The sequence below is a fragment of the Ursus americanus genome, chromosome 26, assembly GCF_024610735.1.
Source record: "Ursus americanus isolate L20-20 chromosome 26, mUrsAme1.1.p, whole genome shotgun sequence".
Taxonomy (NCBI): domain Eukaryota; kingdom Metazoa; phylum Chordata; class Mammalia; order Carnivora; family Ursidae; genus Ursus; species Ursus americanus.
Window position 1 is genome coordinate 20,302,100 of NC_142152.1, and position 70,712 is coordinate 20,372,811.

At 50.6% G+C, this 70,712-nt stretch overlaps 1 protein-coding gene across 2 annotated transcripts; it reads left to right on the top strand.

Annotated features, from left to right (window-relative positions):
• Nucleotides 1-10,338: 10,338 nt before the first annotated feature.
• On the top strand, nucleotides 10,339-48,476 carry JDP2 (Jun dimerization protein 2). 2 transcript variants are annotated; one of them, XM_045807787.2, is made up of 4 exons: nucleotides 10,339-10,549; nucleotides 19,925-20,148; nucleotides 40,201-40,305; nucleotides 47,311-48,476. In XM_045807787.2, exons 2-4 carry the CDS (start codon nucleotides 19,948-19,950, stop codon nucleotides 47,494-47,496), a joined length of 492 nt encoding a protein of 163 aa, XP_045663743.1. In that variant the 5' UTR covers nucleotides 10,339-10,549; nucleotides 19,925-19,947; the 3' UTR covers nucleotides 47,497-48,476. The 2 variants fall into 2 exon arrangements, with proteins under 2 accessions (XP_045663743.1, XP_045663742.1); XM_045807786.2 differs by lacking the exon at nucleotides 10,339-10,549 and adding an exon at nucleotides 11,174-12,214.
• The last annotated feature ends 22,236 nt before the right edge of the window (nucleotides 48,477-70,712 follow it).

The window sequence follows — 70,712 nt, forward strand, 5'->3', positions numbered from 1 at the left end:
AGTTTTTACACATGGACATCAATCCCTTTGTTCCTAGTACCCTGGCCAGCTTCCCAAATGGATTTAGTAATCTTAATTGGAGGGTAATGTTAACAGTGCAGAATGACTACATGGAATTTCTATTTCCAGAGTGAGTCTTTTATTGATTCACTTTATTTTTTTGTCAACCCAATAAAGAAGGTAAGGAAGGAATTACCAACAAGTCATGCGACGCTGGGAAATGCCCTTATGAGTACATGGCCAACCATCCGCAGACTGTGGGTCAGGCACAGCGTCTGTGGCCTCGTTAGTCCTCGTGGTGACACTACTTAGTAGGAATTCCTACCTTCACTGTACCTAAGAGTATATTGAACCTCAGAGAAGAGACTAAGTCTTGGGGCTGGGATTCGAATCTAGCCTATGCTGCCCATGTCCCATGACATTTCTGGGTCTCAATTTCCTTAGATGGAAAATAAGGGGTTTATAATACGGACTCTCTAAGGTCAACTGTACTTCAAACTCCAAGATTCTCTGGATAGTGTCCTCTGCCATAAAAAATGGAATGGAAGTAGAGAACTGATCTTTGCCTAGGGCCACGTAAGAAGCTAGAGGGGTAAGTGAGCCCTCTTCAAAACCAGATCTGTGGGCTCCCGTCTCCTTGCTTGAGCAATGAACAGTTGGAGTGGCTCCTGGCATTAGGGAATTGAGATCAACGTGTGGCACATTCCGTTGGCTTCAGTGTCCTTGTCTATTTAGCTTCTGGGCAGTCTTCATTGCTGCCAGTGCCTTGTCTCTTTGAAAAAGCTCCAGCCTCTCCTCCTAGGAAACAGCATCCTGAGACTCTGACCCAGGCTGGGTTCCAGGAGCCAAGACTGGCCACCTTGTCAGGGGAGATCCAAACTCTAGCATTCAAGAGCTCCCTTCCTGGGGCGCCTCAGTTGGTGAAGCATGAGACTCTTGATCTCGGGGCCGTGAGTTTGAGCCCCACGTTGGGTGGGGAGACTACTTAAAACAAAATAAGATATATTAAAAAAAAAAAAAAGAGCTCCTTTCCTGAGCCCTTACATGTTTGAAGCACTGTTCCAAGAGCATTCCAGGCAGTAACTCTTTGTATATTTGCATATTTAAATCTTTATAATACCTCTCTGAATTGGATATTATCACACTCACCCCATTTTAGTAATGATGACATTGAGCACAGGAGGTTAAGTAATTTGCGCAAGGCCACAGAGCCAGTGTGCATTGAAGACGGGATCCAAACGGGGACAGTCTGGTTCTGGAATTCACACTCTTTACCACTAGGCTTTATTGCCTCGCATGATGCATTAGCCTTGAAAGACCAGGAAACTAGCTGAAAACCACACCTATGGCCATGGGTGACAACCTGAGACACCAAGATAGTGAACAAGTCTGAGAGAGTTAGGGCTGGGCAGTGGAGTCCGAGGAGATCCCCTGGAGCACTGACTCTTTGACCTATGGGAAGAAGGAACGAGTCTCCAAAAAGGCTTTTTAAAAAAAATGTTTTAAGTAGGCTCCACATCCAATGCGGAGCCCAATGCAGGGCTTGAACTCACGACCCTGAGATCAGGACCTGAGCTGAAATCAAGAGTTGGACGCTTAAGCGACTGAGACATCCAGGCGCCCCTCCAGAAATGCTTTTTAAAGGACACTTGCCCCTGTGCCAGTGAGCGGGATAGACGTTGGGCACCGAGCTGATTTGGATAAGAGTTTCTGACAAGTTGAAGAAGGTTGATTCTGATGGTTTCTTTGTCTCATAACAGCCCTTAATTCTCCTTTGCACACTTCCAATCATTTAGCTAATTAGCTAATTATTCATTCCCCAAAGAACTGGGCCAATCTTGTTCATAACTGTATTGCTACAGCCCTGCACAAATAGATAATGCAGTATCTGTTGAATGAATGAATGAAGGAGTGAATGAATGAAGGAGTGAATGAATGAATGAATGAATGAGTGAAAGTCCAGCCCTGTGGTCTAAGGTGTGCTTTCAGCCAGAGCTCTCGGGGAAGGCTCTTGGAGGGGAGGGTGCAAAAACAACAAGCAGGCATTTGAGGAAGTATTTGAAAGGAAAGGCAGGCTTTAAAAAAGAGGAAGGAGAGGATTAAGGAGGTGTATTTAAGAGATAGAGAAACACTGGTGGAGGCGAGGGTAGGGAAACGCGGGCATAAAACCTGAAAGGAAGCCTGTGAGCCTGGCCAAGGCTACCAAGGAAGCCCTTGTCCAGAGGCCTCCCTCTGCAGGACGCGAGGCCTGCCCAGAGATTTCTCCTGGTACAGAAGGGAGTTCTGATTTTAACTGTCTTATCCTCAATTGCCCAAGGACAGCAGATTCCCCCTCAGTTCCTGGTATGGGAAACTTTTTTTGGCCCCTAGGTGAGTTTCCGTGAGTTTGCCCCGGGGACTCCCCCAGCCCAGGTACAGAGCTGGAAAGCACTTTTGGGCCAACTTAGCCCCCCCACCCTTAGAAAAGCAGGCGTCAAAACCTGGCTTGGAGTACCTGGAGCTGGAAGAGCTTTCCTAGAAGTGAAAATCCCATCCCTGCCCCACCCCCACCCCCACCCCCGCCCACACAACAGCCCAGTCATTGGGCCCCCTTGGCTCCTTCCCACACCTCTCTCTACCACACCACCAAATTGTTGAGTGTAAGAGGAAACGCCACCTCCCACAGAAAACCTAGGGGACTTTTTTTTTTCCTTGAATAAACATTTGCTGAAATAACTTTTTATTGGTGGTTGTTTTAAAACACACAGCATAAAAAGCATCCTGAGAATTATTCCCACCATAACTTTTGTTCGGCTTGATCTGTGCCATCAATGTGGGCCTCAATTTCCTCATCTATAAAACACGGTCCCTCTCTCACTTACTATCCTACCAGCGTGCCCTGCACCAGGAGTGACTGGTCATCACATTCTGCCCAGCACCTGCTCGGTGAATTTTGAAGCGCCAAGAGCCCAGACTGAATTTTCAAGCGCCAAGAGCCCAGACTGCTTTCGGCATTTTTGGAGATACAAAAGAAGTTATTTGTTATTTCCTAGTCCCCGCCCCTCATTCATCACAGTGCCAAGGGTAGGTCCTACCGATGTTTTAAAAATGTAAGGTGTTGTCACTACCTGTAAGGAAACTTCAAGCCCACTGGAATGATGACACATGTATGAAACAGGACAATTTAAAAGAGCATATGATTTTTTATTTTTTTTAAGGAGATAGAAGTTTATTGAATACACTGCAGGGAGTGGCAGGCAGGACAGCAAAGGAGAAGCTGTCTGCTAAAATAGCATATGGTTAATGATAGATGGGCAGGGAAGTGCTACTGAAGTTTAGAAGAGGGAGAGAGCACTGTGGGTTTGACAGATCTAAGAAGACTCCGTAGAAGTAGGGCTTGGGTTGGCTGAACTGTGGTGTTGATGGTGACGATGATGATAACGGTGATGATGAATACAGCCACACTTATTGAACTCTCAGCATGTGGCAGGTGTTGATACGGTGCTTTATAAGTGTCACGTTTAATCCTCACACCAACCCTCTAATGTAGGCGCCGTTATTAACCCCACTTAACAGATGACGGAACTGAGGTCCAAATATCGTATCGCGGAATCTGACCAATCCATAGGAACACCCTCTGGGAGCAAAGCAGGCACGATTGGGAAGGAAGGAAAGAATGAAGAAGGGTCTTCAGTTGCTCTAGAAGCAGTATTAATGCGGGTTTTAGGTGGAAACATCTTTGTAGCATAATGTCTACATGTTCAGACTAAACTCCCTCTTTTAAAAATGGCTCGAGGCTTCTTGAATCTACATCCCTAAGGTTATAATGTACCTTTCAGATCTGGACAAATGCAACCGATTCACCTCGAATCGGATTTCTCTGTTGTATTTGACCATACTGACAACCCATTTCAGCTTCCTTGGCAGTGGGAAGCCCACTCCTGTCGTTGAGGGAGAGACAGGATTTGAGGAACCTGGAGGTTTTGTGATCCCGGGTTTGTGCCTTCCTTTCTTCTCTCTTCTGCAGCGCCCTTTGTCTGCTAACTTCTTTGCTTCCTCTTATTTCTCCAGTTTGTACAGTATTAACATCTGCTAAGACTGAGTCATAGACCAGCTTCTGCTTATTCATTAACTCAAACTTTGTTAATCACCTATTATTTGAAATTTAATATTTCTAAAACTCATCTTTGATCGGAAGGAGTTTGGTGATTCTACCTAACAATCCTGGTGTTGATTTCAGGAGCACCTCTGTACGAAGGGCTTCCACAATGCCACCCCCAACATGCATCTTTCATCTTCTCCCCGCCTGTTTTCAGGACAATTTCGAAACACAATATTCTGGGTGCAGAATGTATCACATTCCTCTAGACCGCTAAGGTCCTCATTTCCCCCATTTTTATGAACATCATTCATCTTCCTGGGCCTCTAGTCTGTCATCCTTTCTAGGCGGGGACGATACCTTCTTTTTTGCTTTGCATCCTCAAACAGAATGGCAAATGGTGTGTGGCTCATGGCAAACATTCAAACAAGGTTGTCTGACTAAATTATTCAAATGACTAACTGAACCCTGAGCTGTAAGAAGGCAGCTCGTTGCAGTTCTGTATTTAGTCTCAGATGGTTGAGTGGCATTTGATGGATGAGGCAGGAATAGTAAGCAGATAAAATTCCCCAGTGTCAGGTCAGCTGTCCTTTATACGCTTGACTTTGGGCCATTTTATTCATGTATTCTTCAGCTTTTTTTTGGTGGCAAGTGTCAGAAAATCCAACTTAAACTATCTTAGCAAGCAAGAGAAAGGGGATGTGTTGACGCCATCACCATGAAGCCCAAAGACTAATTCAGCATATGTTCTCGTGGCATGTTAGGTTCAGGGACTCAAATGATGACCTCACAGCTGTTCCTCTCTTTGTATATGTCGGCTCTCTTTTCTTCTGTGCGTTGATTCTATTCTCAGTCAGGTTCTTGTCATATGACAGGAACAATGGCCACCGACAGCCACAAACTACATTCTCACACTGGTGTTTTACAGGAAGGGAGTGCCCCTCTTCCTTAACACTCACATATCAAATCTCAGGGAAAACTCTGATTGGCCCTGTTTGGATCATGTGCCCACCCCCTAAACCAATCACCACAGCTTTGAAAATAGACTACTCTCATTGGCCAACTCCATTCACATACCCACATTTGGTGGGGGGAGGAGACGGCACCAGGACTGAGACTCCTCCAGGGCCACAGAGAGAGGGAGAGTAGTGGTTCTCCAAAAAAAGGAATGCTGAAGAGAACAACATACACCCACTACACTCCTCTGCCTAATTCCACCTGGCCCAGAATTTTAACCAGAGAATTTACTGTCTCTTCACCCTCCAAAGACTTATTCTGTTAGATTAAAGAGAAACTGTTGGGCTTTCCCCAGAAATGGCTGCATTTCTGTGGGTGCCAATTTATTATTAAACCTTTAGATAGGGGTGCCTGTGTGGCTCAGTCGATAAGCGTCTGACTTCTGCTCAGGTCATGATCTTGGGGTCTTCGGATTGAGCCCTGTGTCGGGAGTCTGCTTGTCCCTCTGCCCCTTCCCCTGCTCATGCTTCCACACTCTCTCAAATAAAATCTTAAAAAAAAAAAACCTTTAGACATACATGTTGTTTTATAAAATTTTCTTTGGTGGTTATTGGAAGAAAAGCCTTCTCATTCTCAACTCACAAATTTTTTTCTCAAATACTTCAGCCTTGAAAAAAAAATCATGTATTTTAATATATATATTATCACATATGATAATATGTATTTTAATAATATATAATATACAAATATATTTTTATTATATTTTATCATATAGCATATATTTTTAAATATATCAGATATATATGTATCTTTTAAAACTTTAAGGCAAATCACTCCCCAGAATCACTACCATGTAATTTCTTCTCCCACCCGAAGAAAGAAAGTAGGAAGTTCATTTTTCCTGGTTTCTTCTGGTAGGTGTTTGCTTGAGCAAGGGAAGAGAGGAGGAAGAAACCATCATGAATAGGTCTCTGTAATTTGCAGAATATATAACAGCTAGTTTCGACTTCTTGTTTGATTTCATGATACCATCCTGCCCTTCACCAAAGAATTCTTTATGGCATTTTCTTTAAAAGTAGCAAATCTAAAAAAATACCTGTTTTTGAAAAATCTGTGATAATTCCGTGAATTACCAGGGACACAGGAAAATTAATATTGAAATTGGCTTTGTCTGTACCAGGAACTGCAAAGTCAAATGCCCCTGGGGGCCCAGCAGGTCTTGTAAATGACCGGGCAGGCTGGGTGGAGACTGTGTCAAACTGGGGTAAGTCCCATCTCAAGGGGGCAGCTTCTAGCGGGCTGGAACCCACTACTGCCATTCAGGAGTACATGCTATGGCAGATATTCATTAGTCACTGACACATGGTTCCCTTCTCCTCCATGGTACCTGGGATGACTGAGCTTCCTTATCTCTTTGAGATTTAAAGTGGTCATGTGACTTGCTTTGGCTAATGGGAGCTAGAGTGATATATTTCACTCCAGGAGGAAACCTTTAACTGCTGGTACCTGGCCCTCTCCAACCTCTCTCTCTCTCTTTCCCTGCCACTGTGGCCATGGAGATACTCGTTGACATGGTAGTGCAATACTGAGCCATCACCTGTGGGAGTTCTGCCCCGGACAATCACCTGGACGACAGTTGTCTCCAGGGGGTAAAAAAATAAGCCTTTCTTGCGTCGAGCTGCTGAGTTTTAGAGGGTGTTTGGTACTTTTGGCATAACCTATTTCATCCTGACTAGTAATAGTTGCCTGACTCATCTTTTTCAAGAGAAGTTAAAAATCTAGATTTTCGTGTGGCATCTTTGATATGTTAAAAAAAAAAAAAAGTAAGGTTGAGTCAGCAAAACCAAATTCAACCTGCCAGTTTGCAATTTTTGGCCTTCATGGTTTGAATGGAACAACTGATGAATGCCTTTTCTATGGTGCAGCAATCCCCTCGGAACTCCTACAGCACTTACCGTCTGTGTCACACACCGGCTCTCCGTTACCCCCGGTCTTGCGGTTCGTGAGTGTTTAAGACCTTGTTCCAAACTAGATAGGAGCTGGGGACAAATGAGGAATCATGTCTTAAACTTGTGTACCTTGCAGGCACACGATATAGGACCAACATATCCTAGTACAAAGACGAGTGGGTTGATGGATTACCCAGGACTATTACTTTCGCACTGGAAAAAAAGGTCTGGGGAATTACTTATTTCACCTCGCCATTTCACTTTTTTCTTGTCTGCAAAGAGCTTGGGAGTCGTGGATGTCCATTAAGCTTTCAAATGCAATCGTCTAAATAAGTCAGGGATGTAAAACTACGGTTAATCAGGACTTTTCTAGTTGCACTACAGATTTCCTTGGCTTTCAGTGGGGTTACATCCCAGTAAACCCATCATAAGCTGGCAATATCAGAAGCTGACAACGCATGTACTACAGCTAACCTACTGCACAGCCTGGCTTAGCCCCGCTTACCTTAAACGTGCTCAGACACGTACATTAGCCTACTGTTGGGTCAAGTTATCCAACACACAGCCCATTTCATACTAAAGTATTGGATAGCTCAGGTAGTTTGTTGAGCACTGCACTGAGAGTGAAAAACACAATGGTTGTATGGGTACAAATGGTTGTTTACCGTCGTGATCGCATGGGTGACCAGGAGCTGCTACTGGCTGTCACCACCCAGGATCGGGAGAGAGTATTGTGCGCATATCACCAGCCCTGGAAAAGATCAAAATTCAAACTATGGTTTCTAATGAATGCATATGGATTTTGCACCATGGCAACACTGAAAAATCGTTAAGTTGAACCAGCGTTAAGGACCGTCGTAATAGGAAATCTAAATTCAAACTGCCTTAGGTAGGATATAATTTACTAATTCCTACAGCTAAAAACTCCAGAGGGAGGGATGAGAGCAGGCATGGCTGGCTATGCCATCTGAGCTGGGTCTGCCTATCCCTCCCTTGCTGGGCTATACTCTACTCTTCTTTGCATCAGCTTCACTCTCAGTAGTCTCCCTCTGGCAGTTTCAGGTCAAGCTCTGGCAGCTTCTCTTCCTTCTCTTCTCTTCTTCAAGACTCCTAGCCTCATCCGACCCACTTAGGATATGTGACAATCTCTGGTCAGGCCACTGGCCAGGGCTGGGTGTATTAATCAGGGCTTTTTTAGTTGCAAGTGATAAGAAAGCTAAATTCAAACTGCCTTAGGCTGGGTCTCTTGTCTTCTTAGGCTGGGTCTCTTGTCCGTGCCTAAGAGCCAGGGGTGGGTCAGCTTCATCCAGCAGGGTAGGAAGAAGCAGACCAACATCTCCATAAATGAGCCAGCGTGTGGCCTCTCCCTCCAGCTTCTTCCAGAGGCAATGATTCTGTAGAGCTCTGGGAGGGGGCAGTGTGGCTGGAAGGGAGGGCTTGAAGCTGTGTTCACACAGCATTCCATATACAGCTGAAAAACATCCGTATCAAATAACGGAGAAGACCTAATGGATATTATAGGGAGGCAGAGGGGGCTAAAGACCCCCAAGTTACCCCTCGGTGCCACCCCTGTAGCATATTTAATTTGTGGGGGAAGCAAAGGTCCAGTAGGACTGCCAGTGGCCCAGCCGCGTCCAAAGCACGCCCGGGAGAGGACTCGCTCTAACCACACACACAAATTATTAGTCCCCACACATAGATCAGTTTAGTTTTCTCAAAGGCCCAGACGAAGACGCATAAAGTAACATTGCCCCTGTTCACTGTTTTCTTCCATATAAACGTCCAGAGCTCAGTCTCATGGGGGAAACATCATAAGGCAGTTTCATAGTACCCAGCTTTGATCTTTATGCTGTAGTAAAGGTGTAGTTGGCCTTTCTAGGGCTCCGAGTCATGCTCTTCCACAGGACTATCAGGTTACTACTCAGTTTCCATTGTATATTCTTTGAGGACCTTACTTTGTTTTTACTTGCTCACTTCAATGTTTTGAGGGAGAGAGCTGATGGTGAAGGTGAACCCGGTCAGTCAATGTCATGGCCGCTTGATGTGTGGTTCCCTGGTAAGACCAGGCCCCTCATCCAGAAAGACTCAACCGCACTGGGAAGTAAGGAGAATGAAACCCGACTGTCCTCAAACTGAAGAGACAGGCTCATTCGGTTTTGCTCATCTGCTCCCATCTGTCTCAAGTCTTGTTGTTTCTTTCACTCTGAGCATCTGCGCTCCAAGAAGGCATGAACTTTTTCTTTCACTTCCTTTCTTCTCTGGGTGATGACCTGACATCACTCTGGGAAGGAGGCTGAAGGTTACCGAATATCAACACTGTCACTCCTATCTGGCTTAGGCCGAAAGGTAGGCTGGGCACCCAGGGGGGTCTGGAGGTAGGAGATGCCAACCAGGGTGCCAAGGCCTGAGGAGCCACATGTGTGCAGGCGGGCTCTGGGTCTCTGTGCCTTTACATGCTGGAGGGCGCATTTCCTCTGGAGTCGCCATTAACCATCTACCACTCGAGGAGGATAAGTTGTCAGTGGAAGCCATTTGGGGTCGGCTCAGGGCTGGGTCTGCTCACGGGAGTGTCCCCGAGCCGCAAGAAGCCTGCTGGAGTGGCACAGAAAGCCCGGGGGTCAGCCTGGGGAGCCCCAGAGAAAGCGGTGGGCTCTGGCCGCAGCCCCAGAAGAGGGCAGCCCCCTGCAGCGAGCCACCCCGGGCTGGAGGGAGCCTGCGGGGGGCCAGGTGGGCTGGGGGGGGGGGTTAATCCTCCGCCCATCCTTCTCCACGGAAAAAATAAAAGCGGGTCTCGAGATCCTTCCCTCACTGCCTCAGGCATGCAGTGTCCAAGGATGAAAATGTGCCGAAATGCCCTCTCGGTCTGGGGAGAAGCGCTCAGGACTCAGGAGGATGGTTCAACGCAGGCTGCGGGTGCCTCCGGGAGCTCTGGGGCTTGTCCCGCCGCGCCTTCTCCCTTCCCTCTCCCGAGCGGCGGCTCGGGTCTCGGGGTGGAAGCGGCTGTGCAGCGGAGATGCTCTTACATAACCGCCCGCCGAGTCCTGCTTCCCCGCGGGGTGGGCGCCGGGGGACGCGCGGGAGCCGGGGCTGCCGCGGCCCCCGCGGGGAGAGGAGCGCGACGAGCGGCGGGAGGAGGGCGCCCGGGGCGGCGGGGGAGGTGAAGGTCAGTGGGTGTGAGGCGCCGGATCCACACCCCCTCCTCCCTGTCCCCTCCTTCCCTTCCTCTCCGTCCCCCTCTGACGTCTGGAGCTGGCAGCTCGGCGGGTTCCGCATTCCCGACCCCTCCCCGCCGCCCAGGGGCCGCTATATAGCCGGGGCTGATGCAACCCGTCCCGCCGCCCGCCACAGCCTGCGGGAGGGACGCTCGGCGGCCGCGACGGGGGGCGCTGGCGGCGGCGGACGCTGCAGCGGCGGCGGGGCTGGCGCCGCGGCGGCTCCCGGGCCGGGACGGGCCTGGGCACCGGGCGGAGCTCGGCGGCCGGGCGGCAGCGGCGCTGCGTGGGCACGGCGCCTGCAGCCGGGCCCCGGCCCCGGGGGCGCCGCCTCCGCCCGCGGCTTGTGCACGGTGGGTGCGAGGGCGCGCGCCGGGGGCGCCGGGCCGGGCGGGGCGGGAGGGGCGCGCCGGCCGCGGGCACCTGGGACGGCCGCCCCCGCGCGGGCCGAGGCGGGGAGGCTCCCGCAGCCCCGGGGCCCGCGAGCCTGTCCGGGCGGGGGGCGCTACAGCCCGGGGCCCCTCCGGTCCGGCGCCGGGGAGCCGGAGGCTGCCCTTTGGTCCCCGCCCTGGGACGGTAGGCTCTGTCCGCCTCCGGGGCAGCCAGGGCGCTGCTCCCTCCGCCTCCCTCCCACGGTCTCCTCCCCCGTCCCTTTGCAGGGAGGTGCTCCCCTCGGGCGGCGGGGAACGCGGGTGAGTGGGGAGAAAACTGCCCGGGGAGGGGGCGGGGGAGATGGGCGGTTGAGGTGGAGATGGAGGCCGAAAGGCCAGGGAGGTGCAGGGTGCTGGTGGTGGAGGGATGACAGGGACCTGCTGGCAAGTCGTGCCGGCCCCCACCCCCCTCGCTGGGAGGAAGCGCGGCTCTCAGAGGACCTGGAGAAGCGCTGGGGCTCTCGATCCAATGAAGAGGGCTTCTCTCAGGGCCATTGCTCCGAGGTTCTGGGCTGGGAACGGGCCGGGGGGCGGCCCGGACCCCCAGTGGGCTCCCCCTGGCTCCCAAACCAGGTTACATAAGGAGGCAAGCCTGCTCCTCTAGGTAACCTGCCCTTCCTCTCCTGCCCAGCCCAGTTTAGGAGACTCTCTTCTGCCCCGCCCCTCAAAGGAGGTTGAGGGATTGGGCCATAGGGCCTGGATCACCGGACCCTGGGGTGGCAGACCCAGGCTTTGCCTGGGTCAGTGGGAGGAGCTGGGAAGACGGGAGGCCTTGGCTCTTCTGCAGGGATGGATGGGCCATCCTTGCGGCCGGAGAGGCTGGAGAGGCTGGTGGAAGAGGAACTCAACTGACCCCTTGGGTCAGCTCCAGTTGCAACGTTGCCTGACCCTTGCTCAGTGTAAGGCTCTCCCTACAGTGTAAGTCCAGGTCATCCGGCTATGACCTGACCACATGTGCTCAGGGCAGATGTGCTCAGGTCTGCCTCTCAAGAAAGGGCTTGCGGACTGTGTGGGTGTGTGTATCCAGGTCTAAATCTTGGTGGACTTTCCTCAAAGTATGAGGAGCATCTGATCTGAAGCTTTGAACCACGATGGGGTGCCCGCTTGTCCTTTCAGCCCTTGCTAGAAACTGTGTTCCCAGATTATCTCCCTTCCCCTTCACCTCCCTCCCCTGAGGGTTTTTAAAAACACCTCCCATTGCTTTCATCTTTCCAGCAAATCTGGCTGCAGCTTGGATGGACGCCTTATCTTCCTTTGCAGGTTTCTAGGGGAGAGTTTAACCAGGTATCAGGTGTGAGCATGGCTCTGGTTTGATATAAACCTGAGGACTGGGGAAGAGAAGCAAGATCTATTCTCGTGCCTCTGGCTGGTGAAGGTTTTGCCTTGTTTAAAACAGGGAGGACAGATTTCTCAAAGACTCTTCTGTTCCTCTTCTTCTTTGGCTTCGGTTCAGAGCTGCCAGCAGCTCCAGAATCTTCCTGAAGAGCTGGGTGCTGTGAGATTTGAAGGGCTGTTGGAAGGCATGGGCGTTGAGGCCTCTGACTTTCCTCGTAGGCTGGTTGCAGCCACCTCCAAGGAGATGTGTTGGTAAGTGCTCAGTGTCCCCTAAGGAAGGATTTGGATGGGGATCTCTCTACTCAGTGCCTAGCTTTTGCGGCCGCCAGGGTCTGCTGTCTCCCCCACCTGTTTGCAGGACCTGTGGGCATCTTCTCCAACCTGCAGAATCCTTGGCAGGGGGGGAAGGGCTAGGCTCTCCAGGCGCTGTTTGTCATGGGGCTGCTGGTGTTGAAGCGGGCCGCCTCTCACGCCGGTGTCTCGGTTTCCAGCCCGGCTCTGGAAGAGAGGGCCCGTCCGATTCCAGGTTGGCCTGCTCCGCATTCATTCTGCCCCAGCTCAACGTCAGCAACCAGAGCCAGGGCTGAGGGCAAGCTACATTCTTTTCTGCTTTTCTGCTGCAGGATGCAGTTTGCTTTTTTTCCATGTGAATGAATTATGTTTGAAACCGAAATGGGAGGAAGAGAAAAATAGAGTGAGTGTGTATGGGTATGTGTGTGTGCATACCTATATAGGTGGGGGGGCGTAGCAGACACATTATTTTTCCATTTTCCTTTAATTAAGGCTCTGTGGAGGTGTGTTTGAAAACAGAGGGTCTCCTATGCCTTTGAGGAGGGTGAGAACACTGTTTTGGCTGCGTCCCGGGCCATATGCAGCGTATGGTGGCCAATGAAACTGGGCCTGGCTCGTTCTGTTGCTTGTCTTGGCAGTCGGTTCCGTGGCTTGTGTTACCAGCTCTGGAACTTACGGGCTGCCAAGCTCTGTGTGCCTGTGTGTGTGTGTGTGTGTGCGCGTGCGCGTGCACTCTGGTGCGTGTGTGTGGTTTGGCCTCTCGACGCTCAGCAGAGACAAATGCCTTAGCGACCCAAGGTTGGAATTTTCAGTCTGTGTTTCTTTACACTCATTGCTGGCTGTGGGAGGCCCGGCCAGAGCCCACCATTCTGGCTTTTTTTTGTATTATTATTATTTTTTAGTCTGTTTTCTTGCTGCAACCCATGGGATTCCATTTGTGGAGCTCAATTTCCAAAGCTTGAGCTGGCCAAGGGCATTTTTTTAAAAAGGGCCAAGAATTTGTCACACGGTATGTGTATGTCTGTGTTATGTACCATACTGTGAACTACCGACACCAATGAGGAGAGACGGGGGAGGCGGGAAGAGCAGAGGGAAGGTTCGTCCAATGGTAGTACCTTCCCAGCTCTTCGCCGTTCGGGATAAGGGTCTTGGCAGAAATGCCTTAGTATTTATTGAGCGCCTACGTTAGGCAGGGGAGAAAGCTGCGTTTATAGGTAGGGCCTTATCAAAAGCATTTCTCTGGTCTCCAGGGAAGAATCTTTCCTCCGGGGAGAGGTTCCAGTTTCTTCTATGCTGGGATGGCTCTGCAAGGATCATGCATGTCAGAGTGTCACGCGGGTGGCTTCTCCTGATCCTGCCACCCCTCATTCTCTTCTTGTGAGGATGTAAGGACTGACCCCCTCTAAGCAGTGCAGGGACACCGAAGGTGGTGGCCCGCTGCCTCTGGAGGCCAGGGTGGAAGACCCTGGTGGTGTCTTGTTGCCAGTGATCTCTGCAGTTGTGTTCTGGCAGCTGGAGGAAACCTTGGGAGAAACCAAGGCAAAGGACAGGTGCTGGGCCTCGTTTCTGCACCTTTGTACCCATCGCTGATCTGGTGTCCTTTGTTTCTCCTCTGCAGTAACAGCTCGGATGGAGGATGGGCTTGCCCCCGTGGGGTTTACAGCTGGAAAGTGGGACAGCAGAGAATCCTCTGGGGAAGAATCCTCTTCACAGTCATAGGAAAGGGAGATCAGTGCTAGGTGGGAACCATGCGGAAGGGATGTCGTGGGGTCATCCAGCACTAGTGTCCCTCCAGGAAGGAAGGCCTTCATGGCGACACTGACTTCACACTCACTAGGTGCAGGCGCTGTTCCAGGTACTTTCCAAGTATTCACTAATTTAATCCTCTTCTCAGCCGTACAGGGCACATAACATTATTTATTATTCCCACTTTACAGCTGAGGAAAGTGAGATGGGAGAGCTTAGGGAACTCACCCAGTGTCCCACAGCTAGTAAGGGGCAGAGGTTGGATTCACCTTCAGATGACGGGGCTCCAAAGTTCCTACTCTTTTTTTTTTTTTTTCCCTCCAAGATTTTATTTATTTGACAGAGAGAGACAGAGCGAGAGAGGGAACACAGGCAGGGGGAGTGGGAGAGGGAGAAGCAGGCTTCCCACTGAGCAGGGAGCCCGATGCGGGGCTCAATCCCAGGACCCTAGGATCATGACCTGAGCCGAAGGCAGATGCTTAACGACTGAGCCACCCAGGCGCCCCAAAGTTCCTACTCTTTACCTGCCTCCCTCTGCTGCCTGCGGAGCTGAGACCGCCATCGGAGACACTGGTGCCGCACCCCTGTTCTCAGTCTTAGAGGTTTCTCCGTTCTTTTTTGCTCCTCGCCTTCTGGATCGTCTTATTTTTTTAGAAGCTGATTTACCCACCTCATTTCAGATTCCAGAAGAGAGATCATTCCAGATGATTCTTTAGCTCCAAGAACAGGTTTGGTATTTAACTGTCTGAGACTCACGATAGTTAATACTATGTTTTGTGAGTGCTGGCCTGGCACCTTTCTGTCTGCCGCCCCTCACCCCTTCCTGCCCATGGACTTCTGTCCCCCCGTCCCCCTCCCATTTCCCGCCCTGGGAGTCTTCCCAGGCTCTGGCTCCCAAGACCTCCCACCCCCCCCGTGTTGATTCTCAGTTGATGGCTACCTGCTCTTGACTTCTAACCCCACTAGTGTTCCTGGGGCCTGACCTGTGAGCAGCCTTGCTCCTTGACCTGCCCCCACTCGCCTCCGCTTTCTCTTAATGCTGAGCCTTGTGGCCTAAGGCCTTTTGCACTCTACACACCCATTCCTGGCTCCCGATGCCAGCCCAGGCCAGCTGTTTGCCTGGCGGGGGGCTGGCCTTCTCAAAGAGGCCCAGCGCCTTTGGAGCCTCCCTTAAACTTTTATTTTTATGGACAGAGAGTTCATAATGTGGATCCTCACTTTCTCTTAACCTACCCCCCCTTTAATCTGTCTTTGCCATTCTAGATGAAGATGACAACTATTAGACACTAACAAGAAGAGCCCTATACATGCTTGACCGACCACAGCAAGACTGTTACTTATTTAAGATATTTCCATTCAAAAATTATATCTTACAGAATTACATACAGCAAACAAGAGAAGAAAATAAGAGGGGAAAACTACCTTTCCTTCTTTTGTCTGAAATGATTCTTCATCTTAGTATCTTCCAAGGGGACCCAGTATCTGGCTTTTCTTCTGCTTGTACAAGGCAGCGCCCCAAACTGTGTGCCTACGAGCCCCCGAGGAAGTCAGAACAGGGAGATACAGCTGACGGATCTTTGTTTTAGGTTCTTGCCTCTTGGACCCATCTGGTCCTTATCTTTTCCAAGCCCGCTTTTAGGGAGCTGCCTCAAACCTCCCAAAATCTTAGGCTCCGGAGCAGCTTAGGGTCCGCTATGACCTCCCAAATGCTTTCTGTCTTATTTGTGCCTTACTTGTCAGTCTCATCTCAGATCTGAGCATTACCCGGTTTTTCTTCATTGGCTAGTTTCCAAGTTGTTCCTGGTCAATATCCCAAATTGCCCACATCTTCTTGGATTCTGGGCCTGTCTCTGAGGTCAAGCCCCATTTGCCAGTTTTGGTCTTCTGCCAGCATATAGAGCTTGCTCTTTATTTATGCACCCCAGTTACTAATGGAGACATGGAGGGTGTTTATCTTCCTTTCCGACCTCCTGGGCCCTGAAGGGAAAAATCTGCGGGTTCTTCCCCTAAAGGTTTTAGCGTGTAGCTCTCCTTTTCCTCCCAAATTGTTTCCGTATGGAACAAGCAGTTGGGAGATGATTTCACCTCTTGTCATCTTTCCTATGTCTTCCTTGAAGTGGGTAAATTCCTCCTGGCTGTTATGGGTTCCCTGCCACTGTCCCCCTCCCCCATTTTTATAGATCCCTAAATCACATCAAATTGTTTTATTTTTCAAATCACCAAAGTTGCCTTTCAACCTTGGATCGTCAGCTGGCTCTTTCCAGTTAATGAGGACCTGGTTATGAAAGGCAGCCGCTCCAGCTCCTCCAGCTCCTGACCCCGCAACTTCCCCCAACTCCCGCCCCCCCAGCCCAGAGCCGTTTAGGAGGACTTCGCACTGGTGAATGTCAGCTGTTGGGATTGTCCCCTAGGAATGGCATGTGTTAAGGACTTCGTGGTTTGTATCTGAGCAGTTAGGGGCGCCCTTGCTGGGCAGTGGGGGGGGGGGGGAGGGGAGAATTTTTGCTTCTATAGAGGAAAGCCTGGTGTCTGATCCTCTGAGTGAGGCCTGCCATTGGGATGGGTTCGCAGGGGAGTAGGAATGGCAAGAATTTATGGGGCTGCTGCTCCCAGGGGGTGGTTACCCCTCTCAGGGGTTCCACAGTAGCAAAGAATCCATTATATTTTGGGATCATTTGTTAGTGTCTCATTTATACCATCTGTATGAAAATAAACAGAAGCTGCAAGCAGAGCCTATCATTCCCGGAATAGAGTGGGGTCTGGCTTCCATCTTTCTGAGATGGTTTAGGCAGAGAAACATACAGAAGCCTCTGGAGTATTTTTCTTGGGGTCTACTGTGGGAACAAATAATCTGGAGGTGGATAACGAGCATCTAAACTCCCAGAGACAGACCCTTACCCCACTCACTGAATTTTGCTCCGCCATGAATTTTTTTTATCATTTGTTCATTCATTCATTTTTATCTATTTATTAATTCAACAAGTATTTGTTGATTACCCTTTCTGTGCCAGAAATGATGCTAGGCACTGGGGTTCCATGGGGCAGCAACCAGCCATGACTACTGCTTCCCCCTTGAAATCACCCCTACTCTTGCTGAGTGGCCACACGGCACCTTTTGCCCCATAGGAATTGGGCCTTACAGTGCAGGAAGGTTCTGGGGCTTCTGGCCGAGGAGGAGGTTTTGCTCTGTGTTTTTGCTTGGCTGCAGAGTGGAGGTGTGGTGCCCCCGGGAGGGGTTTGTGCCCAGCTGGAGCACCAAGCACAGAGCATTTCCCCCGCCTCCCATTGCCCATCCAGTTTGACTAGCTCAAGCATCCTTTTGTGGCCGGGCGGGGGCGGGGGGGGGGGATATGTCACTGACTCCTTGTGGCAGGAGTTCAGGGCTGGCAGAGGGGATTTTGTAAGGTTTTCTCCTCTCCTGGCAAGGAGATGGGAATTTCCTTTGTCAGTTTGGCTCAGGTAGCCTGAAATCACTCCCCTCTGCCCGCCACGGGTCCACATGGCCCCTTTCTCATTCTCCCTGGAGGAGGCCCTGGGAAACATGCAGCTCATCCACTTGGTCCCAGAGCCACCTTCTGGTGTGGAAACCTGCAGCCCTGTCTGCATTGCAGGCCTGGCTCTGGAGGGTGGCAGGGTGCCTTCAGTGCCATTCAGGTTTAGGGAGGGTCACCTTGACCCACCACCTATGAGATGTGTCAGAGGCCACGTCCATGTCTACACTCCCACCCAGGCTACCATGGGGCTGTTCAGGGAACTTCCTAAACCTGGATGTGTGGAAGGCAGAGTGGAGGGTCCTCGGTGCAAGACCGTGACCCTCCGCCAGGGGCTAGTGTCTCAAAGTCCACCATGAAAACACCATTAATATCTGCATATGTATCTCTTGAACCCCAGGAGGGGAAACAAGGGCAGGGTGAGAAAGCTTTGGTTCTAAAAACCAGGGACCGGGAGTCCATCCCTGGCTTCTCCTCTGTGTGACCTTGGGCAAGTCATTTCACCCCTCTGAGCTTTAATTTCCTCATGTGCAAAATGAGGATGTGGTTTAGATAAGCACAGGGCCTCCTCCAGCTCTAAGACTATGACTTGATGTGAATGAGTCTCAGATCCCTTTCTGAGATGGCTCGGGGGACACTAGGTGCTAAGGAGGGGCGAGGGGCCGGGTGTGGGAGGCCGAGCAGGTGGGGCACAGACATAGGGCCTGGGCTACCAAATGTGAACTTGGGTGCACAGCAGGGAGCTCTGTGCAAATGGCTTCATAGGCAGGTGCTGAGGGCGAAATGGCAGGTCCGCTGTCTACTCACATGCACTTTTCTTTAAGGAAGGTGATGTCCAGCGGTAGTCTTTGTGGTTCAAGGGTGCAAACCCCTCACATGGTTTTCCCCTCGGAGTGCCGAACCTATTGAGAAAGGGACACAGGGTTGGATGGGGAAGCAAATTTCATCTTTAAAAGAGAACAGAGATGGGGAACATGGTGCGTGCTTGTGGCGGGCCCCTCTCCTGCAGTCTAGACCTGGCAGCCTGGATGGGGACAGAGAGCTGTGGGTTACCGCTCAGAGCCATGCTGACGAGACCCTGAGGCAGTGAGCCCAAGACAGCATGGCCATATGAGAACATGAATTCTGCCCAGCAGGGAAGTGGGGTCCAATGGATGTCACATCTCCCCTGTCTCACCAAATACAACCCTCTCCATGGGAAGAGACTGATGGCGATGGAAGGGTAGGACAGAGCTGCCCTAGAATTTCCCTAAATTCCCCTAGAATTCCCCTAAAACCTAGATAAAGGTTTTAATTTTATGGCCCTATGCAGAGAGGTGGGAAGGGAGAGAGACTGGATTCTAGGAGCAGCTTTGTACTAAAATGTGACTTTGCAAGGCTGTACACATCTGATCTCCGCACTCTCAGTGACTCCTGGCTCATAGGTGGTCAACAACTGGGTGGGTGGGTGGATGGATGGATTAGGATAGACACGAGCCCTCTAAGGTACCAGCTGAGTCTGGCTTTCTTGGCAGACATGGTTTCTTCACTGCCATCTGTGTCTTGAAATAACCATTTCTTATCCACAAGCTTCTTCCAGTAGAGAGAAGAAATAAGAATTCTCTGGTGTTGACCTAACTTCTGTCTTCTTTTATGCCTGAATCTGTCTTCCTTTGCACACCTTCTGGGTCTGGCAGAGCCAGAATATGTGTTTGCTTTGAGAATGAAGAGACCGGGAGGACTTTTCTGGTCCCCAGGCTCCGCTGGGAAAGCACATGCTAATGCATTTCATCTTTGCCTCCGCATCTTCCCCGTAGACGCCAGATGCGCGTGCGCGCACACACACACACACACACACACACACACACACACACACACACACTTACCTTGAACTTCGATTTGCTTCATTTCGTATTCAGGGTGTCTTAACAAGTATGCAGAACGGGATGTGTGATTTAAGGGGAGGCACCGCACCAGAGCAAAACCAGCTCCCTCTCAAACAGGTGCGAAGTTGCCTGAGATCCCACCGTTGTAACCTGTTTTCTTCGGAGGCAGCGGGTTGCAGTTTAAATCCTGGCTACTCCGGTTTTCACGGTGTACAATCTTGAGCAAGTTCTCTTTCTAAGCCTTGGCTTTTTCCTCTGTGTAATGGGTCTGACTCCGTCTTGTGGGGCTACTGGAAGGATTACTGCAGTGCCAAGCACATAGCAAATACCGAATGAGTGTGGCCTATGCTTGGGTTAAGCATTGCCTACAGGGCCAAGAATAACTTTGCTGGGAATTAATTGATCAGAGTTCTCCCCTATAACAGAATGGATGTAAGGGCAGGAAGAACAACTGGGCGGGGAAGGGGTTCAGGGGAACGTTAGTGAAAGAAAGGAAGAGCCCCTGGCAAGGCATGGAACCCCTTACGTGGCTGACGGCACGTGTCCTGATCTTCTCCCACCCACTCCAGGCTGGGCTGCCGCTACTCCTGCTATGATGCCTGGGCAGATTCCAGACCCTTCCGTGACTGCGGGCTCTCTGCCAGGGCTTGGCCCCCTGACCGGACTCCCCAGCTCGGCTCTGACTGCAGAGGAGCTGAAATACGCCGACATCCGCAACATTGGGGCCATGATCGCCCCCTTGCACTTCCTGGAGGTGAAACTGGGCAAGAGGCCCCAACCCGTGAAAAGTGAGGTGAGCAAGCCTTGTTCCTCTAGGTGGACTCCTAGGGTAGGACGCCTGCGTTACAGCCCCAGCTCTAGCCCCACATTCGCCGAGTGACCTAAGTGTTGCTGTTCTATGTGGGGTCTGAGGACCAGCAGAATCTATGTCCCCTTGCAGCATCTTGGGCCCCGCTCCAGAAACTTCTGCATCAGAATCTGCATTTTAACAGTCTCTCCCGTTAAAGTTTGAGAAGCTCTGGGCTAGGGCAGGATGCTGAACCTGTGGTTCTTCCAGGGGCAGAGGAAGAGTGATTAATAATAACAGTAATGAATAATAAAATATTGGCAGTCTCTGGGCTGTTGGGAGGCTCAGGGGAGACCGTGGACACATGCACATGCTTTGGAAATTATACAAGAGAGCGCCAATCGTGGATTATCTTTAAAACTTACTATTGTGAGGCACATCGTTGCCTCTACCCCTCTTGGCCCCAGGCCAGAGCTGAAGGTAGGCACTGGGAGAAGGGTGGTGTGGCATCCCTTCCCCAGCAGCTGCCAGAGATGGGCAGGGCGGTGGTCACTCGCACCGTTTGCTTCAGGTGATGTTTGTAGAGGACCCGCAGGTGAAGCACTCCCTCCTCGGGGCCCTTGAGGCTGCAGCTCCCATGAGCCTTCCTTGCAGAGAGCAGCGTTTCCCTGGGGACTGGTGAGAAGCAGAAGTCCTCAGCGTGGGTGAGCCTCAGTGCTGTGCACACCCCCAGCCACTTCCCCAGCGGGGGCCGTTTGTCCAAAGACCTGCCCCGGTGAGGTCCCCAACAGGGCCATTTCTTCAGAGGCCTGACAGGAGAGCTGCCGACCTGGAAGGGAGAAGGAGCCAGTGGTGGGAGGTGGAGAGGGGTGGGCGGGGAGGACGTGGGAAGCCGGTAAACATAGGTGCTTATTCGTAGGAAGAGGTGCCCCCCTCCCCCCCGATGTGGGTCCATCCTGCAGCGGGGAGCTCAGAGGGCTAGACATTCAGGAGAGAGGGACTCTTGAGTGGGGAAAGGTGTCTGGGTACTGCATTGGGTTATTACACAGCTACTGCTCTGCTCCCCCCACCCTCCGCCGCCCCAGTCCCCAGGAGTACCATCAAAATTGCAAAGAGGGGCTGCTGGGGGCTTGGTCAGGGGTGGCAAACTGGCCATTTGTGGGCTGGATCTGGCTCTCAGATGTGTTTTGTTTGGCCCGCACAGTGTTTTAAAAGAAACCTGAACCAACATGTCACCTGAAAATTTCAATCTTTGATTAAAAACTCAGGAGATCTGGTCACACTGTGCCCCGTTGTGGCCTGGCAACAGATATGTGGAATGGAGAGCTCCCACCTCACCTCTTCTCTCCCTCCAGTTTGCCACAGGCCCCCACACCTCCCTATTATCCTTGGTTTTGTTTACACTGTTGGTTTTGCTTTTGTTGCCATGAGCTGCCTTCATTGACCTTACCGGCTTGGCTCCCGCTGTAGACGTTTGCTCTGGAGACTCCTGGATGAGGAGCCTTGTAGGTGCCTATTAAAGACTGTTAAGTGTGAGATGAAAGTTGGCGGTAATTATATTCTTCTGAGTTGATTTGGTAAATCAGCTGTGCTGTTAATAGCACTTCCTGGCTTTTTTAGTGCTCTGTTTTCTTTATGGAGGGCCCTTGTCTTTGGTCTTTTGCTGTTCCCTTTCCCAGGCTTGTAACTTGAAAGCCTCCATTTCTGGGTCGTTCCACAGTATAATTGCCATTTAAAACCAGCCGCTGAGCAGTTTCACTGGGGCGCTGAGGCTGTGGGACCAACGAAGAGTCAGGTGCCTTGGTCAGGGGCTGGCCCAGTGGGGATTTGCCCCGGGGCTGAGTTACCACCTCTTCCCTTTCTGCAAAGGGCACAGGAGGAGCTTGCTTTTTCTTTGGAAAAGGGCTTTATTTGGGTTGGGTATTTTTACATTTCACAGCCTCCCCCAGATGGGTGGCATATGCCCTGTACCTGACAGTGACGTGCTGTCTTCACAGGCACCCACAAACGCGCACCATCCAGGCCGCGAAAATAACAAGCCTTTTTTAGGGTGTATTTGCATGTCCCCTCCCTCGCTGTCAGACTGCAGCGTCGTGGGGGCGAAGAGGCAGATGGAGCAGGGCAGACTGTGCTGGCGTGGAGTGAGGTCAGCCCTGCCCTGGGAACTGACCTCCAAATGCTTCCTAGGTCAGAGCTAAGATTGGAGGAGGGTCATTCTTAGAGCAACTGAAAACTAGAGGAGGTGGGGAGAGAAACTTGCAGCTGGAGAACCTTCTGTCCCGAAGATTTCTTTGCAGATGGCGAACTGCCTTTCCTGCCTTTGGAGGATTTCCACACTGGCATTTTAGGCTAAAGTTTCTTGAAGAAGAATAAGATACTAGCTCACGACTATTAAGTAGTTAAGATGCATCGGACCCTCTGCTAAGTGCCGAACGTATGATCTTGCCGAGTCCTCATTACCCGATCCTGGTGATTGGGTTCTCCCCGTTTTAAAGAAGAGGAATTTGAGGTCCAGGGAGGAAGAGATCGAGTCACTGAGGATCACACCGCTGGAGAGTGGCCAGGCTGGGGCTGTCTGGGGGCGCTGTGGCTGCTGCTGGGGTGGCGCCGTCTTGGTGGCACGGATACACGCAGCGGGCACAGGGCTCGGCACTCTTCGTGAAGTGTCTCATTGAACCCTTTGAAGTGATTGTTACCTTGGTGGGTTATGCCCACATGACGGGTGAACAAGACTTAGAGAGGTCCAGCCCAGCAGTCTGACTTCATAGAGCCAGAGCGTTAACCTTAGGCTGCGCTGCCCGCGCCCCCTGCCCACGGCTCTCTGCATCCTTACACACTTCTCATCAGCCCGCTGTCGGGCTGGGGAGGCCGGAGGAACCTGGTCCCAGAACACTTGATCATTTTGATGGCACGGCCCGGTTCGTGCTGAGCCCTGCACTTCTGCAGCCTCGCCGTCTCCCAGGCCCTGGAGAGAGAGAGCTGGCTGAGCTGCCCTATAGGCAGCTCTGTCCAAGCGGGTGGCAGGCGGTCCACCTTGCAGAGGCCAGCGGTCTCTTGGGCCGTGGCCAAACACACGAAGCAGTTTGGTAAAGGAAAGCTGGAGGAATTAAGTTCAACGACAGGTTTGAAAATGATAAAGTGCTTTGTGCTGCTGTTGTTATTATTATGTGGTTGACACTTCAACTGTTTTGGTGCCAAGAGCCTGGCTGCGGTCCATTGGTCCAGCAGATATTGCTAAGCAACTACTGTGTGCTCAGCCCTGTGCCAGGCACTGGGAACTGAACCATAAAGTAGACGAAGCCCCCTTCACTTGGAGCTGTGTGTCAGAGTTGGGGGCATCCAGAGATACAAATATGCAACGTGATATATGATGTAAAAGGTCAGGTAGTGGTCAGTATTGTGAAGACAAATTCAGCCGAGCAAGCAGATGGAGAGTGGCCAGAGGGCTCATCTGGATGGTTGGCTGGGGAATCTGGGGATGTCATATTTCTGGGGGATGGGATTTCTAGAGCCGATGCTTCCTCCTAGCCTCTTTGTTCTTCTTGCCTTTCCAATAGTCCTTTTCACGACAGTTGTGCTCTCTAGCTTTCTCCAGAGTTTTCCTTCCTTCACTTTTGTTTCTGTAGCCCCTTCCAGCCGGACTCTTCAACCAACCAGCCCCTATTGGCCTGAAGATCTTGGCCCTCCCCAGGGCATCTCCGAGTGGGCTGCTGTGGCCACACCCTGCCTCTGCTCCTGGAATGCATTTCCAGGACCGACAGCAGGGAGGCCAGAAGCCCCACCCTTGCACGGGTAGGGCACACACAGACAGACACAGACATACACCCTAGGCACTCACTTAACCTGCTAGATGGGACCCCTCACCCTCTGTGCCACTCTGCAGGGCTCTAGAGGACATTCAAGTTCAAGGGAGTTTGGACTGGGTGACCTTTTAGGAAAGAGACTGCAAACTGTCATTCCATGGGCAGGAGTCAGCCTATGGATGAATCTCATTTGGCCCGGACAGTGTGGTTTTCTTTCTTGCTTTCTTGCCTTTTTTTTTTTTTTAATTGAATGAGTTGTTATATTTAAAAGCTAGGAAATGTGGATTTTCTGTCTCCTTTAAAAAAAAAAAAAAAGAAACCCAGAATATCTGGCTAGTCTAGACCAACACCCTTATGAGCACGAAGAAGCTGGAGCTGAGTAGCAAATCTTCACTCTATTAGCATGTGGCCTTTAGTTTGCCACAGTCCCCACTACTCCCTGTTGCATTCCACACAGCCTGCTTTTGCGTGTGCGTCCTGTGTGTAGGCCCCAAAGACAGGGATGACATCTTACATTTCCTTTTATTTCCACCAGACTGTGTGCAGTAACTTGCATAGATTGTATGTTTGATATGTGCTTGTTGGTTTAAACGTTAATTAGCTATGTCATCTTAGCAAGTCACTTAAACTTTCTGTCCCTTGATTTCCATGTCTCTCAGTTCTTATCTCCAAGCATTGTCCATTTGTTTTTTTATTCCTGGACTTAAGTGACTTTAGGCAGGGGAAAAAAAAAAAAAAAAAAAAAGAACACCATGAGCATCAAACCAACTCTTTCTAAAACTTAGCTAATCATCAAAACTGCTTGGAAAACTTTATAAATACAGATTTCCAGACCTGACCCTAGGTCCACAGACTCGGAAACTGAGAGAGCAGAGTCCAGGGAATCTGTATATTCAGGAGGCTCAGAGGTTCCTCAGCTACCTTTGGGAAACTGACTTTCACTGGGCTCTTCTGATCCTTGTCAGGGAGCATTCCGAGGGCTTCACCTTGAGGAAACAGTGTGCGCATTCCATCATGGACTGCCTTTCCAGCACACATTCCACACGCTGACGGGGTCCGTGTGCTTGTCATCTTCAGCACCGAGAGACTTCGCCATTTGTGGATTTCACACTGGTCAGTTCCCCACTTCTGCTGGGGCCCCAAAGAACAGTTAGGGGGTTTCACCTTTGATGAAGTGGGAATTTGAGTCCGGGGACCGTAGGGTGGTCTTGGAAGGTGTGCTCGTCCTCAGCCACAGGTGGTCGTCCCAGAGTTTGTTCACCAGAATGTTCGCCCATGTTTAGCCTGAGCATACAGAGTTGCCCCAAATCATCTGATGCGCTGGGTAAATGTTGGCGTAAGCACGCTTGTGTTTTTAGTGATTTAAAACATAAAGGCAGCCCACTGACATTTTTTAGCAAGCTTTGCATAATTGGTTTTTAATTTGTGGCTCTTTGAAATAGCATTGGCCTTCTTCCCCCTGACTCAGACACTTTTTCTGTCTCATACTTGTTTGGCAGAGAGATCCAATCTGTCCCTTCTTGGAACAGGAATCTCCCAGCTCATCTTTAAAATCCTGACTTTCCACTTTAGTTCCATCACTTTGTTAGCACATTGTCAAAAGCCGTTAGCTTTTTTTATTATCCTTTAATAGTTTTCATTTGAGGGAGAACGAGTGATGGCTAAAGGCCGCTCTGGATGTATTTCATGTTGGTCCCTGTGTTACTGAGTCCTGTGTGATGCAGGACCCTGAGCCTTCACAAGTGTTCTGACACTCTTGGTTCGCCACATAGGTTGGTTCCACCCACTGTCGCTCGAGGTCGGGGTCCCTTGGAGAGTTCGTGGTAGGGACATGGCCGGATCTGTGTGTCCTTAGAAATCAGACACCTCTGCAAAGTTCAGGGAGTCCTGTGCTGCCTTCTTCGATTCTGTCTTTTAAGGTGGGGATAGTATTAGTACCCACCCCTTAGTGCTGCTCTGATGAGCAAATGCCGAATGCAAGTAAAAGGGCTCACGTAATGCCTGGCACTCAGTAAGATACACAACTAATCTGAGATAGGAATGTGCTTCACTTTTCCAATGTGTTAATTATGCCAGTTAGTTTTTACTATTGATTCAAACACTGTTCCTTGGGCTTTCATTTCCTTGAGGGTATTTTGCCCTTGGGCGTGGTGAGTGGCCTGAATGTGTGGAGGTCCCAGGTGTCATGGGAGCAGGGCACCATCCCGGCTTCCTAACCAGAGGGGCTGCTTTCGGGGCCTGGGAAGAGCTCCGGACTCCGGCTCAAGCTTCTGGGTTCAGAGGCTGTCTCCTTCACTCACTCCCTGTACGACCTTGGACAGGTCAGCTGTCTTGCTGACCACCCGTTTCTTCATCTATAAAACGAGGAAACTCACACTCACCGAGTTGCATCATGAAGATTAATTGAGGCACTGGGTAAGGAGATGACCTTGACTCCAGCACACTATGATTGTAAATTGCCTCTTCTAGGGGCTGTGGCCCATGTGCAGTGAATCACACCACACGTTCTGACAGCACTGGCCTTTCCAGTGTGTTGCATCTTTGACCTGGATTTCAGGGAAGCGAGCAGATCTTCCTGTTGCTGGTCGTTCGTGCAGGTTCAATGCAGCCAATTTTAGTTACCATCGCAAACTGTAAATGAGAAGGCCCTTCGACCCTCCGTTTTCCCCTCAGCTGCTTCGTGTGACCCCTTATCTTGTTTCCTGTGGTGTTAAGGTCATTGCTGGATTCCCGTGAACACCCATTAGTTTTTTAGCAGCCGTACAAAGTGGCCTCTTCTGTCAATGCTGGCCATCTTTCTTTGGTGTCCCCAGGTCCACTAGCAGCATGGACTCAGAGTTGGGAAACCGGGCCATCTCACTGGTGAGCTCTTCTGGCTGAACGAGTCTGGAGCCAGCCAAGCCGCTCTCCCTTCTACCGTGCCCCAAGGCACAAGACCACTGGGCCTGAGATTGGCGCTCTGAGACCTGGGACTTACAGGCAGATTTGGGCAGACTGCGGAGGTGCTGGGAGTCCGGTCACGGGCTTCCTCTGGGTTTAGCGTCCCCTTGAGGCTGTGCACTTCCTGCCCTATGCTGGGGCTCACTGTGCTCTGCTCTGTGGCTGGGGCTGCAGGCTTCCCCTTTACTAAGCACAGTGCCAGCTGAGTGTTCTGGATGGCAAACTCCCACACAGTTTGCCTCCATAGCCCTTCTTCCTGTCCCTCCCTCCAGCCACCACTAATAAAAAAAAACTTGGCTCTTTGGAAGCATTGTAGCAAAGCAGGACTGTTGCATTGGAGCAGTTTGGCTCTGGAGAGGTTACTAGGCATTTGAGCTTCAGTTTCTGCCTTGTAAAAATGGGGGAGACAGACCCTTATCTCACACCATATACAAAAATTAACTCAAAATGGATCCAAGACTTAATATGAGCTAAAACTATAAAACTCTTAGAAGGAAACAGCCATTAATCTTTGTGGGCTTGGCTTAGGAAATGATTTCTTAGATAGGACACCAAACCACAAGCAACAAAATAAAAAATAGATACATTTGACATCATCAAAATTAAAAACTTCTGTGCTTCAAGGGACACAAAGTAAAAAAGCCCACAGAATGAGAGCAAATTGTTGCACATTATAGATCTGATAAGGAGCTTGTACATAGAATATGTAAAGAGCTATTACAATTCAATAATAAAAATGGGGACTGCACATTTCTCCAGAGAAGATTTATGAATGGCTAATAAGCACATGGAAAGATGCTCGACACCATTAGCCATCAAAGAAATACAAATCAAAACCACTGAGATACCACTTCACATCCACTAGGATGACTGTAATAAAAAAGAAGAATTGTAACAAATGTTAGTGACGATGTGGAGAAGTCGTAATCCTCACACACTGCTGGTGGGAATGTGAAACGGTGCAACCACTTCAGAAAACAGTCTTCAAAAGACTAATTCCTCTCCTAGATCTATACCCAATAGAAGGAAGCAGATGTCCACACAAAAGCTTGTACATGAATGTTCATAGCAGAATTATTCATAATATCTCAAAAGTGGAAACAACTCAAATGTCCATAAATTGATGAATGGATACATAAAATATGATATAGCCATACCTTGGACTATTACTTGTTCATAAAAAGGAATAAAATACTGATACTTGCTACAACATGGATGAACCTTGAAAACAATTGTGTTTAGTGAAAGAAGCCAGTCACAAAGAACCACATGCTGCAGGATTTCAGTGACAGGAAATGTCCAGAATAGGAAATCCATAGAGACAGGAAGGAGAACCATCCCTCGTGCCTGGGGCTGGGGGAGATGGGAGAGGTGGGGGGGGTGCAGTAAGGGGCATGGGGTTTCTTTTGGAGTTAATGAAAATGCTCTAAGATTTATTGTGGTGATAGTCTCGCAGCTTCGTGAATAGACCAAAAGCCACTGAATTGTGTACTTTAAGAGGCAAATTGGTGAATTTTATCTCAATAAAGCTGTTTTTAAAATGAGGGAGAATAATATCTAGGTAACATAGGTGTAGGAGGATTCAAAGGCATAATCGTGTAAATCACGTGGCATGTATCAGTGCTGCAGAATTAGTAGCTGTAGTGATAAAACCCCTTCTTACGCTAACAACAGCAGTGAAAAAGCCAGGATCTGGTTAGGGGCATTTTCTTCTCTTTCCTATTTATTGCTAGAGGCCATCCAGAAGCAATGAGAGCAATCTGGCAGGATTTTGTATGGAACTTGGGAGGAAATATGGAGTAATCCTGGCTACTCATTAGAGTCCCCTGGAGAGTGTTTAAAAAAATATTGATGTGGAGCCCAGAGATTCTGATTCAATTGGTCTGGGTGGGGCCGGCAGGTGGTTCTAGCCTGTGGCCGTTGGATGAAACCTCTGGTACAATATAAACCGGCCCAGGTCTTTGAAGGAGTGAGGACATCTGGGTTCAGGATAGAAAGCTCATGTGAGCAGTGCACTTTATAGTTTGCAAACTGCTTTTGTAGACATTATCTCTTTTGATCTGTTTAACAGCCGTACAGCAGGTAGGTGTTACTAGAGCCATTCGTTGTGAGAGAACTGAGATTTTGAGAGGTTAAGTCATTTTTAAAGCATAATTTTATTCTGTGTGGTTTTTTAAATTTATTATTTATTTATTTATTCATTTATCTATTTATTTTAAAGATTTTATTTATTTATTTGACAGAGACAGCCAGCGAGAGAGGGAACACAAGCAGGGGGAGTGGGAGAGGAAGAAGCAGGCTCCTAGTGGAGAAGCCTGATGTGGGGCTCGATCCTAGAACGCTGGGATCACGTCCTGAGCCAAAGGCAGATGCTTAACGACTGCGCCACCCAGGCGCCCCTGTGTAGTTTTTTTTAAAGCAAGATCCCCGCTCATGCTCATACCTATTAGTTATCAAGCCTACCACGCTGGGGAGCACTGCCAGGGCGCTGCCTGGTGCCAGGTTAATCTATTTTGTGTAGACTTCAGAACAGCTTTCTCTGCTACTCCTTAACTAATGAGAGTGCAGGGCGAGCTGGTAAAATGTTATTTACCTATGTCCATATTCACACACATGCCACTTGTAGTTACTGATCTGTGTGTGCAAGGGAACATGAGATGGGAATAATTTGAATCCTGAGGCTGTCAGAAACCCGCAGCTGTTCCCCATAACCTCTGAGCAAAAGGCTTTACATCAGTCACAACACACCTTATTGTTCTCGTTGAATGACTGTAATAAGTGTATGATACAATGTAAGCCCCTTAATAAAATACCGCCTATATCTGTTTAGTATAGTGTGGTATCATTTGAGCAAGAGACTTGTGCTCCCGAAACCAATCTGAAATCCACTGGCTTACATTGGCGCTACTGAAAGTGAGGTGTGCCGTGACACCAGCATCTGGGAGCTCCTGTTCAAAGTTCTTGGGAATCTCACCCCGAGCTAGAGGGTGGAGTCCCGAAATCCGGGATGAAACAAGCCCTCCAGCGCATTCTGATGCTCTCTGCAGGTTTAGATGACCCTAATGTCCCTTCCAGCTCTGACTGGCAATGATTGTCTCTGAGAATGCCTACGAGGGTCTAAGACCGTGTTTTTCTCCAAAGCAGTCTCAAACTTCCTGGAGGGACCTGCACACCATCAGCTGTCCGTTAATGTGTGTAAGGCAAGGTTGCCATCTGAGCCAGCAAACATTTCCAAACCAGTTATTTCCAGGTATTGAGAACCTCCCTACTGCCAGCATCCACACCCTAAGGGACTTCCCAATTAATGAAGCAGCTGAGCTTGTCAATAGGTTGGCTCCTTTATAGTTTTAAATGGGAGGATCAGATAAGCTGTTGATCAGCTGTAGCTGGCTGGAGTTCTCAGCTGCTCTGGTCTGAGAACTTGGAGCTGGGGAGGGGGGGCTCTCCACCTCCACCCCCACCTCCCCTCCACCTGCCTGGGTACTGTGAAGCCCTTCTTCCTTCCCCATCTCTCAACTTCTATTGCATTCATTTCATTACATATATCAGTCATGATGAAACCCTTCCATCCTCCAGGCCAGGTACCCCTGCTTGTGAATTTATCTGGCCGCGTCACCTGGATGGGATTTTTATTAGCCAGAGTTCAGTACCCACAAAATAGAGGTCGCCTGTTCTGCTCAGTGATTTGTCTGTTATCTGTGCCTTATGCCTGAAAGAAATTGGCTGAAATCCGTGTTTTAGCTGCACACCCTGCATACAGATGAAACCGAACTGCATTGGTGGAGAATAATTAAGCCAAGGACCTTGTTTTTCACCTTCATGATGAAAGACAAATGACTTCCAAGGCTTTAATAGGATGATGGCACTTGAAATGTTCTTCTACTTTGGCCAACTCGGGACTTTCAGAACAGCCCTGTTCATGAATATTCTTTGCAACAACTGCATTTTCATTTAATTGTAGGTAGTCATTTCGCAGGAGCTCTTGTCTGTGTTTTTTTGGTTGTCTTTTTTTTTTTCTTTTTTTGCCCCAGTATAATCAAGGCATATTACACTGCTGTTGTTAAAGAATCGGTTTCAACTGTATTATTAACTCTTTTTGAGAAAATTGATTTTCCCTGCCAGATATATTCTGCTTCTTACCAGTCTTTTGGGGGTGGGGAGAGTCTTGCGGGGGCCACTATTTCTCTCCCTTTCTCGTCTTTTGAATCGAATGTCAATTGGGCAAGAAACTTGATTGCCTAGTGGGAAACCAAACCTCACCAAACCATAAATATGAAACAGGCCCGAAATAGATAGACATATTTCAACAAAAGCCATCATTCTTCAAATAGCTCTTCTCCAGCAAAAGGATTTATCGGCAATCATTAGCTCCTTTCTCTTCAATGCTAGGCTTTCTGTCCCGGCCAAGGTGATTTTTCCTGTGTCTCCTGGCCTCTAGCTCCCTTTTGCTGGAACAGCGTTTGCTCTTTCCTCCCCAGGACCATCCACAAATGGGTGTCACCCTGCCCAGCTGGCTTTTTCAGGCTTTGTTCCAAACACAATGCTGTCTTTTCTTAGCAGTGGAAACGGGCTGTTCTCCACCGTTTTCTGAGAGAATGGCCCTTCCCTATTCTGCTCATATAAACCAGCCCTCGGCAGCCTATTGTTTTATGGGTTCTCTTAACCCAGAAGAAGGTTCTTACTGAGGACAGGGGGCTGGGAGGGCCAAGGTCAGGGGGATGCTTTGTCTTGCTGAGATGGGAGGAGACAGAGAAGTCGTTCAGTTCGGGGAGATTCCCTGCTGTGGGCTCTGATGCCCAACAGTGGCAGCAGCGTCAGGCTTTCAGTACAGAAAGAAAGTGTTCCCTGTCTCTAGAAGGTGTTCCAGGAAGCGGTGCTGCTCGGGTTCTGTCACTGTCCGACAGGGGACGGAGGCAGACTTCCTCTCCTCCTTTGAACTTGAGCTTGCTGGCCTGTGGATGCCGCAGGGTGCTGGGATCTCTAGGTCTTCTCAGTTCTGGAACCTTAGGATGGGACTTAGTTTATAGCCCCAGCACTCCCCGCCATTTCCCACAGATGCCAAGTGCACTGGGCAATTGCCTTCCCACCTGCGCACCCAGCCAGCAGAGCGAAGTGAATCATCACGGCAGGTGGAGCCATTGCCTCGGGCAGCTCTTGCTCAGAGCCTTCACCTGGTGGCTGGCTGGTCTGGTCTGATGCTTTGAGTGAGCGCAGCATCCACCGTGTGGGTTTGTCACAGGGGAATGTGTTTGATTAGAGCCTGGCCTTGGGGGCATCCTCGGTGAAGTGGAAAGGGCACAGACTGGGAGTCAGGAGTCTCGCCCAGGCCACCAGCTCTGTGGATCAGGCCTCCTTCAGCAAACATTTATTGAGCACTCCAGGTGGCCACAAACCCAGCAAGGTGCAGAGCACACAGAACATCAATAAGATAGGTTCTGCTCTCACAGAACTCCCAGTTTTGTGGAGGGAGCAGAAACTAAGGTCAGAATACAGCATGGCGGGGGCCAGGATAAGCTCAGAGTTCTATGGGGACCCAGAGCAAAGGGAAACCTCCCCAGCCTGGAAGGGATGAGAACCAAGGAGGGCTTCCTGTAGGTGGTGGTGCTTGAGCTGAATGTACAGGGTGAGAGGAAGCCAAGGAGACAGCAGGGGCAAAGACATGTGGCCAGGAGAGTATGGGGTATAGAGAGGCTCAGGGTTGTAGCAACATGGGGGGTGGGGGGAGATGGGAGCTGAGACCAGAGGTCGTGAGGCCAAGTCACAGGCACCCTTACTTGACACATTAAGGAGCTTAAGCTCTATCCTGAGGGTAATGAGGACCAAAGACCAGTAACTGGATCAGATTTGCATTTTAGAAAGATCCCCTCCAGTGTCTGGGATGAAGACTGGTTGTGCAGAGTCAGGAGACCTCCTGGGAGGTGGTCCAGGAGAGAGAAAGAGAAGGAAGGCTTGGAAAGTGGCAATGGGGAAGAGGAGGATTCAGGATGTAGAATGGGATGGCATAGGTGGCCAAAACTGAACACAAAGAGAAGGACAGGTGAGCAAGCAGGGAGGGCTGAATGTCTAAGTCCAGTGAGCACGTCGGCAGGGGTGCCAGCCTGGGGTAGAGAGTAGACAGGAAGTAGCCAATCGAGGATAAAGACTTTGGGAGCTGAGGGACATCCAGATTGAACGACTAGATTGGCAGTTGGATGTTTTGGCCTGAGCATAAAGATCTGGTTGGCATTCATATAGCGATGGTGGTTGAAAGCAGACAAGGAGATGAAAGCGATGGTACTGGTAGTGCACGTGGAGTGAGAAAAGCCACAGGCCAGGGATAGGACCCTGGGAGACATCAGCCTGAAAGGGATGGGAAGAGGGTCCTGAGCAAGGGACAGAAAAAGGAGAGGCCAGAGAAGTAGGAGGGGGACAGACGAGGTCAGTGTCGTGCATCCAGAGCATAGAGAATTCTAGAAAGAGGGAGTCAGGTAGAGCCGGAAGGCCCCGGGGGGCTGACCAAGCAGCATCCTTTGGACTTGTCCATGAGGACCCAGGCCGTACCCTCAAGTGTGAGCCTTGGAGCACTCCACTTCCATTCCTGGGACTCAGTTTCCTCATCTATAAAATCCAGGGGTTGGCCTAGGGGCTTCCTCTTTCTGGCTCTGAGAGTCTGTGAAATGGCTATATCTGAAACTTCTTAAGAGGTAAAAGGTGTCCTTCCCACATCCCCTTCCCTCTCCCCTCAGTCAGGCCAACACTGCCCTTGAAGGTTGGGTGAGTAAAAACCCAGGGGCGTCAGAGTTAGCCAGGACTTGGGGGAGCTTTTAGTCCAGCCCACTGTCGGAAGGTGGCATGGTGTAATGGAGTCAAACCTCTGTCTGCTCCCAGCATGGCAACCTTGCGCAGACACTTCACCTTGTTTCCTCACCTGTGAGACGAGGCCCCCAAAACCCACCTTGCAAAGAAGGTGTTTGGAAGTTAGCGAGAAGTAGGAGCTATTGTGTTTATTAAAGACGGGCCACAGGACGGGAGAGATGAATTGATTGGCCCACGGTCACGGAGTAGGACTTCTCAGTGACTAGAACCAGATGTCTTATGGCCAGCCCCGCTGGGGTCTATCACCTGTTGGGGGTCCTAAATCAGCGGCCCATAGATGTTCATCCCACAAAGCGTCCTTTTCAAGATGGAATTTGTTGCCAACATTGGAAAGTGGAAGATTTTACTTAAAAACTCGTATTTTCAGCAAGTCTTGAAAACTTGGAAGATCTGTCAATGCCGAGCCCATGCCCCCTCAGTGGGGCCAGTTGGGGTGTCCTGTCTGCAGACCACAGCCCCATCCAGCCCTCCTCCCTCACTAATGGTTACTTGCTTGGCCCCTGGAGGTGGCTTGAGTTTGCAGCCCGAGCCTTAGACTGACCATTTGGGTTGAATTTTCTCTTACAGCCCTGCCCACTGTTCGCTGAAACTGCCCGGTATTTCACAGCTGACGTCCAGACCGTGGCTGTTGAGAGAGGGGGAGGCTTGCTGGAGAAGACAGGAGAGGAGGGCAGAAGGTTTCCAGCGGCTCGGCCCCCAGGGAGATGCTGACGGGGAGGGCCTGGCCCCTGCGGGGTCTGGGGTGGGGGGGTCACAGCCAGGGTGTTGGACGGAGGCCTCCCGGGCTTTCCTCATTCCTCCCCGCGGGGGGTTGTGGGCCTAGCCCTGCCGGCTTGCAGAGGTCTTGCCCCTGAACTGCCGTACTTTCTGTGTGGATGTGTGGCTGGACAGAGGAGTGGCGAGGAACCGCAGCCCCTGGCTCAGGGCAGCCGTGTTTATGTGGGGGAATGTCTGGTATGTTTGGTATTTGGGTGTTTACTTCCCAGGGTGCTCATGGGTCCCTGGTGTTGAAATGTGGCTCCTCCATGCCGTGTGGCTCCTGGGGGGGACCCCAGTGGGCCCAGCCAGGGCTAGATGTAGAGGCTGCAGGGCTGTTACTCCGGGGCTGCTTGTGGACAGCTTGTGTGCCTTGAAGCACACCCCCCACCCTGCCCCCACAGACTCCTGTGCGTGGGAGGTTGGGTGTGGCCCAGGCTGTACTAGCCGGGCCTTCCTACCTCACCTGGGGAGGCAGGCCCCACGCCTGGCACTTAGTGAACGCTTCCTGCGTCCCAGGCCCTGGATTGGAACTTAGGCCTTATTACAAGCTCGTGCAGCCGTGCTCAGTGCTTTCCTTGTACTGGTGAGATACAGAGGCTCAGAGAGGCCAAGTGACTTGCCCAGGAGCACACAGGCCTCGTAGACCCTAAAGCCCAGCTGACAGCCCTGATGCCATCTGCGTCCGCTAAGCTTGGTTCTCTCCACCACGCTCCAGTTCTTAGCGCACGATAAGGCCTTTCAGACCTTTGCCACTCTGGTCAGTGCTGGGGGCTTGTTCTGGGTGTTTCCCCGCTCTGTTCCTGCTTGTCGCCGGCTTGGCTGCTCTTGCCTTTGTTGCTTTGTCCGTGTGAGAGCGGCCACGTGTTCAGGGCCTCGGGTTACAAAGCGTCATCGCTCTTTCTCATCCTGTCTCTTTGTGGGCCCTGCCAGATATATTTTTGGAAATGCTTATGAAATATCAGAATTCAAAATCCAGTCTGGGCGAAGGTTGCCACCACGTGAAAGCCACATGGCCTGCAAGAGAGGAGTGGAGGGGGCCCCTCCTGAAAACCAGTCAGCTTGAACGTGACACATCCAGTGTCCCTTGTGCAATAAATTGTTTTTACTTTAAAAGACCCAAATAGGAGAAAGAACAACAGAGTCACTGCCCTTGGAGTCAGAAGCTTCTGCGGCTGCTTTGCCATCCCAGCAGGACGGAGCCGAAAGGACGGGGCCATGACATAGACCGCCAGCCCTTCAAGGAGCTGGAGGTGCTTGGGCCCTGGGGCCAAAAGGCCTGGATTTGAAGCTGTCCCTGAACCTCCAGGCAGCCTTGATAGCGTTCGTTTTCTGATCTGTAAAAGAGGCGAGGGTAATAGGTCTGTCCTAGATGGTTTACTGAGACGATTTAGCCTGCTGGGACTTCTAGACCCCAGGATTTGATGCCTGCTGAAGTGACCCACCTCTGTTTACTCAAACCCTTCTGCATCCAGGCTCTGCCATTTTCCCAGCTGTCCTAGAAGCATGGCTCCTGGGTAGCAGTGATTCTCTGCTCCCCCCTGCCCCAAATCCCTGGGGACCACCTTCTCCTCCTCCATTATCCCCTGGCATCATCTGACTTCACAAGGATGGGACCCTGGTATCCCAGAGGCAGAAACCTTCTCAAACTCCCTTGAGGCCAAAGGAGGACTTTTTCAGGATAGTTTCAGGTATGCATCGTGGACCCAAGGGGCAGGAAACACAGGCCCCTCCATGGGTGGAATCTGGAGGATTCTCCATGCGTGCTTTCTGTCTGTCCTCTTGACCTGTATGAGCCACTGACCTCTGTTCATTCCTCTGTGTTTCTCCTTCTAATGGCTCTGCCTCTCTGTCTCTCTGTGTCTCTCTTTCCTCTCCACCTCTGTCTTCACCTTCTCTGGAGCTCCAGAGTGAGGCAAACAGGATGCTCTGCCCTTGCATGAGCTCGAGACCGGGTGCCTCCTTCACCGTGGGGCCTGGGCACCTCGCTGGCCGCACCCTGGCGCAGGCCCTGCTCTCCTCTCTGTTACCCACTCCCTCTTGTTGTCTCCCCAATGCCGCTCTATGGCGGAGTGTTTGTTTCTCTCCCGACACATGGTGTTTGGTTTCTGCTTCTCTGGGCACAGGGCTGAAGCTGGCTGCCCCTTGGTCCAGCAGTCGGATTTCAGATTTCCAGGAGGTGAATACAGCCCAGCTTGGTCAGCCGTTCCCACCTCGTCCCGTCAGCTGTGATCAGGGGCTCAGGTCCCCCAGCCCACCAGCAGCCCAGCAGAGCCCTGAGAACAGGCTGTCCGAGGAGGGACTGCTCAACGTGAGGACGCACCCGAGCCGTGGGTCCCCTAGCCTGCCCCTCCAACACGAAGTGTGGCGCAGGGGTACCCCTTGCTTCTCACCCCAGAACACAGACAACTTTGCCCCGGGGCTTCCTGGGAATTTGGGAAAAACAGAGCCAGAGGTCAGTTTGAGAACAGGCCTCCATCTCGTGGGTCTTTAAATGTATTGAGTGTCAAACTGCCTCCCTCTTAAATATTCTCGTCCTTCCATCTGTAGCTGCAGAAAAAAATGGTCATGCCCCATTTTGGGGTTCCAGTTTTAGATGGCTGAACTGTGTGTGGCAAAAATGCTCTCTGCTGTCTCACCCCCTCTCTGGAACCCCAGGGAGCAGGGGCAGCAGCCTGGATGCATGGTGAGGGAAGGCCGGGAGGGGGCAGCGGTGATGGTGCGGGGCGGAGGTCTCCAGTCTGGCCCAGGCAGGGGACAGAGTGCCCATGGGGCCCATGAGCCACAGTCAGCCCGGGGGGATGAGAAGGCTGAGGGCACCGCCCAGCTCCCCTCTTATTTCTGGCAGGACTTCAGCTGCTGTTTTCCAAATTTCCTCAGTGGCTCTTACAGCAGCAGGAGGATTTGGGGAAGATGCGGCGTAGTGTCGATGGGGAAGGTGTGGTAATGGGGCTTTGGGGCCATTTCTTGCCTTATTGGGTGGTGTCAGCCGAGGTGCAGCATGGGTGCAGGAGAGGCCGGGGGGTGGGCGTGGAGGCTACCGGGGGGCCGTGGGACTTTAGCAGGGGTTAGGCTTCAGTGCCCAGCCCAGATTGTGTCCGGGCCTACTCAGGATTTGTGCAGACCTGCCGTAGCCGTCAGGGCCCCCCCCCGGATCAAGGCTCCGTCTTTGCTCAGTGTGCTTCTGGGGAAGACAGGACCGAACCCCCAGGCTTTGCTGGCCTCCTGCGGACAGACAGAAGAGGCCAACCATGGTGGAAACGGCTCCTTACTAGTGCCGGGGAAAAGCTTATGCAGAGGCAAACATAGGCAATAAATTGCTTTTATAATTATAGAATCCAAGCCTGTGCCATCTTTCGCTGGAATCTTTTCATTCATTCGACTAACATTTGCTGAGTCCGTATGAAGTGCCATGTTCTAGCCAGGCGGTGGGGATGGTCAGGTCCCCCATCCTTCAGCCTAGCAGGGAAGACAGATACCTACATAAACAGAGAACTGTGGTAGGATGTGAGAGAGACTCTTACAGTGGGGTACTCGGTGCTGTGGCAGCAAAAGCAGTTAATTCTATCTGGGGAGTTAAAAGAGCCTTCCTGGAAGAGGTGGCATTTGCTCTTGAAGGTTGAGTAAGAGTTTACCAAGGGGGAAAGGAAGGTCTTCTCAGGAGGGCCCCCCTGGCTTGGAGAAGGGGAAGACATTTAGAGAGAGGGTGGTGGCTTGAGGGGGTGGGTGAGGCTGGACAGGGCGGCTGGAGCAGCCCCCGATGTGGGCATCAGCCTGGCCCAGGTGAGCCCTTAAACGCCCAGCACTGAGCCTCTTCGAATCTGTGGCTGGAGCAGCTTCTGTTTGCCCCTGGCTTTGTGCAGGGCTGGGGTGGGGAGCGGGGTCTTGGAGGATAGAAGTTGTGTCCCCCAGGAAGCAGCTGCTGTGCCAGAAGCCGGGCTCGCTCCGTCCCCGTGAGCCCCGCACTGCCCGGGTTGCACACATCACCTCGGCAGTTTGTGGGCAAACCCTCTTGGCTGAGGGGAGATTGCACTGCCAGCCACTTCCTCCAGTTCCTTCCCTCTGCCTGTCGTCACGGTTACCTCGTCGTGTTGGGGGTGAGGTTGAGGTTGGGTGGCATCAGTTTTGTCCAGGTTTCTATTTTCCCAGATGCAGGTCAGCCAGAGGAGCTGCCACTTCTGGTTCTGTTTCAAGGGAGGCCAAGGGGCTGGGAGGTGCTTGGGTGTGGCGGTGTTGACAAGGTGCCTCTCCAGCCAGCCTCCCAGGAGGGGTGGGAGTGGGTCAGGGAGAAGCTCAGAGGTGGCGGAGGAGGAGAAAGGGCTGCCTCACCAGGGCCTGTGCCGATGGCCGTGGGTGCTGGTCTCCGGCCAGGCTCTCGGTCCTAAGCTCCTAGAGCATGCCGGGAGTGCACGGAGAGAGGCTGTTTATTTTCCTGGCCTGGAGCCCTTTCGGCTGAGACCTTGTTCCAGGCCTCAGGCTGCCAGATTCACCCCCACTGGCTCAAGAAGTGAGAGAGTTGGCAAGCCCAGAGCAATCCAACGACTTCTCTAGTGGCCTCTGACTCAAGGCTGTCCCCAGCGCAGCTGGTCCTGCGTGTCTTCCAGATCCTTCTGGTGGCTAACAGACAGCGAGAGGCCCCGCATCAATGTGATCCTGATGGGTTGGGGCTGTGTGGGCCCGTGGTCAGTCAAGAGCAGGAAGGTTGAAGTCAGAGAAATTCGAGTTGGAATCCTGACTTCGCCATTTCTTGGCCGGATGACCTTGGGCAAATGGAACCCTGTAGCTTCAGTCCCACCAACTGTAAAATGGGACAGTAACAGGGCCTTCCTCAATGATTATGGGATAACATGACCTGTGCGGAGAGCATTTAGCAAATAGGCATCGAAGAGCAGCTCTTGTTGTTATTAAGGAAACAATAGAACCTGGAGCCTTCCCTGAAAATCAGGGCTGGTGGGCAGTTTCTTCCTTCTCATTAATGGGCCCTGTCTTATGCATGGTGAATTTTCTAATGTGTCCTGGGAGAGAAGCAAGCGAAGCTGGAGACTCAGGAAGCCCCTCTGCTTGTGTCCCGGGCAGGCACTCTGGGGAGCCCTGGGATCCTGGGATACAGGTGGGTGTCCTGGGGGAAGAGCGTGCAGAAGCAGGAAAAAGGATCAGAGCCGGATAAGGAGACTGGGAAGACTGTCCAGGAGCACCAGGAGGTGGATCGGAGCCTCTGGAAGGACCAAGAGGGAGGGTACCCCGGGGAGGTGGAAGTACGTGGGGGCAGAATGTGACATCTGTGTTCATGCCCAAGGCATTTTTAAAGGAAGTGCCTGGGAACCACTGGCCTGGAAAATAGTGCCCAGAAGGCTTGGGCTGGGCAAGAGAACAGACCGTCCCCGCCCGCTGGGTGTCACCTCTGTGTGAGTAGACTCGCCAGGCTCGGAGCCTGCTGAACTCTGGCCGAACCCAGGCAGCCCTGCCCTCCCGGGCCACTGGCTCCTCCCAGGTTTGCCCACCTGCTCCAGGAGGATCCGTGGGCCTGCTTGGAGACGTTTCCATCCCACCAGCCGGGAAGCCCGTGGGCTGGCAGGCAGGGCCGGCTCGCTCACTGCCGAGATGTGGGTTAGGAGGGGGATTGTCCATCTGTCTGTCTGTGTCAGGAGGGAAGCTGTCCTCCAGGCAGCCCCCATGTCTGATCGGCAGCTCTGTGCCCTCACAGCTAGATGAAGAAGAGGAGCGAAGGAAAAGGCGCCGGGAGAAGAACAAAGTCGCAGCGGCCCGTTGCCGGAACAAGAAGAAGGAACGGACGGAGTTTCTGCAGCGGGTGAGCAGGGCAGGGGCCGGGGCGGGGCGCCCGGTTCGCTCTTCAGAGCGGGCTCATGCACTTGTGGGCCAGGAGACGTCACCAAAGCCTGCGGAATCGATGTGGACCTGCTGGCGTCTGTCCACGTGGCCGCCACCCCTCTCTTCTTCCCTGCCTCCCATCCAGTGCCCTTTCCCTGACCCGAGACAACCCAGGGCAGCTGGCCTCAGGTCCCGCCCACCCAGATCCCCAGAAAGCCAGAGAAGGTGGGAGCAGCCAAGTCCCCTCTACGAGGTCAGACCCTGGTGCTGATTGATCCACATGGCCTGGGACTGCTACTACTCATTTTGAAGCCCTGGCAGCTGCCGAAGTTGTGTAGGGTGGATGCTAATGGCGTAGGTGGTAACCGCTAAGCTTGTGAGCGGAGGACGCAGCCCCTGGAGAGAGAGCATCTCCTCCCTTAGCCTCAAGGGGCTCTTCCAGGCCTGCATCCCATCTGGTTGGCCTCAGCCCCCCTGACGGTGACCCCCAAGCCCCTGCCCCCAGGGACCAGAGGTCAGCTCTGCACGCAAAGGCCAGCGGGGGGTGGGGAGGGTCACCTTCCAGTCCCCCCGCCTCCGCCCCGGAGTCCCATTTCTTAGGCTTTCACTGCGTCTCAGAAGTGATAGATGGCAGTGAAAGCACATGACCAGGAAAGCAAATCAGTCCGGGCTGGTAGTCTCCAGGGTCTCCACTCTGGGTCACTCGTTCATTACGAAGTCATGATAGTAACAGTAATAATCCATGGGTCCGGCTGTGTTCCATAGCGTGCAACAAGTAACAGGGGTTGCTAACGTTGGTACAGTTGGGCAGTGTGCCAAGTACTGTACGTATATTATCTCTCTGTTGGCATAATAACTCCACGGGGTCGGCGCCTTCATTACGGTCTTTCTGCAGACGGGGCAACAGAGGCACGGCGAGGTGAAGTACTGCCCAGGTCCCTCAGCGGCTGGGTGGTAGGACTGAGATTCAGGCCTGAGGCTACTTCAAGGCGTCTGTTCTCGACACTCTGCTATGCTCGCTCTAAGTCATTCGTTCCTTCGTCCAGGTGTTTGTTCATTCTTTCACTCAGTCGTTGATTCGTTGGCTAGTGTTTTTATACACGTGGAAGTGTGGCAGGTGCGCTGGGGGACACACAGGAGGAAGCAGACGTAGTCTCTCCCGTGGGAGCTGGAGACACAAGGCTCGGTTTGATTCTGGGGAATATATGGGTCTCTTCTCATGCTCACAACAAGCAGAGAGAAAATCCGAGATCCCAGGTGTAGACAGCACGGGGCCATGTGAACACCAGTAGGCTCTGAGTACCCGGGGTAGGTGAATGGCCATTACAGGTGGGAGTTAGACTCTGAGAACTGGGAGCCTCTTGAGAAGAGAGGGGGACCAACTCTGGGCTGGAAGTTTTCAAGAAGTTCTTAAGACACAGGTGGCACACGGGCCTTGATGGATGGATGGAGGGTCCCACACCTCGCTTCCAGCACTGAGCGCCTGCACAGCTGGTGGCACGGCGGGGAGCAGAGATGTCTCACACCAGATCCCTGCCTTCCAGGGCTCGTCAGCCAGTTAGCGGGCGACATAGGCCAAGCGAACACACACAGGAGCAGTGAGTGGTGCCACACGAATGGTGCTAGCTGCTCTTCACACTCCAGGAACGCTCGCTGAGCACCTACTCTATGCAGACATTTCACGTGCTCATTTAATCTTATAATATGCCAATGAGATAAACATTGCTTATCCCCATTGTAGAGATTGACCTGTAGCTCAGTAGAGGTCAGATCATTTGCTGAAAGTCACACTGCTAGCAAGTGTTAGAGCTGGGGTTCATTTACCGCTTGCTTAACCATCCATCCATCCATCAGTCCGTGTGCAGTGAGTACCGCTACAGCGCAGACAGCACCTCGGACGGCAGGTGGAAGTGGGGAATGGTACTGTGTGCTGTGCCTTGTGTTGGGCAAGCCCGCGGGCTGTGAGAACACACCGTGAGGCCCCCTCCTAGCCTAGGCTGAGGAAAGACTGCTTATTGAGGCATAGAAGAGGCGTGGGAGCTAACAAGAGCTAGCGAGGTGAAGGACAGGGAGGGAGGGGCTTAGCAGGGACAGTGCAAGCAAAGGCCAGAGGCAAGAGGTGTTTAAAGATGTGATTAAGGAATTGAAAAGAATGTCAGTGTGGTTGGAATTTAGACTACAAGGGGGAGAATGGAGGGGCAGGCAGCCCCCTGTCCTTGCTATATAGGGCGATCCTCTGTGCTGCGCTGTCTGGGGCAATCCCCCTTTATGCCTCTGGTCCTAGCCTATTTATTAATAGCACCTGCTTTTACTCTCCCAAGTGTCCCCATTATGATGATGGATTATGCAGTCATGGAGAGCGATGGAAGGTTTCAGTTGGGAGAGACACACCTTGGAAAGATCCCTCTGGCTGCAGTGTGGGGCAAGAATTAGGGCAGTGGGAAGACCAGTTATGTAGCTGTTGTGGTGACCCTGGTGGCCTCGGGGTCTAGGAGGGAGGTTTGGGCAGGCCTGTCTGGGCCCATCCCGGTCCCCCTCTCCTCCCATGCTCCTCTCTTCCCCTCTGGCCTTAGAAACAGAGTTGGGTGTGAGGTTTAGGACATGGATGCAGATGGCTGTGCTGATAGCCTGAGGAATTCTCTTGTAATTTATTTATTTATTTTTTAAAGATTTATTTGTTATTGGAGTGCCTGGGTGGCTCACTCGGTTAAGCGTTTGCCTTTGGCTCAGGTCATGATCTCAGGGTCCTAAGATCAAGCCCCACATCGGGTTCCCTGTTCCATGGGGAGTCTGCTTCTCCCTTTCCCTCTGCCTGCCGCTCCCCTTGCTCGTGCGTCCTCTCTCTCTGTCAAATAAATAAATCTTTAAAAATCTTTTAAAAAAGATTTATTTATTATTTGAGAGAGAGAGAGGGAGCAAAGGGAGAGAATCCCGGGCAGACTCCCCACTGAGTGCGGAGCCCGATGTGGGGCTCGATCTCACAACCCTGAGATGATAACCTGCACCAAAATCAAGAGTCGGATGCTTAACTGACTGAGCCACCCAGGTACCCCTTGTAATCTATTTTTTAACAGGTAAAATATTTATAAGGCTCAGAGGTACAAATGGAGATGTGTGTGTGTGTAACATACACACACATACACACACACATGTATGTATAATGTAAAAAGCCGCCCTCCCATCCTTGACCCCTAGACACCTAGATCTACCCTGGGAGATTCTTAGAGCCTCTCAGAGTTCATCTGCCTGGAGCAGCCGAGTTCCTGAGGCAGCCAGGGGACCGAGTTCCTCCTCCGTCTGCAGTCACGAGCAGCAGCCTGCGTAACGCTGGCCTGACGCAGGTCCCTTCCCTGGGCTCTGGTAACAGTAACCCCCTCACGCTCCCGTGGCGCTCTGCGCCCTTCATGGCCATTCTCTCCTTGATGGTCACAAGAAGACGGTGAGTCTGGGAGGAGGCAAGGCAGCCCCCACTGCCCTGATGAGGTTTCTGAGACTCAGAGGGATGGAAGTTTGCTCAAGGCCCCACAGCACCGGAGGCGGGACTAGAACCCAGGGCTTCCTCTACTGCCCGGCAGGCTGTTCGGGTTGCCCGGGCTCAGGGAAATTGCGATCTGGTTCACAGTGACATAGCTGAAGTGACAAAGTCGGGATTTGAATTCGGACAGGCCTTTGGTCTCAGAAGGGGCCACACCAGCCTTTTTCCCAATACTTACCGAAAAAAGCTGGGAAGTAGAACTCTATTTTAAGTGCATTAGAGTAACTTTTTTTTAAAAAGATATAATCAGAGAATCTTAATGCTTAAAGTCCCCTTGGCCAATCATTATATTTTCTGGGAGGAGACGGATGCCGCAAGAAGAACTTGACTTGGCCAAGTTCCCACAGCCAGGATGAAAAGCCAGAACACCCAGCCCCTTACCTGTATTTTTTCTCCTATCTTTGCTGAGCACAGTGAAAGAGACGGAGTGTTCATTCACTTGCGCTAATCCTATTCTAAACAAATGGTTTCATTTTCTCGAGGGCAATAAATATCTACCAGAAGGCAAAACAATAAACAAAAATGCAAGCAGAGTTATTGGCTTTGTAATTCACATGTGAAGATCCTAGCCCATATTTCTTAGGGAAACAGATCAAGTAATTGCTGTTATAAAACCACAGACAACTTCTACAATCATGGTTAAAAAAAAGATTCTTCTGACCTCAACTTCTACTTGTACAAAAAGAAAGATGGAGCACCACCCAATAAAACAGAAGGCAATAATGCTACAAAGCAGTTGCATTCTGACAGCCGGCCGGCCAGGGTTTAGGATGTGCCCCGATATACGCTAACATTTTAAAACCAACAGAACGCGGGGCCATTCCAATGATGAATGTATGTGTGAAGGCACATGCCTGCTTGGGTTTTTGTGTGACACAGATGTTCGCCCGTGAAGTGGGTTCGACATGCAGTCATTTCAGGGAGGCAGGTCGGCGTGGTACTGAATGCCACCTGTCTGACGCTGGCCCTGGCACGTCCGCTTTCAACGTCCACTCGCGTGCAACCCAGCTGCTTCCTGGCCACCCCCAAACAGCAGCCCCCTCCCCCACCGCAGTCCTTGGACCCCTCCCCCAGGCCCACAGGCGGCCTCTGTCATTCTCCAGATCCAGCCAGTCACCAGCACCTGCCGGGCTTCTTTGAACACTCCTCATCTGCTTCTTCTCTTTCTCTTTCTTCATAGGCCCTTGCTCAATGCTCAAAGTAAAAATTCCTTAAGCCTCCCTAACCTTTCAGTTGACAAGATGCTTTTCCTGTGTGGGTTCATTTAATCCCCACGAGCACCATCTTTTTATATTTAAGATAAATGAGATTCAGGGTAGTTAGGAAACTTGCTCTAGACTCTGATTCCAAACCCTTAAGCTTTGCCTGATGTGACTCTAGATCCACCTTCTAGAAGGCTCTCTACCCTTCTGTCCTAAAGTGACCTATGGTCACAATGGAGGATTTTGTCTCCCAAACACATCTTAAGCTTATTTCCTGTGTCTCTGTCCGTGTTCGCTCAGGGCTCCCTGATGTCCCACCTCCTCCGCCACCAATGGACCTTCTAAGCCCAGCCATTTTTGAAACCCGAGGCCAGACCGAGCCATTTAGCGCTGTTAGAAGGTCTTCTAACCCCTGCACTGCTGATGGGCACATAGTAAGCTCTTCCCCGCTGTATGGATCCTGGTTCCCCCAGACATTCATTGTACCTGCAAGTCCTCAGACAATGTGGGTGGGTGGATTGAACAGAGGCTCCTAGAGACAGAGGCTCAGAGGATTCGAACTTGGAGCTAAAACCTTGGCTCAGGGGAACCAGATGGTCAGAGGGTTTGTAAGAAGTCCCAAGGTCACGAGCTCATCAGACCCAGGGAGCAGACAGCTAAGATTAGCACCTAACTGCCCCCAGCTGATGGGTCATGGACTCATGGTTTCACGTGGGGTCTCTCTCCTGGCTCCCGGAGATGACTTCTCTTGGAATTCTGAGAACAGGGGACAAGGCCAGCCTCCCCGTCGTGCTTCATGCTGTTGAACCAAAAACCGCCATAGCTGATTTTTAATATTTTCCCCCTGAGCCTTTTTTACCTTTTTTGAGGATGTTCTCCCTCAGTGTCTGGTCACGAGGCCCACACGTCTCAGCAGTCTGAGCTGCCCGGGCTCTCATGCTGTGACCTTAGAGACCAGCACAAGGACAGTTCAGGCAGGCCAGTGGGTGGGAGACGGACAGCAGCCCTGGGATATGGGTGGGGCCCACCGAGGGCCCCGAAGACCGCCGAAGGGGGCTGCTCAGCCTGACCGTGCCGGGTGGAGGGACCGGCCCCTAGACCTCAGCTGGCGTCACCCAGCTCTGTTGTCGCACGCGCGATCGCAACCACATCTTGTTCTTTGCCTGATACGGTTGCTCAACCTTAGCTGTTGACATTTTGTCTAGATAGTTCTTACGGGGCCTTCCTGTGTAGGATGGTTTAGGGGCATCCCCAGCCTCTACCCACTCAACGCCAGCAGCAGCCCCCTCCCAAGCTATGACAACCCAGAACGTCTCCGGGCATCGTCAGATGTCTCCCGCTAGGCAGAAATCTCCTAGTTGAGAACCACTGGGCTGAAACTTTGCTGGCCCTTGAGTAAATTCCAGCGGTCAAACTGGTTGCCCATTTTCAGACACAGTCCAGTACACATCATTCAGGAGTTTTGCTGTCTTAACTGTTTTGACGCCCAAGCCTTGAACTGGTATGCTTATCACCTATCCACACTCTGAACATGTGAAGTCTCCCCAAAATCCAATGGCCAGCGTTGCTTCTTTTCCTTGGAGTCTCTCCAGCTGAGCTGGAGGTTCACTGGGAATCTCACTGGAGATGGGAAACTTTATTTTAGATCCAGAAGGATGACAGTTGATTGCCTCCTAATGGGCAAAGTTTCTAGAGAACAGGGAATAAAGAAGAGGCTGTTTAAATAATTTGGGGCTAATAACCAGGAAGCGCATGTTTTAGGAAGAATGACATGACCACACTGGGCGCGGGGATCCCACAGGCCAAAATATCCCCAACGTGCATTTACACATCACACATCTGGCCCCCTCTGGACCCTTCATGCACCTGCTTTAGTGCCCCCAGGCGGCTGTTCCTCTCCCACCCTTTGTTTCTGGGGCAAGGGCCAGGAGGCAGGAGAGTGTTGGCATATTTGAGCGATTACAAGTAAGTCACTGTGGCTGGAGTGGATTCAGTGAGGGGAGGGAGGGGGGACCTCAGAATACAGCCTGGGCTCATCCCACTTTGACACCGGCCAGTGTCCCTGGTGTGACAGGCACTGCTGCAGGAAGTCACTTACCCCAGGAGCTTAATAGCAGGTGCTTCCTCCAGTGGGAACCTGGCAGGCAGAGAACAGGCAAAGGCCACCTGGGGATGCCTTGTGCCTCCCCAGAGGCAGAGCTGGTCCCCAGCGAAAGCTTACAGCCCCGTCTCTGTTTCTGTGCTCCAGGAATCTGAGCGGCTAGAACTCATGAACGCGGAGCTGAAAACCCAGATCGAGGAGCTGAAGCAGGAGCGCCAGCAGCTCATTCTGATGCTGAACCGGCATCGCCCCACGTGCATTGTCCGGACAGACAGTGTCAAGACCCCCGAGTCAGAAGGCAACCCGCTGTTGGAGCAGCTAGAGAAGAAGTGACCATGGGCTGGGAGAAGGAGGAGGAGGAAGAGGAGGACGAGGAGGAGGATTTGGGAATAGGGGAGAGAACGAGGGCTCCCAGAGGGCCCTTCCTTGCTGCATGACAAACTTTCCAACGAGGCTCAGCCCAGCCAGCGCTGGCCGGGCTGTTCTGTGAAACTCCGATCAGCCACACAAAGGGAAGAACAGGCTGACGAAACCACAAGGACCAAGCGCTGAGACCAAAGTAGACCCTCGGGTGGGGCTGCCCTGCCTGGGGCCAAGCTGGAAGGAGGCAGGACAGAGACCCCTGGCCAGAGAGACACCCCACCGAACGGCCTCGGGCACCGCTCCGGCCTCTCCACCAGGGCACCCGCGGAGGGACCTCGGAGCAGCCAGGAAAAGCCATGAGTTGCAAACGAAATGCGCTGGGGATGGAACTCAGAGTCAAACTGCAACCTGCCGGCCCCCAGCCCTGCCTCCTGACCCCAATGCCAGGCTGGAGGGGGCGCCATGCGGGGCCCTGCCGTCCCCGCCCCACCTGGGTCCAGCGCGAGCCCTGCCGGGAGCGGCCGCCGGGGTGCACCCTCGCCGGCCCTGCTGGAGTTTGCTGCGGGCACGAGGCGCGGGCGCCCTTCCAAAGCACATACTCACCGAATGTTTACAGACTGGCTGTCCTGGCAGGGCTTTCAACTGCACATGTTTTTTATACTTTCTTTTTTTTTTTTTAATATTTTTTACAAAAAAAACAAAAAGATTTTATACAAGCAATATATATATGGATTTCTATAATCACTCGATGTGATATAGTATAAATATGCTATAGTTTGTTTGTTACGAACAGCTATCCAGCAGTTATGGCCATTGTGTGTAACTCCTAAGTACTGTAGTAGTCTCTGGGTGTTGGGGGTGGCCGGGGCGGGCATGGGGTGCATTTCCATCCTGGTAAACCCTTCATAGTATTCAGTCCTGTATCGCTCAGTAAACGTTACTCTTACTTACTCGGCTGCCTCTTGTGGTGTCTGCCTAGGGAATGGGGTGCAAGGCACGCGCGGGGGGCCTCCCGGTGTGCGGTGTCAAAGGATGTTTGGAGTGTCTGCTGTAGGCCCTTGGTTTTCACAACAGCCCTCCCAGGTAAGTGTTTATGTGCCCGTTTTACAGATGAGGAAGTCAAGGCTCGGAGAAGTTCAAGAAATCTGCAGTACTTCTTTTGTCTCTTTCCCCCACGCGCGTACCGAGTGCCCGCCCTGTGTGTGCCAGGCAATCTACAAGGGGCCGAGTAGTCACCATAAAATGATAATTATCTTGTTCTCTGACAGTGTGGATAGTTGTTGCTATTTACCACATAGCGCAAACGATTTAATATCTTCTGTTCTCTAAAGGTGGCTGCAGAGTTTGTGTTCTGGCCATGTCTCCAGTTCCTCTAATGACAAGTGCTGGGCTCCAAGATTCCTAGGTTCATGTGCTCCTGCAGGGCCATAGTCATCTGCGTGGGGCTCATCATCCCCTCCCTGGGCGTCCCTATGCCTTCCTGCCAGGTGGTCATAAATAAGGCCTGTGCCTAGAGTTGCGATGAGAACCGTGCCACCTATAAGAAGAACAAGACCCATGAGCGATCAGATGGGCAGAAACCAGTATGTGTTGGTCAGGATATGCATGAAAGGGAACTTACATAGGCCACTAGTGGGAAATCGGTGTGACTCCTGTGTAAAGCAGTTTGGCAATAACCGGTGATGCTAAAGCTAAATGCGTCCTCTGACCCAGCAGTTGCCCTCCTAAGTATATACCCTGGAGGGACTCTAGCACAGGCAATAAGGAGAAACTGGAAACAACCTAAATACCTATGAATGAAAGAACAGATAAACACATTGTATTTTTATAAAATTAAGTATTATTCAGCAGTTAAAAAGACTGCAGCAGAGCTACAGATGCTGGTGTGGTGAACTCTCAGGAGCACAGATGGAGCTGGAGGAGAGGACGGCAAGTCGCAGGATATATGCAGTGTCCCATGTCTGTAGTCTTTCTGAACATATAAACGGATGCTTTACTGTTCACGGGTACACACTGGACTGGGTGGTAGAGGTGTAAAAGCATGCACAGGACTGCGATCAAAATCAAATATCAGGGCCGCCTGGCTGGCTCAGTCGTTAAGCGTCTGCCTTCGGCTCAGGTCATGATCCCAGGGTCCTGGGATCAAGCCCCGCATCGGGCTCCCTGCTCTGCGGGAAGCCTGCTTCTCCCTCTCCCACTCCCCCTGCTTGTGTTCCCTCTCTCACCAGCTGTCTCTCTCTCCATCAAATAAATAAATAATCTTTTAAAAAAATCAAATATCAAAATCAGTAATGGGGACTGCTCCTGAGAGAGGGGAGAGACGGGGTCAAGGGCAGCATCTGCAAGGCTAAGAAGGACTCTGGGTTTCAACTGTACATGTGATATTTCATTTATTTTAAAAAAATCTGAATCAAATGTAGAATAATGTTAGAATTTGTCAGAGGTGAGTGATACTCTTACAGTCTTCTGTATGCTTGGTGTATTTCCCAATAAAAGAGAACAAGCCACAGCACCAATAGGTTTTGTGTTTCCATTCTTTCCTTAGCAATCTTAGGAAATAAAAACAAAATCTGAAATTACAATGGAGTTCCAGCAGATTCTCTTCGAATTGATGCAAATTTAATTAAATGCCTAGAGGGAGAGAGAGACCATTCAAAGTGTGTGATTTGTTTAGCTGGTGCTTATAGTCAGTAAGCCCAAGCCCAGGGGTGAGGGTGCCCAGGGGTGAGGCCACCTTGGGGAGTGATGACCTGCTGCTTTCAGTGGGTCCTGGTCCCTGCTCTCCGCAAAATGAGCAATGAAAGGCATACATTTTTCTCCTTAAATGCTGACTTTTCATCCCAACCCTTATGTAAAAGGCAGTCCACTGCACCTTTAAGTTAAGGCTCAAAGCAAAGCAAAGGGGAGGCATTTTAAAGATGTGAATGCAGTTTTCACAGGCATATTCATTTCTTGTTGTTGCCCTAATGAATTACCACAGATTTAATGGCTTAAAGGAACACAGATTTTAATATCTTAACATTCTGGAGATCAGAAGTCCAAAATGGGTCTCACTGGGTTAAAATCGAGGTGTCAGCTGGCCTGCGTTCCATTTGCAGGCTCTGGTGGGGGAAAATCTGTTTTCTTGCCCTTTCCAGTTTATGGAGGCTGCCCACATTCCTTGGCCCGTGGCCCCTTCCATCTTTAACGCCAGCAACAGCCGGTTGAGTCTTTCTCGCACCACATCACTCTGAAGCTGACTCTTCTGCCTGCCCTCTTCCGTCTTTTAAGGACCCTTGTGGTTATATTGGGCCCACCTGGATAATAAGGATAATCTTATTTTAAGGTCAACTGATTAGCAACTTTAGTTCTATATGCAACCTTCACCGCCCCCCTTGCCACGTAACGTAACATATTCACAGGTTCCATCCTTGGGGGGCCATTACTTTGCCTCCTGCCATAAGCATTGAAGAGTTCTCTGCACTCCGCACTCCCTGGCAGGTTAGGCTGTTTTCCATGTAAGCGCTGTGAGAATAGAGTCTCTACATGGGGTGTCCCTAGTGCCTGGCACTGTGCTTGGCACAGAGCTGATGGTCAACACACAGAGTCACAGATATACTCACAGATGTGTGTGTGATACAGTATAGACAGACAAATACAGCTATATGCGACACACAGACACACACACTTATTCACATCAGGTGTGACTGAGCATAAAGTAATGAGATTGATGCCAGTCTCACTCCTTTATATTACATTTCTGTAATTTTGGAATGAACTTCTTCTCCATAATGGCAAATCATCTTTCTTTAGGAAGAGCTAAATTATGGTTAATGGCAATGTTAATTAAGCTGGGCATACTGTTTTGGCTTAAAAACGTAAATATATCAGAAAGCTCTGACTCCGTTGTTTCTGGTTTGGTTTCTATGCTGCTCTGTGGCAATTCCTGAAGAAACAAGTCGAGTCCTAATGCTTCGGACCACCTGCAGTGAAATTAACATTGAAGCACCAGCCTCCACTGCTCTGCGGGACAGTCCTCACCCGGGTGGGTGGTACTGGGCACCTGTTGTGCCCCATTTAAAACCCTCAAACTCCAGTTCTAGCGCATGACCAGGTCTGAGCAAGTGTGGACCTCACACGGGTGCAAGCTGATGGTGCCCTGCCACGCCCCCCCCCCAAGCATGCCCTGTACCTCCCACTTCCTGTCCTGAGAGACATCCATGGAGATCCCCTTAGCATTTACACACATGCAACTTGGAAATTTGGGGAAGTTGATGCCTGTAGGGTCTCCATTGGCTAGCTATCCACTGGGAGAGGGAACAATGGATAAATGCTTTTCCCTTTCATCCTCCAGGTGGAGAGTGTCCAGGTGGAGAGTTCTGGGATGTGTTTCCTAAGCTTCCTCAAAAGGTCTTGCAGGATTAAGCAAGACCCGTAGAAGTGACCTGCAGAGTTGGCCCAACTCAATCGTGTGTCTGCTATTGCTTTTCTCTCCTGTCCTGTTTCACTCCTCTGCTCCCTGGGATCACTTCCCAAATAAAGCACCTGAGCACAAGCATGGGTCTCAGGCTCTGCTTTTGGGGGAAGCCAAGTGAAAAGAGTTGGTGTCAGAAGTAGCCCTAGAAATCAGACCCTCAGGATGGGATATGTGGAGGGATTGTCTTGCCAACCAGATGTCAGCAATAGTAAGTGGGATGGAGAGAGTCCCTGACCTACCGAAGTATCCCAGGCACTCGTTTGTGTCCCGTGTGGATTGCGATGTGACACAGGTGGGAAGGAAGTGGTTATCTGTCGCGCCTGTATAGTATGAGGCTAAGGGATAAAGTTGGAGTGGGTTGCCGTTTGTTAATTGTGTTGGAAGTCTTAGGGGAAAAAAATGCAAAACTTAGTTTGGCCAACCATAAACTCAAGACATGCACAAAACCAGAAGACATCTCCGGCAGTACTTAAGGAGATGCTTGGTTCTTCCAGTCCCAGAACACTGTGCTGAGAATCAGGCCCCGAATCTAATTGCAAAGGTGGCAGACTCATTAAAGAGAATGAATGTCTACCCTTAAACATATTTCCATATCGAAAGTCAGTGTGCTAAAGGGAAAAAGGTAGGAACTTGAGACCTGAAATGGGGCCATTTGGGTAAACATGACTCTTGAAACCCTAGAATCCCTTGAACCTTCTGGACTGGCAGACGCAGCCTCCTGGCCCCTACTAGAGGGAAGCAGCTTCCCTGTGGTCGGAGACCCTACAAAGGTTGTACTCGAAGCAGGTGCCCTGCAGCACGATGTTCATCCTCAAGCTTCACCTCTGCCCCATTCAGGACCTCCAGGCGGACGGACAGGATCACGTGTCAGGACAGTCTGAGCAGGAGAAATACCGTCGCTGCTCCATAAGGAAATCACTAATTTGTCGAAGGATCTGCAGGCCTGGCTGATACGGATTCACAGGCACCAGGGGAGGCATATGGCAATGATTGTGCCTCGAGGGTGTTGGACCAACAGGGTCTGGATATCCGTCTGGGAAGGGGAGCGCTGTGCATGGGAGCACTCAGCTGTGACTCCGGGCTCAAAGCCATGGCGGTGACACCAGGCACGCACCTTACTACATTGCCAGTACTGCTCCTCGAAGCTTACTCATGGCCTGAACCCACAGTATGTGAAGTGGACATACTGAAATGGCCTTGGCAGAGAGTCAAGGGAGGGGTCGGAAGGTCCAAGGAGGAGCCATGTTCACATGGGTTTGTTCTGTGAGACTGGAGGCCCCACCACCTGACTGTGCTCTTCAGGAGGGCCAGGGGAGTGTTCACCAGGGCGGTGATGAGCTACAGGAGAGGGACCGCTAGCACCCTAGAGAAGCTCTGAAAGGGTCGGGGTGGACGGGAGGAGATGGGGCTGGTATCAGTGGGGACTACGGAATTCCAGAATGGTAGAAGCCAGGAGAAGGCAATTTATGACCACTGTGGACAGCAAGGCCCTCATCCACTTTCTAAATCGAAGAGCCAGAACCCACTGACTGCATGGTAGGCTGGGTGCCCTTGAGGAAGACCCTGCATGACCATTACACATACTCAATAGAACATTCAGGAACCTTCCTAAAGGGTAACCAGACAGTGAGGAAAGTGGAATTCTCACATCTTCTGAGCACCATTGCATCCAACATCCCCATGAAAACTCCGGGTACGAGATGACAGTGATGGCAGCGTATCAAATACAAGATGCTCCTCTGGCTACGGATGGGTTCGGTCAAGCCAGGAGGTCGAGGGTGTTCCGGCCAGTCTGCCTGCCAGTGGGTTCAGGGGGCCCACAGACCCTCCCTGTAGCTCTTTACCCAGCGCCTGACCAAGAAGAGGCTTTTGACAGGAGAACCTGAGCCAAAGTGCTTGAAACTGCCCCCCCCATCCACGTGCGTGAATCCAAAGTGGTGGTTCGTGCTAAAAGCAGCTGCAGAGAACAGTGCCACCATCGAACACCCCGGGATGAAAGGAGATGGGGGCGGGCCCTATCCTACCTGCGGGACTCTCTCATTGGGGGGGTCCCTGTGAAGTCCCGGGGGACTGTGTCAGGCAGTGGTGGGCCACGGCTGCTCCGTGTCACTGCGGCCGTGTGTGATGCTGTGATGCGTTAGCATTGTTACAGCAGGTGGTCCCGCCCCTGGCGTTTGGTAAGCAGCTGGTAATTGGTAGATGCCTTCTTCTTAATTGCCATCACTAAGGAGAATCAAAAACAGCTCACTTTTGCTACTAGGAAGGCAGAAATAGCATTCACTGCCTGGCCGGGGGTCACTATTAACTCTCCAGCGCCCCATCAGAACATGATCTTCCAGAGTTTTGATCTTTCTGGCACTCCGCAGAATCCAGCTGTACGCATTGTACTGCTGGCGTGAGGCTAATAGGACCTGCAGAGCAGGAAGTGGCCGGCGCTCTGAATGCCCTGGTGGGGCGCGTGAGCACCAGCGCGTGGGAAAGGAACCCCACGAGGATTCAGGCATCTGCCACGTGGGTGGAGTTTTTAGTGGTCCTGTGCTCTGGCATTTCAAAGCATCCCCTTCAAGATAAAGGACAGGTAATCGCACCTTGCACTCCACCACTGAGAAAGAGGCTCAGGGCCTAGGGAACCTCTTTGGATTTTGGAGGCAATATATATAGATATACCTCTCTTAGGAATACTGCTCCTGGGACGCCTGGGTGGCTCAGTCGGTTAAGCATCTGCCTTTGGCTCAGGTCATGATCCCAGGGTCCTGGCTCTCTGCTCAGTGGGGAGCCTGCCTTTCCCTCTGCCTGCTGCTCGCCCTGCTTGTGCTCTCTCTCTGACATATAAATAAATAAAATCTTAAAAAAAACACACACACAAAAAGGAATACTGCTCCAACCCCTTTCGCAGTGACTTGGAAAGCTGCCAGATTTGAGTGGGGCTCTGTAGCAGCTCCAGGCTGCCGTGCAAAGGCCCCTGCCACCACGGGACATGTTCCCACAGGCTCTGCCACTATCACCGGGCACACCCAGGAGGGCTGGAGGTTTCCATGGTGCATAAGATGCTGGCTGTTTTGAATGCACAACCCATGATAAATTAAACTATGACTTCATGTGTTATCCGCCACGGTCCCTGTGAAACGTATCCAGTGAGGACCACCTTTCCTTGTCTTTCTGAAGGCCTGGAACTTTCGTGCTCCCTGTCGGGTAAGAAATGGCCCGGTGTCCTTCTAAGTCTCCATCTGTTTATCAGAAGGTCCAGTCTAAGAGAAAGCTAAATCCTCAAAGTTTTTCTGTTCAAATCTTCTCCCCTTGCCAGTGCAGGCCGGCTTCAGTCTAGGGAGAACTGGGTGTGTCTTCTCCCTTCCTCCATCCTGAGCTGATGGCCCCCCTTTGGCCCCTCCTAAGGATGGAGCAGGAGGTGGGAGCAGCGGTGAAGGGGTAGGAACAGCCTAAGGACCTTGAACTGTTAGAGCTCTAAGCTGGCTTTGGGCGTGCTAGTCTCAGCAAATGTTTAAAGCTGATTCTTTCCTGAGGTCTTTTCTGGGTCCTTCTGAGGTTACCTCTCCTGCAGGACCGTCCACCTGGGCAGATGTATCTGTAGGAAGTGCTCTCCTCAGGCCCAGGAGACTGTCTCACCTCCAGCTTCTTTCTGGTACATCCCAGCATGTTCTCGATGGCCTTATTGGACAGACCCAGGCCAGCTACACCAGCCCACACTGGCCTCAGGAAGCTCTAGGTCATGCCCTGCCCAGAGACACTCAGGGCATATAGACCTGGCCCAGCACAACTGCTTCTTTAAGGGGTCCCAGGGCAGCTCCCCCTCACTTGGCTCTAGGGAAAGTGGGCACCAGCCCCTTCCTTCCGCCTGGCAGGGAGCAAGGACTCCGCACCACCACACTTCTCTCCAAAGGAATGGTTCTACAAATGTTTCTCATCTCTCTACATCTGGAGCCCCCTTTTTCTTTTTTTAAACATCTTTATTTACTTATTTGAGAGAGAGAGAGCACAAGTGGGGGTGGGGGGGGCAGAGAGAGAGAGAGAGAGAGGAGAAGCAGACTCCCTGCTGAGCCAGACCTGCGGCTCCATCCCTGACTGGTGATGAGGAAGCAGGAGGCAAGCTGAGGACAGAGCACAAGCTGACACCCTGCAAACTTCCCCGCCATCCTCCCACCCCCCACCCCCCCCACCTCAGCCCCTGGGGATATGTGTGACATTCCTCCTGGAAGCTGCCAACTATCTTCATGTTAATGCCTTGCTAGGGGGAAAAACAACATTAACTTGACAATGGCAAGACCTACAATATCCTGTGAGTCCTCTTTAACATACGAAAATCCTTTGAAACCTCCCTTTTCCTTACCTCCCCCAACTCCCAAGTATATAGTCTGTCACCCCTCACAACCCATGGCAGCAGCTCTTTCTGCCCATGGGTCCTTTCCCTGTGCTCTAATAAAACCACCTTTGTGCACCAAAGACGTCTCAAGAATTCTTTCTTGGCGTCCGCTCTGGACCCCACCCCACCCCACCGAACCTCACCTTTATTCCAAAACCACATCACTGGGATCCTGACCGGAGCTGAAGACAGACACTTAACTGACTGAGCCCCCAGGCACCCCTGGAGCCCCTTCCATGCTCTCAAACTGGAGAAGGGTCCAATCATCCTGGAACCCGTGCCTTAACATTTACAAAGCCTGCCATTGCTAATGGGGTTTCACATCTACTGCGCTTTGGTGTGTCAGTCAAAACTTTAATTTTAATATCCTGGGCACATTGTTTCCTGAGTTAAAGGGCAAGTAAGGATTATAAAGTCTCACAGACTCGCGTCAGCTGTAAGAAAGATGGGCCCCCTTGCAGCAGACGCTATGTTTCACCAACGAACTAGAGGACAGATCCGAATTTGTATTGAGTATCTGTCCTGCGCTCTTGTGAGGTGGGTGTTACAGCTTTAAGTCCCATGTTATTGATGAGGAAACTGAGGCAGCACCCCTGGATTCGATCCTGGGTCAGGCTGGAAGACAAATACGGACCTGATACAAAATCCCTGCCTTGAGGAGAGCAGTCCCTTGGGGAGACAGAGCAGCAGGGAGGGAGAATCTACCTCAGGTCAGGCGGCCCTCGAGCTGTGCCCCTTCCTCCTGAGGGGAAAAGAAAACCCCGTTTTGGCTGGGCATACACCACGGTTTGGTGACCATCCTATCATTTTACTCCCCTAGAGTAGCTGTCCTGTCAGTGTTTTCATCTTTGACAGTGGCCGGCCCCTCTTAGGTGGCAAGGGGCTGCCCTGCGGTGGTGGCCTCAGAGAGGCTTCTCTAATTGGTGCCGGTTAGTCACACATCAGCTTCTACTGTCCTCCTGTGAGAAGAAACCGTGACAAACCAGCAGGCCTCACAGCCCATTCGAGCTCCCGGAAGGCCCCAAATCCTTCCCTCCCAGCCCTGTTACTGTGGTATTTATAGCCCAAATGTGAAGGGTATTATTATTCTCCTTCGTCTGCCTTTCTTTGCTTGAAATAAAGACTCGGTCCACTCTTCTATTAAGCCAGATTTGCATAACACCGCCTGGGAAGAAATCTCCTCGGGGCCCAGGGACCAGAGCCTCTGAACTCTGTCTTTATATACAGAGTTTCTGGAAAAGCTCTGTTCCTCTTTGAAGGTACTGGGGAAACCAGGAGAGACTTCCCTCAAATGCATTCCCTTCAAGTAGCTGAACCTTTGCATTTCTAAAGCAGCTTGCAGCCCAGGCTCTAGAGACTTCCCTTCCCTCATTAGGAAAGGGAGGGGGCGTGAGTCCAAGGTCACCTCTTGTGGGTCTCCTGAAATAAGCTCCAGGAAAATGTTCACTTTCTCGGGCACAGAAACGCGGGGCCCCACTCTGCATCAGGAAGGTGGAGGCACAGGGAGCCTCCTGCGGTGGGCCTCCGCCCTGACTAGGCTCCCCACCGAGGAGAGATGACCCACATGGGTTCCCTGGAGTCCACAATTTCTATGCATCCCACATACTGGACTGCTGTTCTTTCATTAGGCCTTGACAAAAAAAGGGGGGGGGTTTCTTTCATCATAAACTATAGATAAACAATTAATGGGATTTACTAAATTCATTACATAAATATAAAAACTGTTTACAAGCATGACACACAGGTGTGGATTTCATTTTGCTGCTAATTCCTCCTCACTAGGAATTAGTACTAGTGGTCCAGCCAGGCAAGGGGGCTAAAGTAAGTCATTTCTTTCTTTCTTTTCTTTTCTTCTTTTTTTTTTAAAGATTTTATTTATTTATTTGACAGAGAGAGAGATAGCCAGCGAGAGAGGGAACACAAGCAGGGGGAGTGGGAGAGGAAGAAGCAGGCTCCCAGCAGAGCAGGGAGCCCGATGCGGGGCTCGATCCCAGGACCCTGAGCTGAAGGCAGATGCTTAACGACTGAGCCACCCAGGCGCCCCTAAAGTAAGTCACTTCTGGTCACCTTCATCTTCTTTACTTGAACACTAACTTGAAAAACACACAAAAAGTGTTTAAATGACCTATAATTAAGAGAATGAAAAGAGAAGCCACAGACTGGGAGAAAATATTTGCAAAACACATGTCTGAAAAAGGACTCACGTCCAAAATATACAAAGAGCTCTCAAAACTCACCCATAAGAAAAAAAAACCTATTAAAAAATGGGCAAAAGATATGAACTGACACCTCATCAAAGAAGATATACAGAGAGCCAACAAACATAGGAAAAGAGGCCAGCGTCATATGTCACTAGGAAATCACAAATTAAAACAGCAAGGAGAAACCGCTACACATCTATTAGAATGGCCGAGATCCAAAACACTGGTCACACCAAATCCTGATGGGGATACAGAGCAACAAGAACTGTTGGTGGCATTCATTGCCGGTGACAAAGTGAACTGGTGAGTCTTTCTGGAAGATAGTTTGGCGGTTTCTTACAAAGCTAGACGTATTATACAACCCAGCAATTGTGCTCCCTAATATTTACCCAAACAAGCTGAAAACTTAGGTCCCCCCAAAAGTTTAGAGCAGCTTTATTCACAATTGCCAGAAATTGAAAGCAACCAAGATGTCCTTTAGTGGGTGAATGGGTAAACAAACGGCGGTCCATCCAGAGGATAAGGTATTATTTCTCAACAAAAAGAGACAAGCTGTCCCTCCATGAAAAGACACGGAGGAAATTTAAATGCATGTTACTAAGTGAAAGAAGCCAACGGGAAAGGGCTATGTTGTACATTGTTTCAGTTATACGTTGTCTTGGAAAAGGTAAAAGTATAGGAAGAGTAAAAGGTTAGTGGTGGCCAGGGGCTCAGGGGGAAAGGAGAGACAAACAGGTGGCGCACGGGGGATTATTAGGGTGGGGAACTATTCGGCATGACACTGGGATGCGGGACAATGGTGTGTCTATGACATCATACCTTTGTCAAAACCCGTAGTTCTGTACAATACAGAGTGAACTCTCATGGAAACTGGAGACTTTAATTAATAACAACGTATTAATATTGGTTTATCAATTGTGATAAATGTACCAAACTAATACAAGATATTAATAATGTAGAAATTGTCGGGCAGGGGTGTGGTGTGGAGGCAAGGGGGAGTCTATGGGAGCTGTCTGTACTTTTTGCTCAACTTTTCTGTTAACTTGAAAGTGCTTTTTAAAAAATCTATTCATTTTTTAAAAATCTAGAATTCTGCCTTATAAGAAAAGAATCGCATAAAGTAAGAAGCAGCCATTCCAGCCCATTTCTTTCTCCCACTCTACACATCCCCAATAAGGTAACCATTGTTTATAATTTGGTGTTCATGCTTCCTGATTTTTCCCCTAAGTTTCCACAAATATATCTATATATCTATATTTGTATCGAGCTAGCTATAGTATGACAAATTAAAAAAATTAAAATGAGGGGCGCCTGGGTGGCACAGCGGTTAAGCGTCTGCCTTCGGCTCAGGGCGTGATCCCAGTGTTATGGGATCGAGCCCCACATCAGGCTCCTCCGCTGGGAGCCTGCTTCTTCCTCTCCTATTCCCCCTGCTTGTGTTCCCTCTCTCGCTGGCTGTCACTATCTCTGTCAAATAAATAAATAAAATCTTTAAAAAAAAATTAAAATGAATTTATTCCACACTGTATTAGTCTGCAATGTGCTGATTTCACTTATATTATGGATCTCTTTCCAGGCTGTACTTGTAGATCTAACTTTTTTGAGAGCTGTCCCATCCAATGGGGACTAACGGTTTGATTGCTAAAGAAGATTCATAAGAACCAAACTGACAATGCTTGCAAATCTACAGTTGATTGCAGGTAAAGCATTACAGGCACAGAAGCAAGACGGCGAGGGGTCCAGAGAGGCCAGATGCAAGCTTCAATCGTCCTTGCCTGTGAGAGCCACAAAGACGCACTTTCTCTCTTGGGTCACAGATGTGTCCTCACACCTCAGAACTAGAAAGTCCCAAATGGAGTTTCCACGTGGGCTGCTTCTTCCCCGCTAGCCATACAGACATATTTCTTTCTGTGTCACCCGCCCCAGCAGCAGAGACCTCCAGAGGTCTCACTCAAACCAGGTACAAATCATTACTTTCACTGTTATCAAGAAATAATGCCCCCAAAAGCAAAAATAAAAGCCAACACTGCTGACAAGCTGGTAAAAGCCACCTTGAAACTCCTCGGACCCATGGTTACAAAACGACACTCTTAATCAGTACCGTTCACGCCTGGACCAGCAGTCTGCACTATTATGAATGCCTTTTAATTCAGTAAATCAGCTCATGCCAATACCAGGTCTGCTAGAATGAACCCGCACGGCACACCATGGTATGTACGAAACATACTCTGTTCAACTGTTCCCATACAGGTGGGTATTTGAGTTCTCTCCCCGCCATCCCTCACTGCCCCAGGTGTAAACCTGGCCCCAGTGAACATCTTCATACACACCTGCTTTTACGTATCCGTATGTTGATTTCTGTAGCATCCATCCCTCAAGTGATGTGGACAAATCACTTTCCTTTGCTTTTCTTGATCTGTCTTTCGTGTCTTCTTTTCTCTGTATTTCAGGAGGATAGGGACTCACTGCGTGGGGTTGCTGTGCTCAGATGCTCATGTTCCTGTTAGGGTTTTGCAGAAGCGTCTTTCTCTTCTTTCTGCACCTGCTCCGGTACCCCACTGTCCTCCTGCTTTCTGCGTCTTGATTCTCTTACCCTCTCCCTCCAAGCCACAAGGAATGGGATTACTTCTCTCTGGGATGGGAGCTGTCTGCACAGTGAAAGGGATCATCTCTCTAGGGGGATTCTATTTTTTTTAAAGAAAAGGTTACCCAATAGAATGTACACTCACAGGCAAAGCCTAAGGAAACAAAAGAAATCTCCCACGTTAGGTGCTAATGAGGTGCTGAAACAGATGGTCTCGTACCTCAATGGCTTAATTTAAGAAAAGGTCAAGTCTCCTCTTCTAAAGCCCCAGTGTTCACAGAGTCAGGAGCTCTGCTCCGTGTCCTCACTCAGGCATCCGGGTCCCTTCCATCTTCTAGGACTTTAGAGTCCTTCCCATTCTGCCAGCACATGGGGAAAGAGAAAGAGAGGGGAGGACCGCATGGGGGATCTCATGGCCACAGCCAAAAGTGTAGCAGGTTGTGGTGGTTTTAAGATATCTCCACAGATTTCTTGATATTCTTTCCTTCAAGAGTTAGAGCTGAATTCTCTCCGCTTTGAGTGTGCGCTGAACTGAGTGACTCACTTCTAACAAATACAAGTCAGGAGTGATGGGCCAATTCAAGATTCGGTTGTGAAAAGACAGCAGCTTCTGTCTTAAGTGCCGTCTCTGTCTCTGTCTCTGTCTGTCTGTCTCTCTCTCATCCCTCACTCTGAGGGAGGCCGTGTGTTACACAGTCCAGTGCATGGCGAGGAGCCAAGCCCCCTGCCAGCAGTCACGTGAGTCATCCTGAGGGCGGAACCTCCAGGTCGGTCAGCTCTTGGAGACTGCAGCCCCGGCCGATACACTGACTGCCACCTTGTGAGGAAGCCGGAGCCAGAAGGAGCCAGAGAAGCCACGCCGGGGTCCCTGACTCTCAGAAACCGTGTGAGATGATAATTATTTGTGGTTTGAAACTGTTAACTTTGGGGATAATTTGTTGCACAGCGATGGATAACTAATACACCTTTCCACCTGCACTTCATCGGCCAGAATTCAGTCCCATGGTCACACCTCACTGTGGAGAGGCTGGGAAATAGTCTGGTTGTGTCCCCGGAAGGAAAGGGAAAGGGGTTTCCTGAGCAGCTAACTTGTGTCTGCTACGCCAGGGAACTTCTGGGAGTCTTCTCCCACTTGGCAGAAACAAAGGTCAATTCCATCAATTCCTGAGACATGATAAGAGCGAAAGGTCTCACTTTTGACTACTGCAACAGCCTCGGATATCTGGAAGGAAGTAAGGAATGCTAACCCCATATCTGCATTTTATTTCATATATTTTAACTATAGCAACAGTACTTCTAATTATTTTATGAATTATTTTCTTAAAGCTTCTATCACATTGTTTACAAAATATGCATGACATATGAGATCAACGTTGCAGGGGGAAATACACATGCATATGCAATGGAAAAAGACTGGGAAGAAATATACCGAAATGTTAAACAGGACTATTCCTGCATGGTGAGGTGATCAGCGACGTTCACTTAGTCTGCGTGCACATGGACTAGTACTTTCCCAATTTTTCCTAAGATGAAGATATGTTTGTTATTTTGTAATCAGAGAAGATAATTATTATAAAAATAAAAATAATCATTATGAAAATAATATAAATGTTATTATAAAAAACAATTCCTCTGGATGCATGAGAGCTGCGAGAAGCAAGCAGGGAGGTGGGGCCAACTGAGAAGCATCCAATTCATTCAGCTTGAGGCTGGACAACTGGACGACCTTGAGCTCTGGGGAGCCCCCTCTGGGCTTGTCAGTTCTCCCACCTCAGAAAGAACAGAGCTGACCTACTTCCCAGGATGACTGAGTTTTTGATGCATCGCGAGGAGGATCACTGTTGTGCTTGGCTGCGGTCAGATCATTCTCTCCACCCGAACTCTTCCCCCTTCGGGAATGAAAAACCCTTGTCTGGTAGGAAGACTTCTCCCTAATGACCTCCGCCTCCCCGATTTCACAGCCATCTCCTCAGAAATAAATCTTCATTTCAGTTTATCAGAATCACGTCGAGGGGTGGCTTCCCCTGGGCCTGGGGTTCAAACCCTAACACCCACCCACTCACACACACCCACCTACTCACCCGCACACACAGACACACTTCCTACTGTGTGATTTGGGGCAAGTCAGTTAACCGCTAGCCTTAGTTTCTTCCTCTGTGAAATGGGGCTAAAGCCCTTCATAAGTGACGTTACACAATGAAAGCACTTAGGACAATGCAGGGCACATAGCAAGAGTGTCTTAAAGGTTACACGTGGCAACGGTGAAGTCAGACACAATCCCTGCCCTTGTGTACTTATAGCTTAGGGGGAAAACACAGACACTGAATACATAATTAGAGATGTAGTGAGTAATACAAAAAGGAGGGGTGGAATTCAATGACATAGGAGGTAGGATTTATCAGATGGCCCTTTTACAGATGGAGAAACTCCGGCTCCGGGAAATTCAGGATGTTTCTTTAGTTCACACTCTTAGCCAAGTGATGTAGCTGGGACTCAGACCTGATCTGCCTTATCTCTCTCTCTCTTTTTTTTTAAGATTTTATTTATTTATTTGACAGAGATAGAGACAGCCAGTGAGAGAGGGAACACAAGCAGGGGGAGTGGGAGAGGAAGAAGCAGGCTGCCAACAGAGCAGGGAGCCCGATGCGGGGCTCGATCCCAGAACACCGGGATCACGCCCTGAGCCAAAGGCAGATGCTTAACGACTGAGCCACCCAGGTGCCCCTGATCTGCCTTATCTCTAGCCCCTGTGCTCAGGGCTGCATGGTGACTGTCCAGGGCCCTACGCACTCTGCCTTTGTGGGTCCCTTCTTCCATTAAAAAATATATTAAAAATTATATTTTTACAAGTGTATTGATATAAAGACAGCCATAACCCGGGCTGGGTTATGTTCACCTTCTGATCTGAAAATGACAACATTTTCATGGCCTCCTAAAAGTACCAGGGTCCCCAGGCACGGTCCATGTGCTTATCATAGGAAGTTGAATAGGATATAATCTGGTCCCCTAAGGAGTCCAGTGGAAGAAAGATAAAAGGGAAACAATTAATATTCATAACAGTGATTCTAGTTTAGATGTATTAAGTGCTTGTTCATCTCATTTAAGTCTCTTAATAAACTAAGAATTCATAAATAATAGTAATTTCACTTGGCAGGCAAGGACACTGAGACCCAGAATGCTGCCATTGCTTGCCCACAGTGATGCACTTGTCGGGGACAGGGGTAGGATTCAGTGTGCAACCCACACGTCTGGATTCTTCCCTATTGTGCTGCCTCCCAACCGTAGCACGGAAGACAGATGATGGAGTACCCGCCAGAGGCGTGAGCGAGGCGCTCTCACTCAGTGGTCAATGCTGACAGAGCAGGGTGAGTGTCTGGGTGCGCTGAGGTCAGGGGAGATTGGCCTCTGACCATCGTCTCTCTACTCAATGCCCAGACGTCCCCAACCGCCAAGATGGAGGCCTCTTTCCTTTCCTCCCATGGGCTTACCCTCTGCACCTCACCCCAGCGGGGCTAGTCCGAAGTATGCCAGCAAGAGGTTAAGAAGCACCCTCTGAGCTGTGAGTGTGAGCGTAGTGGATCTGAGGAGGGGGGAACCACACACACTGGGAGTGCTTCACAGGCAGCCGGGATGAAGAGTCACGTGGGAAACCCTCCCGCCTCCCGTTCATCGACACCCAAATACAAGAGGATGATGCCAGTGACGGATGTTTCTAATTTACGAAGACTTTCCTCAAACAGATTTTGTTGCTTTTAACCATAACCCTTGTGAGGTTGGTAAAAACAGATCATATTGCCTATTATTGTGTGATTTAACCCTTCCTTAAAATCCTACCATTGCTCCTGCTGGCTTTCCCTGGTGTGGCATTCGAGGCCATCCTCCTGGCTCCGTCCTGCTCTGGCTCCCTACCTACGCCCCAGCCGGGCTGAACAACGGATGCTTCCTCCAAAACTGTCCCAACCTTGTCACCTTGACCCTACCCTAGAATAACCCGGGTTATGTGACTTGCCCAAGGACACACAATTAGGAAGTGATGAAGCTGATTGAAAACTAGATTTGTCTCACTCCAAAGCACATGCCAAAGAGAATTCCCTTAGGGGATCAGCGGTGTCCCATCTAGTCATGTGAATTCGGCAAGTGTGGCTTATAAATCCAGCTGGTGTAGTGTCCCCCTCCTCATCCCTTCACCTGGGGAACACCTGTGTCTGATTTAAGATTCGGTTCAAGCACCACTACACTTTCAGTGGGTTTTTCAGGTTTGAAGCCCATTCAACAATGATTTGAGGGGGTTGCAGAGTAAGGATGTGATGATTTTCTTTGGGGAAGGATGTCACACCCGAAGACGAAGAAATGGCCTGGAAGCTTTGCATCTGCAGAGAACAGGCATGCCCACGGCCGCTGCCTGGACCCCCAGCACTACGGCGCTTCTGTCTGGGGTAAAGGACAAAGGGCTGGTGTGGAAGCAGGAAGTGGTAACTCCTTAAAACTTCTCAGTCCTTTACACCTTCAGTGTGACTCATTTCGATGAAATTCAACGAACTCTGAGCACCTGCTCACTAAGTGGAGTCTTTTTTAGCTAGAAAACGCCACAACTCCCCTCCCCCCAAGATTGCAGGAGCTTAGACCCAGCAGAGTGGCCAGTGGACCTTAGAGGACACTGTGCCTGCCCAGCCAGCCAGCCCTCACCTTACCTGTGCCCCGACCCCTGTCTGGATACAGGGGGACTGGCTTTTCAGGGGCTCACAGGTGAGCAAGTGAGAGACACTTGGGCAAGAGAATGCCATATATATATATAGCTATGCACATTTTTGTTACTGCTGTTGAATTTTTTAAAAAGGGCAACCAATGTGTATATACTGACTGATACGAATTTCATGAAGCCAAAAAAATATGTAAATCTCTATGTGTTTCTGCATCTAAATCTACACCGTTTTCTACATCTATCCAGAAGGATATTCATTAAAACAACAACATGGATGGAACTAGAGCGTATTATGCTAAGCAAAATAAGTCAATCAGAGAAAGACAATTACCATCTGATCTAAGGCATATGTGGAATTTAAGAAACAAAACAGAGGAGCATAGGGGAAGGGAGGGAAAAATAAAACAAGGCTAAATCAGAGAGGGAGACAAACCAAAAGAGACTCTTCATCTCAGGAAACAAACTGAGGGTTGCTGAAGGGGAGGGGGGTGGGGGGACAGGGTACCTGGGTATTGGACACTGGGGAGGGTATGTGTTGTAATGAGCACTGGGTATTATATAAGACTGATGAATCACAGACCTGTACCTCTGAAACCAATAATACATTATATGTTAATTAATTGAATTTAAATTTTAAAAAAGATTTAAAAAAACGTTAGCTAACAGCAGTTTTCTCTGGGTGGTGGCATTACAGTGGTTTGCTTGACGTGTTTCTGTATTTTCCAATTTTTCTACAATTACCATGCGTCAGTTAGATGATCTGAACAGCAAGTTCAAGGCAAATTCTCTTTTAAATGGCTAGCATCCCAAGCCTAGGAAATACTCCTTGAGTGATGGAGAAGGCCCTTTCTCCTTTTTCCTGTTCACCTTCCATCCTTCCACGGTTGGAAGAACCTCAAGCAAGCCTGTGTCCTCTCTGACCAATGCCTTTGCTGCCCTCTGGTGGTCATTTGGGACCTCAGCAAGTCCACAACCCCCACCCCCACCCTTGGTGGGCAGTTACTTCTACTTCAGATTTGCCCTGTGAAGTTCCATTTCTTAGAACTGTTTTTTCCCCCCTAAGGTTGAGCATCCTTTTAAAGTCAGCGAGGTTTGCTCCAGCGTAAGCTATAAAGCCCGGGTAGAAATGTCATTTTTGTAAAAAGCAAGGCCCCGGGGCCTTTATTTCCAGGCCGGAGGGCTTGAGTTCCGTCGTGGGAGGGACCCCGGAGCGCGCTCACCTGCTGCCTTCCTGCAGTTGACGAAAGCAGCCTTTGGTTTTGGTCCGCATCATTACTACCAAAGCCGCCCGCATGCCTGCAAAAGCCTGGTGCTTCTCACGGTCCGAGAATGCTGCTCTGGTCTCCGACAGAAGCAAAAGTCGTTAAGGCCCCCAACCTGGGACGCTTTGAGATTGTGTGGCTTTAAGCAAATTGTGTTACCGCGCTGTTTGTTCAGCTGTAATACGGGAATGGTAGCCACGCCTGCCTGGATTCACCAGGCTCTACCGCGGACCAGCTGTTAACCTTGAACACGTTACTTAACATCTCTGTGCGGCAGTTTCCTCATTTGTAAAATTGGGGGAAAGTAGTGCCTAATGCTGTGAGGGCAGAATGAATTAATGTGTGTGAGTGATTAGATCAGTTCCTGGAAAGTAATTAGTTCTCAATAAATGTTGTATTATTATTGTTCCCATTTCCAGTTACCAAAGCATATTATTAGTTCAATGTCGATCTAAGAATGCATATAGTTAGGAGGAAGGGTTTATTATTTGGGAAGCCTTTCATGTATCAGGAACCATTCTAGGTGCTATGTAATATTCACTGCAATCCTTCAAGGAAGGTGTTATCTTCATTTTACAATCGAGGTAGTTGATATTCAGAGAGGTTAAGTAACTCACCCAAGATCACACAGCTGGGAAATATGGAACGTGAGTTCGATCCCATTGGTTTGGCTCTGGAGCCTCTGTTCTTTCCTGTCTGTTTGGTCCTAAGAGTAAGTTATTTATATTAATATTTTTTTCTAGAACCCTTTATCCCCCACTCCTACTTGATTATAAGTTAGGGTAATACCAGTTGCTGTAACACGAACCGCAAAGCCCTTGGCTTTCCTCAAGAGATCTTTATTACTCACGTGTGCAAGAACTCCTGAGAATATTCCCATTTGGTGGGAAGGCCTTCCTCATGGTGATTCAGAGACCCAGGCTCCTCCGGTCTAGCGGTCCTGTTCTTCCCCGGGGGGCTTTGGAGTCCTCTGCACTCAGCTGGTGAGTGAGCAAAGAACATGGAACCCGCCTGAAAAGGGTGTTTATTGACCCCCATCTGTAGCCCGTTCACATAAAGCTCAGTCACAGGGGAGGCTGGGAAACGTAGCCTGACTCCGCTTTCGAAGACAGTGGAACTCGGACCTGCCAGGCAGTCTCTGCCACACCTGACGTATGTCAAACAGCCTTGAGACCTGGGTTTAAATTTTAATTCCCCTTGTGAGAAATCTTGACCCCTCAGGTCTGGATTGGGTGCCCCTCCCCGGACTTCCTTTCTTGTGGCCTTCATGGCACGGAATTAGTAAGTATTTACTTGTCTATCCTTCCGTTCTTCTGGGGGCTGCCTTAGAGCTGGGCTGAGGGCCAGTCTCCATCACAGCTGAATTCCCAACACTGACACGGAGCCTCGCACACAGCCGGCACTCAAGAGTTGTTGAATGGAAGACTCTGGGGCAAGTGGTTGAGGAGGCAGAGGATGTGGGTGGGAGTGATCACCAGTCAGTTTCAGAACCATGGATGGGAACGGGGCTGGAAAGCCCTCTGAGGCTGAGGTTGGGGCGTCTGTTCTTTAAGAGTGGAACCGAGACACCGAGTGTGGTCACAGGTCGTCTGTGTCTCTGCTGCACCTGCCCCCGAGAAGCCCACACAGACGTCTCTTCCTTCAGTCGGTTCCAGTACACGTACCCTGCAGGGCCTGAACTTAGGAAACAAACCACCGCCATCACGATGAAATGATGCATCACATTTATTTGTTGATAATTTATATCCTATCCGCTCCCCAGAAGCTTCGCGGTAGCTTACATAAGGAATACAATAAGAGAAAGAAACTTGAATCATACAGAAAAACCAGTCCAGGTGATATTAGGTCACTGAAAATCAGGTGACTCTGGAAATAACAAGATAAGGGTTTTTTGCTTATAAGCTGAATCTTTATTTTGGGACAGTATTTACTATTTTTTACATGGGTCTTTTTCTGTCTTCCCCGCCTCACTGTCCCTGGGCATCTGGCCTGTAGCTGCGGTTGGGATAGAGGAGGGACTGTGATTAACTCATGGCCCTTCTTCTTGGGGTTCCAAGACCCTTTTCAGCTCCAACCGCTCCAGCTCATCCCCGCTCCTCTTCCTGTGCTGTAAGTCCCCCCTTCCACAGCCTGATGTTAAGAAGAAGCTAGTTTTAGGGTCCCGCTCAGTGGGTTAAGTGTAAGGGTCCTGGGATGAAGCACCCATCAGGCTCCCTGCTCAGTGGGGAGCCTGCTTCTCCCTCTCCCTCTGGCCTTCCCCCACCAACCCATGCTCGTGCTCACTCTCTCTCTCAAATAGATAAATAAAATCTTTAAAAACAAAGAAAAAGAAGGTAATATCCATGAACAAAAACCACAGCCCTGGTAGAACTGCCCTTACATGAAAAACCCAAGTTAACAAGACAGAGGGGTTGGTCCAGCATGGTGATGGGGCAAGAATCCCGGCCTGGCGCCTCTGGCTGCTGGCCTTGACAAGTCACTTTATGGTTCCCAGCCTCCTTCAGCTCATCTATGAAATGGGATCATTGAAAGCAGATACCCTGGGTGGGTATGAGAGTTCGATGACACAAAATGTCCTCAGAGGGACAATGTGTTACATCAGACACCTGAACAAGGGCAAGTGTATCAGGCTACTGCTCGCAGTACCAACTGGGACTGGGGGACCCGGATCCCGGGGGAGGGTGGGGGAGGGGTATGGACTTTGGGGTCACATGGCTCAGGGCTCTTCTTGGAGGGAAGGTCAGGGTATGTCTCATGATACCACAGGGAAAGCTGAGTTTTTGGGAGAGGGGGACCACAGTTTCCCCACTGCCTTCTCCCTTCAGAAGGCATATGGATTACAGGGACCTTGCAGGTAGCTTCTGGGATGGGGGCGGGGGGAGCTGGGAGCTTATCTGTGGGCCCAGGATTCTGGGCACAGGAGGCAGCTGCGAGGAATCCAAGGCAGGAGGGAGAGTCTGTAGGCCTGTAGGCCAAGGAGCACTAGGACCTCAGCAAGATTTGTATTCCAGAATCTTCTCTGGCCCACATAGGCCAATTCTGTGCTGATTCATAAAAGGGAAGGGAAACCCACCCCCTAGGTTCCAGGTTCCAAGGGAACAAATTTGCAGTAAGTTTAAAAAAAGAACAAAAGCCAAGCTGAGCTGGAGAAGGGGTTTCCCCTAAACTGTCCCTCCACACAGCAATCAACAAAGATGCTGAGAAAGTGCGGGAAGGTGGCCTGGGGGGAACGGGCAGCTGGGGCCTACATGGCCAGGCTGACAGTCCACGGCCCCTTCCTGCAGGGACGCAGGCTTCCCTACCGTCACCCCTGAGACGGCTGACATTGACTTCTCTGTCCCCAGTATGGCACGCCCCTGCACGAAAACAACAGAGATGTTGGCCAAGGAGAAAAAAGTCCCCGTGACCTTATCATCCCATCAAATCAACGGTTTTCATTTTTCTGGGCTTCCTCCATCCCAGGCTTTGTGTTTGATCACGGCTCTACTGCACTTACGATCTTAACTTTCTTTTTCTTCCTTCAACATTGTGTGATGTTGGGCAAGGTCCAGTTTTCCTCGTCTGTGCCACAGGGTTCTCAGAGTCCCCACAACACAGACGGGT

Coding starts and splice junctions, on each gene's coding strand:
- JDP2 (XM_045807787.2), top strand. CDS start 19,948: ATGATGCCTGGGCAGATTCCAGACCCTTCCGTGACTGCGGGCTCTCTG. Junction 20,149..40,200: donor CCCAACCCGTGAAAAGTGAG/GTGAGCAAGCCT, acceptor GTGCCCTCACAG/CTAGATGAAGAAGAGGAGCG. Junction 40,306..47,310: donor GGACGGAGTTTCTGCAGCGG/GTGAGCAGGGCA, acceptor TCTGTGCTCCAG/GAATCTGAGCGGCTAGAACT.